Here is a 72,089-nt window from a genome sequence, read left to right on the forward strand (position 1 = left end):
GAGTGATACGAAGGATTTATGCTTGAAATTGTTTTTAGGGAGAGTTGAAGGTGCTCGAAAAAATCGCGATGGTGAGGGCCCTGGTAGGTGAGACATTGTAGAACAAGACGAGTATAAAAAAGAGGAGTAAGAGAAATCAAAGAGAAAAAGTGATACATAGAGATATGAACAGAGAGAGACTATTACAAGTTGAAAAAAATACCTAGATGAATCAGAAATGGTGAAGATGAATCAGAAATGGCGAAGATGGAAGGCGGTGCAGACGGTGGAGAGACGAGGACGGCGGACGGCAAGCTTGATGGTAAGGTGAGGAGATTGGCGCGACTGAGGTGTGATCGAATTCGACTGTGGTGTGAAAGAGGCACGTGTGTATTTTTATAGAAGTGTTTGAATTAGTAAAGTTATCCCCTGCCAACATGTTGGTCGACTAATGTCTGAATGTGCATTTAGATACTAAAATGACATCATTTTGGTATCTGCGACCAAATGATATTAATCGCTAAAAGATCATACTGCTCCCGTCCAGTTTTCATTCTCCCGCCTATATTTTTGGCGACAAAAATTTTAATTTGGTAGCAAAAAATCACTTATTCGCAGCAAAATATTTTTAGTCGGTAATAGTATCAATTTTTAGCTACGAAATTATAATTTGGTTGGCAAATATAATTTTTTTGCAACCAAAATTTTTTTAGTCAGCAAAAGGGGTCAGCAAATGTGTAAATTCTTAGAGTGAGGTCAACCAAATGTTAAATTGGCCCAACCTTTAAAGATTTGATGTATTTAGTCGATACGGTCAACCCATATTAAGGGGAGTTAGAATATTTAGAAGTTTGCTTAAGGGGAATCAAAATGTAAACCAGCTATGGCCCAACAACAAGCCTCTACTTCCAAGGTCAGTAACTCTACTACTAGCACTAGCCCAGGACATGGTAATCAACTTTAGAAGGATATAGATATGATATTGATGGAAGATAATAGCACAATCTTTATGCATCAAGTTGCCACTGTCAATGCCTTACGTAGCCATCTATCTCAGCAACCTCTATAGATATGAAAATCTAACAAAACCCATCTCATACTCCAACATAAACCCCTTCTTAGCCTATAACAAATAATTACCTTACACCCAGCAAAAATAACAGTTCTCGTCACCTACCTTTTGACCAACCAAATTTGAAAACAAAACCTCTAGACATAAAAAATTGCAATGGAACCTTTGGAGCCAAACCACCATCAGTTGAAGCACAACAATGTCAACTTGTCCATAGAGCCAGGGAACGAAGTAATTCACCTAGTCGTTGTCGAATGGTGAACAACCAAGAATGAGTATCGAACCGTGGCGGACTTGCCTCTTAGGATATCAATAGCACCTAGTGAAGCTAGCATCATTGAAGGCCACACTGAACGATTACAAAAGAGTTAATTTTATCATGGGATAACCACATCATCAAACCCCATCAGACCTTCCTAACACAGGTTCAATAAATTTGCTAATTTGGAATTGTCAGGGAAACAGAACAACTTATTCAAGAAAACCATGCGAGAACTCATACGTATTAACAGACTAGACATCTTAATTCTCATAGAAACTAATGTCACATTAAGCTCAATTGGTACATTCTTCAACAATCTGGGCTTCACTGCCTCTTCAAATGTTAATCCTAATGGTAACGCTGGTGGTATTTGGATTCTTTGGAATCCCTCTCATGTTAGCATTAATGTATTTGAAGCTAATTTTCAAGTCATACATGCTACTATACAAAGATAAGACTATGAGGAATAGGTAATTTCTGCTGTTTATGCTAATCCAAACCCCAGGCTAAGAAACTCTCTCTGGGATGGAATTGAAACCATTTATGAAGACATGCAAAGGCCTTGGTTGGTAGCTAGTGACTTCAATAATTTTGCCAAAGACAAAAGAAGAAGCTTTACTACTAATACCTCTATGAGAAGGAACTCTAGATTTCTGGAAATACTCAACAATTGTAACCTAATGGACATGGGCTGCCCTGGACCAAAACTAACCTAGACCAACAATAGACATGGTCTAGCCAACACTAAAGAAAGACTTCATAGGGCTCTTTGCAACACTCTTTGGTTGACCTTGTTTCTTGGTAGCTATGTCAAAAATCTCCCTCGCACTCACTCAGATCATGCTCCTCTAATGGTTTATATTGAAGGTATGAATTCCTTCCTTAATCCTATCAATAGACCTTTTAGGTTTGAAGCTGCCTAGATTATGCACCCTAATTTTAGGAAGGTCATTCAACAAGCTTGGAATGAATGTGACTCTTCTTTAGTTGATAAAACATACCACATGATGTCTAAAGCTCAAATTTCAAATAAAGATTTTTTCAAAATATTTTTCATAGAAAAAAGAGACTTCTGGCTCGTATTGAAGGAATTCAAAAAGCACAAGACTCTAAATTTACCCATAACATGTTTATCCTTGAAAAAGAGCTCATACAAGAATTTAACCTTGTCCTTCGCCAAGAAGAATCCTTGTGGTACCAAAAGTCTAGACTTAATTGGCTCACTCAATGGGAAAGAAACACCAAATATTTTCATATGGCTGCTATTACAAAAAGAAGAAAACTTAGAATATGTTCGCTAAAAGATGACAATGGTAATTGGATTAATGACCCCAATGAACTGAAATCCCTTGTTCAAAATTATTTTATCAACCTCTTTAGGCATGAGAATGTACAAAACCTTGATCAATGTAACAATCTTACAAAAATTAAAATCAAAGATGAAGAAAATCATCGTCTCAAACACCCTGTTAGTGACAAAGAGATTTGGGATACAGTTAGGAACATCAAAGCTTTTAAAGCCTTTGGCCTTGATAGAGTTAGACCTTCTACCATAAATTTTGGGATATTGTTGGACCTTCTATTTGCTCTTTTGTGAAAAGTTGTTTCACTAATAATAATATCCCCGTTGAAGGTAACAAAACCTTGATTGCTTTAACTCTCAAAATTGATAATCCTAAGAATGCCAAACAATTTAGGCCTATCAACCTTTGTAATGTTGGCTACAAAATTGCTACCGAAATCATTGTTAACAGAATTAGACCTCTCATGACCAAGTCATCAACCCTAACTAGATAGTTTTATTCCTGGCAGATCTACCATTAATAATATAATCATTACTCAGGAAATTATTCATACCATTAATTCCAAAAAAGGAAAAGTTGGTGGCATGATTTTGAAAATTGATCTTAAAAAAGCTTTTGATAGGATCTCTTGGGACTTTATCCATCACACTCTTATTGGATTTAATTTTCATAAAGACTTGATTGATCTCATCATTAGTTGCACTACTTCTATTAGCACTGCTATTTTGTGAAATGGTGAAGCCTTACCAGTCTTTATTTTTGGTAAAGGCATTGGATAAGGTGACCCTCTCTCCCCTTATATTTTTGTTTTTTGTATGGAAAGAGTCTCCAGCATGATCACTCAAAAAGTTAATTATGGTGTCTGGAAAGGTATAAACACCTTTAAAAATTCCCCTCATCTCTCTCATTTCTTCTTTGCTAATGATCTCATCCTTTTGGCTCAAGCTAATATGACTAATTGTGAGGTGGTGATAGAATCTTGAAAGATTTTTGTGACATTTTCTGGCCAAAAAATTAGCTTGCATAAATCTACACTTTTCATCTGTCCCAATATCCCTATAAACAAAGCCAGAACCCTTAGTCATCATTGTGGTATCCAAATCTGCCACAACCTTGGAAAATACCTAGGCACGCCTCTTCTTCATAAAAGAGCAAGCAAAGCTCACTTTCAATTCATTATTGAAAAAATGCATAAGAAACTTTATTGTTGGAAAGCTAATACTCTATCCTTGAGATTGTAATGGCCCAAGGTCAATTTAGCCGATCCATTTTCATTTTTGGTTGGGACACAGGGTTGTTTGGGATGACATGGACTATTCTGGGTAATTTTGGCAGTTGTAGTTCCTCGAGGTGGCAGATGGGCAACAACCCAAGAAGTTTGGGTTTGCCTAGTCATGTCCGCAATAAGGAAGGTCACGTCTGCGACTGTATGAGGTGGAGGTCACGCCTGCTTTTGGCCGTGGCCAGGCTGTGACCAAAGCTAGCCTTCAGGTTGGATAGTTGGGGGAGGAGTGCGTGGGCTACGAGGGGTCGCGGTGCCAAGTCGCGATTAGGACGGTCGAGCCTGTGAAGGGCATGGTCATGGTCTTGACCAGTTGTCTTGGGCACTCGCGGCCACAAGTGTTTGGTCGCGCTCGCAATTGTGGGATTATATAACACAACAGGGCATTGAAAACCTCACCTTCTCAGATCTTTTCTCTCCCACTCTCGCCATTGTTGCCCATTTTGAGCTTTTAAGCTTGTGTTTCATTTATTTTTATCCACTTTCTACCCCTAGTTCCATATACCAAAATGTAGAGCTTGGCAAGGGTTTTATTTTAATCTGAGCAGATCGTCTTTTCGCCACCGTAAGTTTTTCCGGCTTGTTTCCTCTTCGCTTCAAGAGGTAGGGTCTATTTCCTTAACTCAATATGAGTTCGGTAGTATATTTGTGACATATTTTGATATATAGATTTGTGGTTATTTGGTTGATTTTGAAATTATTATTTGGGGTTAAGGGTTTGTTCCAAATTGGGGGCTGTTTGTTTATGATTTTGCTATTAAATCTATTTTTGGTGTATAAAATTTCATGTGGGTTTCTAAAAGTGAAAAAGCCCCAATTCGTGAAAAACCTAAATGATATCATTTTTGGGAGTTTGATGGATTTTCGAAGAAAAGATTTGATTGGAAAGAAAATGTTGTGAGATTTTGGAAATAACGAGTATTGTTACTCTTTTGGAAATATTTGGATTTGGGGGAAATACATATACATGAGTGTGGGAAATACATATAACGAGTATTTTATCTTTTAATTATTGAATTAGAGATAACAGTTTTGGCTATCGATGGAGGATAACATTGCCATGTGTTAAAAATTGCATGTGAACTAGGCAAATTGGAATATTTTTGGAAATTGTACATATTATGATGTATGTCATGGAGTTTGGAACTCAAAATTGTAAGTTTTGGAAAGGTTTTTTTGAGAATTGTCACGTTGTGTTTTGAAAATAGTTTGTATCATTTGAAAATGTTATTTTTGGAACACATTTATTGTGTAATTGGAAATGGTGAATAGAGGGGTAAAGATGTAAATGAGTGTTAGAGCAAAACTGAGTTGGCTTGTATGTCCTCGATGTCAGACCGGAAACCTACACAGTAGGTGCCGATTCCATCCGGATAATCCCGATAAAATGGCATAGTGGCTTGTATAGTGCACTATTATAAACACTAGCCCTAGAGATTTACCCATTTTATTTATTATCGTTTCGGTTTTGAAAAGGATGTTTTGAAAATGGTTTTAGCAATGTATTTTTTTGTTGTTTAGCGTTATATTCGCATTTGGTTTAACAATGTAATTGCTGGTTAGTATTGTGATATACCGAAGTTGTTTTGGAAATGGATTTTATTCAAATAGATGTTTTGAATTCGAAAAATGTTTTGAATAAACGAATGGTTTTAAGGATTGGAATGAAAGGATTTTTGTTGAGACATCAAACGGATCTTGAAAATGTATTAAGCATATTGTATATATGTATTACATCATGATCATTTATCCTAGTAGAGCATATTTAGTTTTTGAAATATTTTCTACTGGGTTTTATGCTCACCCTACGTGGCTGAAAATGTTTTGCAGGTGTATGACATGTGTAGATATGGACGTGAAGTGATGATCGGAGCTGAGTAGGTGGTTCCTTTATTTGTCAGTCTTGGGCCATTTGTTTATTTATTAGGCCGTCTGTCATTCTTGTAAGGGTTACACCCTTTGTATATGATGTGAGCCTTTGGGCATTTCAATTTGTTATATAACATCTGTTGTATGTTTTAGTTAAAGATCTATTCCACGTAGATGTGTATGTAGGGTGTGTGAAACCGGACAAATACATGTATTGGGAAACACTATTGTATCCATTTGCATGAGAGATATTATTTTACTCTATCTCATTGTCGTCTTTTATTCATGGTTGGGTGGTTTACTCACGTGGGCCAGAGTCTATAAATTCGGGGCGTAACAGCTAGGAGAGAAACTCTTATTCAATTTATCACCTCGGCTATGCCTTCTTATGTGATGAAAACCAAAAACCAAAAACCTCGCCAAGAGTCTTTGTAATGAAATTGATGAGTTAAACAGGAATTTCCTTTGGGTCATACTTCTCTTATTAAAATAGTGTACCTTATCAATTGAAGTGCGTTTACCTAAAATTAAAGGTGGCTTACGTATTCGAAAGGTTAGACACCACAACCTTGCCTTGTTCACCAAACTTGGCTGGAAGACTATTAATGAGGAAAACAGATTGTGGACCAATATTCTGAAAAACAAATATCTCAACAATCACACCTACCCTTTTGAGTGGTCTCTATGGAAAAAAAGGATCTCATGTTTGGAAGAGTGTTGTCACGACTAGAGATACCCTTAGGGAAAGTACTCAATGGACTATTGGAGATGGCTTAAAAACCTTCCTTTGGATTGACTGGTCGTGTCGTAACAAACCCTTAGTTGTCACCTCATGAAGGCCTCATACTAACCATTTTGACACCATTAGTTCTATTATCAATGATGACTTAAATTGGAATCTAAGCTCCATTAGTTCATCTCTCTCTCCTACTGATATTGACAACATTGTCAAGGTCAAACTTCTTACCTAAGTCACTTTTCCTGATAAACCGCATTGGATTGGTTCGCTTCAATGTAATTCCACTCCCAAATTAGCCTATAATATCATTACTAATGTCGTTGAACATCATCACTATTGGAACTAGTTATGAAAAATCAAAATCCCTCACAAATAGATTACTTACTAAGCAAAAGAAATTGGTGTTTCTGATCTTTGTCCTAAAGGCAACACTCATGGTGAAAGCATGAATCACCTCCTAAGAGATTGTCACTACTCAAGGGAGAAATGATTAGTGGTTTATGGCAAGCATGGACAACCCTCCATGTAATTGGCTCTCTCATAACTTGAGAGACAAAACAACTAAACTTGTTGGCATTAACTAGAACATATGGTTAACTATCACTCTTTGGAAATTTTCGAAAGGAAGAAATAAAACTATTTTTGAAAATTGAAATTTGAAATATGAACACAAGTGACAGTCTGCGCCAAGCGTTTTAGTACACTCAGGAAATTCATAAAGCTTTTCTTTGTCCCTTGGCCACTGATCAACAAGGCCCTAAACTAATTAATTGGTTGTCTCCTATTGCAGGGAAAATCAAGCTAAATGTTGATGGATGTACACAAGGTGATTGGGGCAAAGCTAGATTTGGAGGAACTTCTAGAGATGAGAAAAGCACTTGGATACTAGGCTGCTCTAGGAAACTTGAAGCTGCCGCCAGTCTTAAAGCTGAAATCTGGGCTATATATCATGGCACAACAATCCTTCATGAAAAAGGCTAGCGTGATGTTATGATTGGAATAGATTACCAGGATGCAATCAAGCTCATCATTAAAGGTAAGGAGAATGAGGTGATTGGCAAGTTGGCTGAACTCGAAGAGAAGGATATGGAGAGAGTAGAAGGAGAAGGTGTAATTCCGTAAGTCTGGTCAGGACTTAAGGCAGGAGGTTTTGGGAGATGTGTAGATTTTTTATGATTTTATTATCATGGAATATTAGGGGTCTGCGAAGACCCGAGAAGAGAACAAAAATAAAAAGTTTAGTTCGGGTGAGGAAAATAGATGTCCTTCTGCTACATGAGACAAAGAGAAGCTCAATAGATGATAATTTTGTAAAGTCCTTATGGCCGTGGAAGGAGCTGGAGTACATGGAGGTGGGTGCAGAAAGAAGAGCTGGTGGTTTGCTATGCTTGTGGAATCCACAGATTTTTGAGCTAAAGGAGTGCTGCAGCTCCAGGAACTTCATGCTTTTATCAGGTATGGTCCATCATACTTTTAATTGTACTCTTATTAATGTTTATGCACCCAATGATGTGCTCAAAAGAAGACAAGTTTAGGAGTCCCTATCAACACTGAAACCATCATTCCCAAGCCCTTGGTGTATAGGTGGTGACTTTAATGAAATCAGATTTATGAGCGAAAGAAAAGGGTGCTCTAGAAGGGAAAGAGGAATGAAGGATTTTAATGAATTGATTGAAAAAATGGAATTGGTAGATATGCCAATGTTAGGCAGATAGTTCACTTGGTGTAATGCGATGGATGGAAATAGATAGAGTAGAATCGATAGATTTTTAATCGATCTGAGGTGGCTGGAAGATTTCGTGCTCAAATAGTGGGGACTGCCTAGGAGTATTTCTTATCACTGTCCAATACTCCTTATGGCGGATGAAAGAGATTGGGGCCCAAAACCATTTCAATTTATTAACGCATGGTGTTTGCATCCCAAATTCAAAGCAGAAGTGAAGAATTGTTGGGAAGGATACCAGGTTAGTGGATGGGCTAGCTACAGACTTTTGAAAAAGTTAGGAAACTTGAAAGTCCATCTAAAGAGGTGGAACTGTGAAGTCTTTGGTAACATTAATGAGAAGTTGAAACAAGCAGAGGATGAACTGCATGAGTGGGATTTAATAGCTGAATGAAAGAATTTACAGGATGCTGAGAGCAAAAAAAGGGTAGAAATAAGAAAATTAGTTTGGGATGTGAGTAAGAAGAAGGAATGGTTGTGGCTTGAAAAATCTAGAAGGGTATGGGCTGAAAATGGGGAAAAAAATACCATATTTTTTCACTTAATGGCAACCAAAAGGCAGAGAAAAAACTTGTTAAACTCAGTTACTGTGAATGGTGTGATTCATGATGAGCCTGGGATGATTAAACAGGCCGTGACAAGTCATTTCAATTACCTTTTCACTGAAGATTGGAAGAGTAGGCCAAAGTTATCAGGTCTTTTTGACTCAATCAGTCCAGCTAATTCATCTGAGTTGTTAGAGGCAGAATTTTCGGAGGATGAAATCTGGGAAGCAATTAAAGATTGTGAGGGGAATAAAGCGTCGGGGCCGGATGGTTTTAATTTAAAATGTATTCAAAAGTGCTGGGCGATCATGAAAGGAGAGTTTGTGCGGTTGATGAATGAGTTTCATTCTAATGGAAAGCTAGCTCAAGGAATAAATAGTTCATTCATTACCTTAATTCCTAAGAAGGAAAATCCTGTGGGGTTGGGAGATTATAGGCCAATCAGCTTGATTAGCTCCGTATACAAAATTATAGCTAAAGTCTTATCAAGAAGGCTGAGGAAAGTGTTGCCCAAGATTATTAGTGAAGTTCAAACTGCATTTTTTTAGTGGAAGGCATATTATAGATGGGGTTCTAATTGCCAATGAAGTGCTGGATTGGTGGAAAAGGTCAAAGAAGAAAGGTCTCATCCTAAAGCTGGATTTTGAAAAGGCATATGACTCCGTAAATTGGGAGTTCTTGTACTCGATGATGAAAAATTTCAATTTTGGAGAGAAATGGGTGGGGTGGATGAAGACTTGCATATCCACAGCTCAAATTTAAGTGCTAGTAAATGGTTCACCAACTTCTGAGTTTTCTCCCATGAAAGGTCTTAGGCAAGGAGATCCACTTTCTGCTTTCCTCTTTAATATTGTAGGGGAGGCCCTGAACATTCTCTTGGAAAGAGCTAAGGAAGTGGGCCTGATTAGAGGAGTATCTGCAGAACCAACTGAGTTGAAAATTACACACTTGCAGTTTGCCGATAATACCATTATTTTTTGTGAAGCTAAGTGGGAGGAAGTTGTAGCCGTGAAAAGAATTTTAAGGTTCTTTGAGTTGATGTCTAGACTCAAAATAAACTTCCACAAAAGTAAGGTGTTTGGGGTAGGTGTGCAGGATGATATTGTCCAGGTCTGTGCAAAAAAACTAAATTGTCTCAGTCAAAAGTTGCCAATGAGTTATCTGGGGCTACCATTAAGAGCAAATCCAAGGAGAAAGGCTTCTTGGAAACCTGTGATAGACAAGTTTAAGAGCAAGCTAGCTTCTTGGAAGAGAAGGTATTTATCTTTTGCTGGAAGATTAACATTGATCAAGTCCGTTCTGATAAGCTTTCCTGTTTATTTCCTATCCATCTTCAAGCTGCCAGTGGGTATTGCAAAATCACTACACAGAATTCAAGCCAACTTTCTTTGGGAAGGGTCTGAAATCAGGAAGAAAGTGCACTTAATTAACTAGAAGGAGATATGCCTAAGTAAAACTAAAGGTGGGCTAGGTGTGAGAAATCTAAGCCAGGTTAATGAGTGCCTACTAGTTAAATGGTGGTGGAGGTATGGCAAGGAGGAGGCAGCTTTGTGGAAACAAGTGATATGTAGTAAGTATAGAGGTTTAGGTGGCGGATGGTGCCCCTTATTTATTAGTTCAGTGTGGCTGTCGCATACGTGGAAAAATATAATATCAGTGGCTGTAGTTAACACTGCTCTGCATGATTTCTTCTTGCAAAATTTCAGGCTAGTTGTTGGAAATGGTAAAAGACTGCAATTTTGGACTGATAGGTGGTATCGCAACCAAAATCTGAGTGTGTCTTTTCCCAGATTATTCACATTATCAGTTGATAAAAATGGAAAGTTGTTTGATTTTTTTCCACAGAAGAGTGGTAGATTCAGACTGGAATCTGGTTTTCAGAAGACCCCTTTTAGCATGGGAAGAGGAGGAAGTGCAAAAACTTAATGATCTCCTGCAGAATGCGCCTGGGCTCAATGAAGGGGTGGTAGATTCTTGTTCTTGGTTAGCTCATCCGTCTGAAGAGTTCACTGTGGCATCAACTTGGAAGTGGATGGAAGCAAGTCAAGGGGTAGATTTTACAGTCACTAGGTGTATTTGGAACAATTTAGTCCCTCCCAAAGTTCAATTCTTGAGTTATCTAGCGTGGAGAGGTAGGATTAAATGCTCTGAATTTTTGCCAAGAATTGGAGTGTTGAGTCTAAATGTCTCTGCTCTTTGTGTGTTCTGCAGATCTGAGTTGCAGTCTGTAAATCATGTTTTTCTTCACTGTCCTTTTATCTGGAAATTGTGGGCCAATTTAGTGAACTGGTGGAATTACAAATGGGTTGTGCTTGGAACAGTGGAGGGATTACATCTGTTGTGGTCAGGTATAAAAATGAAGAAGAAGATGCAAGTAGTTTGGAAAACACTACCGCTAGCAGTTATGTAGTCAGTGTGGAAAAGCAGAAATGATTGTTTATTTAGAGTTGCTTTGTGGGTTTCCTCATCTTTGAAGGGGTTTAATTATTCTGTGCAAGATGTTATATATAACCTGAATCAAGTTTGTCTCTGTGTGTAGTTAATTGCTGACTTGTTGAAGCTCTGCAGTTTGATTTTGATTTTTGTTGCTGAAATAATGATCTGCACAAGTTGTTCTGGGTCTTACAATTCTGTCGCTAGTCTGAGCTGGTCTGTGCTGTCTTGTGCTAGTCCGTCCTGAGCCTTGGTCTGCTATGTTCTGTGCTGCTCCGGATCTCTGGGCTAGATTGTGCTGATGCTGTAAATTCTGTCTTGAGCTGTAATTGGAAGGGTTCAGTTGGTAGGCAGAGGAGTTTGATTCAGCTGTTTTGTTATGAATTCAGTTGGACTGGATTGTGTTGATGTTCTGAATTCAGTTTTGAGCTGGAATTGAAAGGGTTCCGTTGGTAGGCAAAGGAGTTTGATTTAGCAGAGGAGTTTGACTCAGAAATAATTGAGTAAATTGATTCAACTGGCAGATGAAGGAGATAAGGGATGTGCTGTGTTTTCAGGTCTGATTTTTGCGAATTTGGGGATACTGGTGCGCGCCTGTGCAGCAGCAACTGTTGCGCGCCCAAAACGAAGGTGATTTTAAAATTTATTTTGCAATCCTAAGATCCGAACTCCTGACCTGGCCAAGAGAGGTGCCAGCGCTTACCACTACACCAGTCAACATCCTTACTATTACTGGTGACATATATATTATTTATCTATCACTAAAGACATATATATTGTTTTTACCTTATAAATATACGGTATGTTCCGTTTTAGAATTTTGTTAATAGTTCCGTTTTGGAATTTTGTTGGTATTTATGTTTTGGAATTTTGTTTGTTTAAAAAATCTTAAAAATCAAAACTACACCATTTAAGATCTTACAATTTATTTTACTCTATTTTTTTTTTTATAATCTCAAACAAACTCTCAACTATCAGTGTCTCAAAACTTGAAAAATTTGTTCTCATCGGCCAACCATCTATCTACTTTTGTTGGACACTTTCATCGAAGACTCTGTATCACTTGCACCATACCATTCAGGTTTGTACGAATACAACATATTTTCTCTTTGAATGTTGGTAGGCCTCAAGAAAAAACATATAATTTTCTTCACTATTGTGATTGTGATTGGTTGGGTTTTTTTCCTGCAGAATGTTACGAGTTTTTTTTTTTTTTTTTCTCTATCTTTAGAACTATTGCTTTGGTTATTAATACAAGATGCTAGATGTGCCTACCTTTATTGTTGCCCCTTTGTGCGTTGCTTTGTTGAGTCTCTATATATATATATATATATATTTTTTTTGACATCAATAAAGTGAACAATAAAATATATAAATAAATTAGTATAAAATATTATAAAATTAATGAATGACTAGATTTAAGATTTTTTATTGTTTAACTTTTATTTTATATTTTCAAAACTAAGAACAATAATGTTACATCTATCGTATTGTTATACCGTATTATATTTATCATTTTATTTGTGAACAAAATATTATTGTAATGATGAATTTTGTAAAATAAAAAAAGGTGAATCTTAATTCTTTCAATTGGTCAATTGGTGATTGTTCTTTGTCAATTTTTTCTCTGCCCTTGAATGTTAGGTTGTTTTGAGGTTAGAAATATTATTTTTTTTATTCACAAGGCATTATGTTCTAGAGAATATGTTATGCTCCTTCAAAATTAGAGAAGATAAATCTAAAAATTTTAATAGTAAAACTTGGGCATTTATTTTATTTTATTTTTTTACAGTGACATCTATATAAATTTTATGTCATGACAATCTCAAAAAATCTTTCATTACTTTTATATTTGTTCTCAATTTTTTAGATTTTTGGTGTTGGAATGGAGAATGATGGACATGAGGGTTGTAGCAAAGATATGAGGGAGTTGACCAAAGATAAAACACCATGTCTTGGCATGGAATTTCATTCAGAGGAAGTCGCATATCAATTTGTAGGAGAGGGCTCAAGAAAGGAGTTGGAAAATTCAAAGATCCTTGAAGAACAACTTCGAATTCTCTAGAAGATGATGAGAGGCTTAGATTCTTCAATAGTCTCAACTCAAGAACACAAAAGTAAAGGAGATGATGGAGGTAAGAGATTGGGTGAAGAAGAAGGAAAAATGGCTAGAGAGAGGATAATGGCAAGGCTCTCCCATGGATCTCCCACTTTCACTCTCAAGGTTGATAATGGAGAAGGGAAATTAGTTCTTTCCCAAAAGTTAATTCTGCAAAATCCATCCCTTGTAAAGCTATAGGTGGGTGCTATTTATAGGCACCTCATGATGTAGGATGGAGCCCATGTGTAAGGCACATGGGGAATATTCTCTCTAACCACCTTATCCGAGGAGGTGACCTCTCCGAGCATGAGGAAAACCCCGAAGAGGAGATCAACCTCTCGGCGAACCCTTCTTCTTAGCCACACCTAACCAATGATTCCCAATCATCCCAAAGGGTCAGGGGTAGTCCCAGAGGATGTCCTGCCGCATAAGGGTCAGGGGTAGTTCAAGAGAATGCCCTGCCGCAAATATTACCGAGTCTCAGGGACCCCCTAGATCGTGCCACCTCGACCCGGGTATAGGCTAGTTTAACCGAAGAGTGAATTTATCTCCACTCACCGTCCTCGGGATCAGGTCCTTTGTTCGGACTCCATTACGCCCATGGTTCTGGTATGTAGATCCCGGAAAGCTCCGAGTCCGCAAGTGTTTTGGGACTCATTAATGGAGCGGCTTCTAGATTGCATCTGAATCCGTTCGAAGCCAAGTGCTTCAGATCTCTAGGTTCGTGGATCCGAACCCTTTTGAGTCCGAGTCTGAGTAAGTCTCTAAGTTCGTGGATCTGAACCCTTTCGATGCTTAGAGAGATTCGGCCCGTTTGACGGCGATAAATCCGGGCCCACCAATCTTGGACTTGCGATAAATTCAAGCCCACCGACCTTGGACTATTGGGCCTAATTAATTTAACAATCTCAAATTAGCTCCTCTTACATTTGCCCCTTGCGTGTATGAGAAATTTTAAATTTCTCGGACATGCATACTATCATTTCTTCGGCCCTGCTTTGCATCACGTCCCAAAAAAAAAAATGTTGTCTCGACAGAGCCTATGGATAAAGTTGATGACGCACTGTAATTTACAGATAAAATTGACAAGCATAAAAATGAAAATTTTTTACTCTCTTTTTTTTTCGTGCCACTAATATTATAAAATAAAAATGTAAGGACAATACTCACACATTTTTTCCTTGTTTGGAAAGTTAATGAAGTCAACAGGCCGTTATATGTTGTATGGATATACACATTTAAAAAAATATCTTGAGGGAATATTCTAGCATCACACAGCATCACACCTCCCATTTTTTTTCTATTTAAAGAAAGGGGATAAAGACCTAATCAATACATCTTTATTTTCTTGAAACCCTGCGGCGCACACATTCTCTCACTAAAACGAGAGCCCACCCCAGGTTGCCTTTCTTCTTCAACGAAGCTCCATAGCCATTAAGCAAATGCCGGTTGCTCAAAAGGCCAAAGCTGCTGCCACTTGCGCAGACCTCCATCGCGGCTCCAGGCCCTGTCGCCGCCGTCGTCACTGAAAACCCAGCTCCGACTGCTGCAGACGCCATGACCCAGCCGCTGATTCGCTCCAGTTCTGACTACTGTGGACATCGCAACCCCGGATGCTGCTATTCTATGCCATCGCCAACTCCATTTCACCGTAGGTGCTTCATTTCAGCTTAGAGATCCAGACACTCCAGAGCTCGGTTGTGCCGACCCACACGACGCCGACCTCTCTGCAACGTCACTGCTCTTCTGCGTCGTTACATCTGACGCCGAACTTGACTACCCAGCTACTCTGGAGCTCGGCGTTGGCTTCACTCTGCTACCACTTCACCGCCAGTCACGGTTGTCTAGCGTTCTTCCTCATCTTTGCTTTCGGTAAGCATTTCGAATATATATACATATGTATATATATGTATCTATTGATTATGATATATATATATATATATTTTAGAGCTCAGATTACCCAGATCTTAGTTTTGCTTGCACACGACTACATTACCGTGGCCCCAGCTTCCGCCAGCCTCTCGTTGCTCCAGCTCCGACCAAGCCACCATCGGTCTCTCTCTGCTCCACCTTCGGTTACTGTTGGCTTCAAAGGTTCCAACGCAGACCACACACGTTGCCCACTCAACATGACGTATGTGGTTGCCGACTCTGCTACGACATCCCCATTGTTTTCGTCCTCAACCATCCAGTGCTGGCCACATCATTGCCCATTCCACGTAATGTGCGTGGTTGCTAACTCTGCTGGCTTCGGATTGTCCAATGCCACTCACACACACCGCACTCTCAACGCGTCGTGTGTGGTTCGGCCTAGCACAGTTTCGGTGATATATTTTTTTTTAGAGCTCGGACTACTCAGATCTTGATTTTGCTCGCACACCCACTGAAGTACACTACCATTGGTTCCTACCTGAGCTATCATTACTGCGCACCAATGCCGACACAGCTTGCTATTGACTGCCGTAGCCGCTGGTTCTCTTTCTCGCGCCACTGTTCCATGCTTGGTCTCCAATTTCTTCACTACTTCTGTAAGTCTCAAAGACTTTGATACATTGAGCTTTGGCATTTTTGACTTAAAATTGCACTATGGAGTTTGAATTTGCTTGATGTTTTCACTCCCACTCATCTTAACATTTGTAGAGCTTGAGAGTGATTGGCCCATTTTTTTTATTTGCTATCCTAAGAAAAATAGCTCCCTGATTCTGGATTTATTTAAGTGGTTTTCTGACTTGAAATTTGCCAAAGAAATTCTGGGTTATTGCTTATATAAATTGAACCATTGCTGCTGAATTTTGCACTTGTAATAGAATACTTGCCACTTGAATTGAGAAATTAACATTGACTTGGGAGGAACATTCTTGTAATTTGCATGACAATCCATTAAATCTTGTTACTGATGAGCAATGTAATATACTTCGAATCTCGGGCCTGAAATTTGCTATTGAACTTCACTTTATCCAAATTTTGAGTCCCGTATAAATTGGACCTTTAATATGGAACGTAGTGATTTTGAGAAAATGACCCTCTTGAACTTCATCACAAAACGGCCTATGACATTGCACCTCTTATTGATGATAGAAACTTGAACTCTATATGTTGATGATACACCCATTGGTATTACAATTTGTTGAGCTTGAAAAATACCCGAGAAAATGAATTGTTGATAACTTTCGAGGTTGAATTTGTTGATAAACCCATCATGTAAATCTTATTATAAAAATGACTGATTGTTGCGACCCTTAGCATAGTAGACATCGTGCCTGAATTCTTGGTGTAAAAATTCCTCGTAGAATTTGTTGAATTCATGGATTCTCTGAGAAAGGAATAGTTGATGCCGAAATTTCATTCGAATGTGTTGCTTCAATTCCAATATTCTGAATTTTAATACAGTCAACTCCTTGCTATTTATACCTGTTGTTTCAGCCATATGTCTTCTCGAAAGAAACCCGTTGTCCCGGGGTCATCAGAACCGGCTCTCATGAAAGAGAGGGATGTACCTCCGGTGTCTGAGTGGAGGAAATCTCCTTATTTTGGTCGGAAGGACCCCTTCTGGTTGGCGGCTACCTTCACCACTTCTCTTCTGACTCCGAAGGGAGCTCCATTATGTCTCACTGAGGACACTGACTCCAGACATGAGGCCCTTATTTCTCCTTCTTCGGTGCTACGATTTAGGATTGAGCGAGGGGACTTTCCATACTGCTATCCTCAGTTCAAGGCCTTCTCAAACCCTCTTTTTGGTTGGCAGGAGTGGGTCGATGATGTCCTCTCGGACAGGAGCCTCTGTCAGCGGCTTCAGGAGGCCCGGTTATTGATCCCGGTGAAAATATCTTGATCCCTATCCATCCGTCGCAATAATGCCTAGCCTTTAAGCCATGGATCTTCGGTGGAGCACCGAGACACATACCTTTATACTTGGCCAGCACGAGATGGGGCCCACCCTTGAGGATGTGTTCATGTTGCTGCGTCTGGAAGTGACCGGCCCTGATGCCTTCTACCCTGAGCGGGCACCCCCTGAGGATGACTCTTTGATCCAATCTCTAAAGCTAAATCTTCAAGCTTGTGGCCGATGAAGTTCTGTATTTGATGGTTCAGCGAGGAGGACCAGTCGAGTAAGGACGGATCATGCCTCCTATACCGCATGGATCCGCTACTTCTTCAAGGATCTTCAGCCCTTGGCTAGAGATGCTGACCCCGATTCTCGGGAGTTTGAGGCGAGCCCGATGTATGGTTCTAGGCTTTATTTCTTGGGATTTCTGGCTTGCTTCCTTTTATTCTTCATTCTTCCGAGCACACCTCCGGATTCTCTCAATCCCTTTGTCTTCCCCTTGGCAATTAGGCTCTTCAGAGGGAATCAGATTCCTTTGGCTCCACTATTTCTTGGGAATCTTTATTACCGGCTGGATCTACTACATCGAGACATGGTTCGCTCCGTGGGTCGATATGAGCCTATCTCCTTCATTCACAGCTAGTTCCTGCTTTGTTTCTTCTTCGAGAGGTTCCCAAAGTTTGCCCCCACTCCTACTGTATTCGAGGCAGAGGTTCTTCGGGAGATAGTAGATAAAGATGGAATCCCCGTGCTTGGTACTGACGGGTCTCGGACCTTTGAGAAAGTGAAGTCTTGCCAGCCGTTGATTACACGTTGGTCACGTACCATTTCCACCTTATCCTTGAATACTCTAGTGGATGATCCCCGGCGCTTTGTGGCACGGCCATATGTATGCCCACCGATGGGTGTGGCAACACCACTTATTTATCATGGTTCCTCCCGCTCGGTGTCATTTCTTTTGCCGAAAAACATCCTTGCACACTTTGTTGATATGCTGATAATGACCCATCCAAGTTCATTACCGGTATGGCATGAGGAAGGCGCTGATAGTGCCGTTTATAGACCTGATCATGTAGCATGTCAATTCGGGTTTGACCAATATGCCCCGGGGCCAGGACCTCCTTTGTTATCATTTTCAGAGAGCTACGGGCACTTCAGTCGCGGACTTGTACACACCATGCTTCCTATATCCGGCTCTTTGACAATGCCAGGCTTGAGCCGAGTAGGGGGTTTCACCCCCTCTTTCAGGCGATATTAGCGGAAGACTATCGATGCATTTATTGAATTTGTCCAGAGCAGACTGACCATATGTTTTCCTTCGCCGATTTATAAGAACGACTCTTCTCTTCGACTGCCCAAGTGCCGGAAATCTGATCACATGTACGAGAGTTTCTTCACTTCATCTGCTCTAACTGACCCCTCGGCTCGGGCGTCTGCTTCTAGCTTGGCAATTACTTCTCCAGAGCTAGTCCCTTTGAATAAGGCCTCTGGTCCTCAGATGACCCGCCTTAAGAAGATGGCTCATAAGAGGGCTTTTGATGCCAGTCCTTCCTCTCCTCGCCTCTCCAAAAGGCTTCATGAGGTACCCGAAATTTTTTGATTTAAAGTTACTTTCCTTCTTGCGACTAGACCTTCTTAAATGAACACTTTTTATTTTCCCTTGTTGTGTAGGACCTTACGGCTACTGACGTTCTCAGTATCGTGGCTACTGGCCATGCTTCCTCCACCAGGCCGGATTCAGACTTGGACGACACCCTCCCTTTGTCTGCAAGACTTATAAAGAAGCGCACCCCTCGTATAGCGGTTATAGATGATGATGATGATGATGATGATGATGATGATGATGATGATGATGATGAAGCTAAGTCCTCCGATCATTTTTGTGACCTTATCCCGCGCATGTGTCATCGCCGTCCTATCGTAACTGAGGAGGAGCGCTATCTTGGTGACGAGGTTGTCGGGGCTCACCATTCTAATGTTGAGATTGCTGAAGGGATTGATGCCACAGAAATTGATGCCGCAAGCCATGCTTTTAGAAGCAATGTGGAGATGAGGTGCGCCTCTGGGAATGGTGTGGAGGTGGATGTGGTAGAAATTTCTGAGACTCGCTCTGGCACTTATGGTGATTCTCATCCTCCGGCCCTCCTTCCTTCTTCAGGGATGACTGCTATTGTTTAGGCTTCATTAAACATTGAGATCGATCAGGTGCCCTCTGTACGGTCAAGTGACTTTGTTGATGCTAGCAGTCCTTCAGTTGCTTCAGCTTTGCACTATGATTCTCCTTCTGGTAATCTTTTTTTCTGAAGTATGTCATGTACTTCCATCTGTGAGAAATCTTTACTCAAATGGCTTTACTGTTCCCCGCCTCTAATAAGACTTCCTTATTTTCTTTATTTTTTTTCAGTGTTAGCTGCCACCGGGGTCCTGCCTTCACCTCCCTCGGACTCTGCACCGACTCTCTTTGTGACTCCTTGTGGTTCTCCTTCTCAAGGGAAGACACCTGCCTTTGAGACGACTGCTAAAGGTCCCTCTGGTAATCTTTCTTTCTGAAGTTTGTCATGTACTGCTATCTGTGAGAAATCTTCACTCAAATGGCTTTATTGTTCCTCACCCCTAATAAGACTTCCTTATCTTTTCTTCAGTGTTAGCCGCCACCGAGGTCCTGCCTTCACCTGCCTCGGACTCTGCTCCGACTCTCTTTGTGACTCCTCGTGGTTCTCCTTCTCAAGGGGAGACACCTGCCTTTGAGACGACTGCTAGAGGTTCTTCATCGCCAGTTCCTCAAATGTTTTGGATCTGAATCTCGGCGATTTCCACTTTGCTAGTGATGCTTTTGGTCTTTCCCCTTATCGCTCTGCATTCTCAGGCTCGGGACCTCTACCGAAAGTTACCCCTTGGGGTGGTTCATCTAACCGGCTAGACATTCGGGAGATTCCTGAGACTAGTAGCTTTCCGGCCCCAATTCCTCCTTCGGCTTCTGGCAAAGTATCATTTCTCCATTATTGGGTAGCTCCTGAGTTTGCTTCAGTTCTACAGCTTGTGCATTCGAGTTACCCGGAGACCTTTGCTTCATTTGCTTGCCAATGTCCACTCATTCAGACTGCTCTTCTCGAGTCTTTTGCCACTATCTTATATAGCTTGGACAGGCAATGGCTGTGTGACCTTAATGGGAAAGTAGTCGAGACAGCGTATCAGGGGATCTCTGACATGGAGCGTCACGAAGTGGATTTATCATGGCTTCGGAAGCACCTGGATGTAGCTTCGAACGCCAGTCATCGGGAGGAAATTTTGTCTGTTCTTGCCTCTTATCGGACCTCTATAGATGACACGAAGGCAACTCTTTGTGAACTTGAGTCAGGCTATGCTCGGGCCTTGGAGACTTTAGAGGCACACTCTACTGTTTGTCCTCCGGATGTAGATGTGACGGGTAGCTTCTTCGAGGGTGTTTTTAGGAGAGATTGAGTTTTTTTTTTTTATCATTACTTTCTTGCCCCTTTCAAAAGAAATGTTTTATCTAGGACAATGCAATGAAATGACAAAATCTTTGCTGTTTGGATATTTTCACATTGTTTTCTCATTCTACTTGATAAAATATTTATTTCGAATGATACAATGGAAAGAACAATCATATGCACATGTTTATAAAAGCTGAAATATTCTCATTAATTCTTCAACTTTCTTGACAAAAGTATAATAAATTCACTGCAAGTGATGGGATAAAACATACATCATAAAGAAAACCAGCTTCTTCATAACGTAAGGGAAATACAACTTTTAGACAAAGTAGGAAAATGAAAATGAATGTCAACATAGATGAGTCTAACTACGGGTAGTAATTCTTGATAAACTTTGCATTGAGCAAGCCAATTCAAAAGCCATCTTCAACCCTTACAAGCTTGTAGTACCCGCTTGAGTTTGCCTGAACCACCCTGTAGGGCCCTTTCCATTTTGGAGAAAACTTGGGCAAGGGTTGTCCTCGCATGATTGGGTCTACAATCTTCCGTACTAGATCACCTTCTTCAAACTTTCTTGGCACCACAGTCTGATTATAGGCTCGGGCGATGGACTCATGATACCTTTCCACGACTTTTGCAGCTCTGTCATGCTTTTCCTCTAATGCTTCCAATCTAATGGTTCGAGGCTCCAGTACCATCCCCGAGGCGAGAGCCATTCGAGCAGATGGTGTTTCCAACTCTATAGATAACACAGCCTCGGACCCATATACAAGGGAGTAAGGAGTTGCTTGAGTTGGCTTTCTCTTTGAAGTGCGATACGCCCATAGGGCTACTATTAATTGTTCGGACCAAGTCCCCCCAAATTCATCAATCATCTTGCTCAGAATCCTTATCAGTGTCCTGTTTGTGGCCTCCGCTTGCCCGTTCCCTTTTGGATAGTAGGGTGTGGATTTATGATGCTTCACTTGGTAAGTCTCTAGGAGGCTCTTCACATATTTGTTTATGAAGGGAGTGCCATTGTCCAAGAGGATGGTGTTTGGTACTCCAAACCGGCAAATGATATTTTCCTTGATGAAGTTCGAGACTACGGGACCCGTAGCTTTCTTTAGAGGGATTGCTTCGACCCACTTTGTACTTAATTCTGTAGCTGTGAGAGTCCACTTGTACCCCTTAGAAGGTATGGAAATGGGCCCTATCAGATCAAAAGCCCAGGTATGGAATGGCCATGGCGTTCGGATGCTATGCAGGTCTACGGCTGGAGCATGGATCAAATTTCTGTGTTTCTGACAAGTCTAGCACCTCTTCACGTGATGGGACGCATCTGACTCCATGGTCGGCCAGTAATACCCAAGGTGTATAAGTTGCTCGAACAGCCGAGCCCCTCCTTGATGTTCAATCTCGTGGGCTCTTCTAAGGACTAGATCTGACTCCTCCTTAGAGAGACACCTCAAGGGAGTGCCCTCAATACTTCTTCTGTAAAGCTTGTCCTGATCAAGAAAGTACCACCTTGCTCTCCTCTTGAGGTGTGCAATGTCCCTCGGGCTCTCAAGTAGTGTTCCCTTTTTGAGATAGTCAATGTAGACTTGTCTCCAGTCAGGGGTATCAATTTCAAAGCAACTCTCATCCTCCCGGATGTATGACTGACACTTGGGGCATTCTTTCTGTAGTTGATTCGAGGCCTTCTCCATCTCGGGCCAATAATAGCCTTGTCTTTGGACCCTTCTATACAGACTGATATCCCCATCCCTGCAAGACTTTTCATGGATCTGTTGTAGTTAGAAGCTTGCTTCTTGTTGGCCAACACACCGGGCTAGGAATCCGGTACCTCCTCGGAAGTAAAGTTCACCTTGAATAATTATGAATTGGGCAAGCTTGGCCATAGTCAATTTTCCAACTTTACTTCTACGTTGTTCGAGGACTTCTCCTCTCCAGTCCTCTGGAAGGCCTTTGTCTTCGGGTATTATCAAAGGCTCTGTTCTCTTCTTGATAATAATTGTCGCCTTCTCCTCTAGAATATCAACTCTTGCCCCTAATGTTGCGAGGGCATCTGAAAACTTGTTGTCAGAGCGAGGCATATGCCCTATTTTGACCTTCTAAAATTTGTCAAGAAGCCTTTGGACTGTTGTTCAATATGTGGCCAAGGCAGGCTCCTTTAAGACGAATTGTCCTGAACCTTGCTTCACTATCAGCTTTGAGTCCCCCCGAATCCGAATCTTCTTGATACTGTGCTTCTCAGCTGCTATCAAGCCTAAAATAAGAGCCTCATACTCGGCTTCATTATTCGAACAATGGAAATCCAGTTTATAAGACAAATATAATTTTTCCCCACTTTTGCTTGTAAGGACTATCCCGGTTCCTCCTTTACCTCCGGCTGCTGCTCCGTCAAAGCTCAAGGTCCAAAATCTTTCATCGGAAGCCATAGCTGCATGCACCTCTCCTCTTAATTCTTCATTCACTGGTTCATAGTCACCACTTGGAAATTGGGCTAGGAGATCGGCTAAGGCTTGGCTTTTGATTGCCTTGGGAGCTACACCTGTGATCTCGAATTCACCCAGTGCTAATAGCCATCTTGCCACCTTCCCGATTAGAGCAAGCTTGCTGAGGAGATATTGGATTGGATCACTTCTAGTAACAATCTGAATATGATGTGCTAAGAAGTAATGTCTGAGCTTTTGGGCAGTGAATACCAAAGCTAAACAATGTCTCTCTACTGGAGTATATCGGACTTCTGCTCCTCGAATCTTCCAGCTGATGTAATACACCGGGCATTCTGCTCCATCTACATCTTGGACCAATAATGCCCCTATGGACTTGGGGGTCGAAGTTAAGTACAACATTAGAGGTACCCCGGGCTGCAGGGCTATCATGTTCTGAGGCGAGGTCAAGGCCGCCTTGATTCTCTTGAAGGCCTTTTGGTGCTCTTGGTTCCACTCGAACTTGGCATCTCCTTTCAACAATGAACCGAAAGGGGCAAAGATCTCTGCTAGTGCTGGGATAAACTTCCGAATATAAGACACCTTTCGAGGAACTTATTTAACTCCTTCTGAGAATGTGGGGGAGGCATTGCTTTGATAGACTTGACATTGTCTTTATCTGTCTCGATACCATGCCTATATACAAGAAACCAGAGGAACTTCCCGGCCGTCACCCCGAAAGCACATTTGAGAGGATTCATCCTCATTTTGAATTTCTGGCACCTCTTGAATACTTTCTCAAGGTCTCGGAGATGGTCCTCTTCTTTCTTAGATTTCACCACTAGATCATCAACATAATCTTCCACCTCATGATGGATCATGTCATGAAAGATTGCAGTCATAGCCCTTTGGTAAGTTGCTCTGGTATTCTTGAGTCCGAAAGGCATGACTGTATAGAAGAAGTTTTCGAGAGGTGTTCTAAAAGAGGTCTTTTCTACGTCCTTTTCAGCCATCTTAATCTGATCGTATCCGCTGAATCCATCCATGAATGAGAACATCTGGTGTCCTGAGGTGGCATCTACGAGGGTGTTGATGTGTGGTAGAGGGAATTCATCCTTCAGGCAAGATTTGTTCAAATCTCGAAAGTCTACACATACTCTGATTTGACCATTCTTCTTCTTTACTGGCACTATGTTTGCCAACCAAGTGGGGTACTGTATTGGCCGGATGAAACCTGCTTGTTGAAGTTTTTCAATCTCCTCCTTAATCTTCTCTTCGAGATCCGGATGATATTTTCGAGCAGCTTGCTTAATTGGCTTGGAGCTTGGGAACACATCAAGATAATGGGAGACTAGGTCAGGATCTAGTCCGGACATTTCCTTATATGACCAAGTGAACACATCTGAATACCGGCTTATCAACTTTAACAACTGTTCCCACCTCTCTGGGCTAAGGCTCGAACTTATGAATACCGGCCTTGGAGCATCTTGTCCATCACTCAGATCTATTTCAATAAGTTGTTCGGGCTGAGGCTGAGGCCCATCTTGCATGCATTCTGGAGCCACTTCAGGCTTTATCACTATGTCATTGTCAGGAGGCTCTTATTTTGACTCAGAGTCGGTGACTGAAGAAATCGACTCCCCGCACCTTCATAAATAGGTACACCATCTTGCCCCCTTCTCGGACTTTCATCACCTTCCGAGAAATAGGTGGACTTTCTGGTCTAGAGATCACCCGTTTACTTGATTCTGCCCTTGGCTCCTTATCATCTTTGATATCCTCCCAACGAGGAATTTTGACCCCCTGAGGCTTAGAAGTGGTGGGAATTTCTTCGACAGCCAGTTCGATGAAGTAGATGGCATCAGAATAATGAGCTTCATGGATCTCGAAAGGCCTTTCTGTAGCTTGAATTGTCACCGTCTTCTTTCCCCATTTAGCCTTAACACACTAATGATAACTTGACGGTACTGCCCCATATCTATACATCTAGGTCCTCCCTAGAATAATGTGATAATTTGCCTTGGAGTCGATAATATAGAACTTGGTGGTCGAGTGAATATCTCCGACGGCTAAATCAACTGTTACACATCCTATAGTAACTCTCCTTTCTCCACCGAAGCCAGTGATGACTATCGGCTGTTTCACCATGCGCTCTTCAGGGATTCCGGCCTTTTCTAGAGTAGCGCGAGTCATAATGTTGATAGAGGCTCTGCTGTCCAGAAAGGCCCTTTTGAACTCAACTCCGTTAATAAAAGCAGTCACGTAAAGCGGGCGGTTGTGAGAAAATGGATACTTTCGATCAGTCTTGGAGAAAGTAATGGCACTAGATTGCTCTTTTGCCTTCCTCGGAATAGATCCCTCGGTCGACATGCATTCCTCATGGTGTGCCTCAACAATATTGATGATAGACTTGGTGATTTCTGTTCTTGCCTCCCTGGAAAGTCCAAGCTGGTCGAAGAATTGCTTGAACTTTACACAGTCTTGCAAGGTTTTGGCATAGTGATCCGGATCTTTTTCCACTCTTAGAGGCTCGTAGTTAACCATTTCCTCGGTCTCCTCAAAATAAGATGCCACATAAACATGGTGTCCTCCTCTTCCGTAGTACCCTTCTCCTCCTTCTGGATCAAAGGGATCGTCGACATGAGTTATGAAGGTTCTACCCTCTGGATCAAGAGCACTTCCATAGTAAACTTGCTCACCCTTGGGCTCGAGGATGTCGTCCAGATAATAATCATCGTCATCGAGATTGGCGATAACCTCAATCATCGGGCCTTCATAAGCTATCATAGCGACATTCTTGCCTTTGTCTCGGTGCTGAGGATATGGTTGTTCTTGGATATCTTGAGTCCCTTGCTTTTTGAACCTCAATTCGTCTGCCTCGACTTTATCTCTGAAGATTTTCCTGAGAGTCCAACACTTCTCTGTCAGATGTTTCAATGTACGATGGTAGACACAAAATTCAGGGCTCTCACGGTCCTTTTTTGATGGCATTTCTTCGACATAAGGCAATTTTAGCTCTCCATCGGCCACCCATTCCTTAACTAGAGCTTTTACTTCCTCGATTCCACATGGATAAGAAACATTCCCCTTTTCACCATTATATTGCTTTCTCTTCTGGCCTCTATGACCTCCTCCTTGTGACTTTCGGGTATCTGGGGCAGAGGCAGCAGCAACAATAGGTCCACAAGACGATTTGAAGCTAGTCTTGTAACTGGCCTTAAATCCGGACTCCTGAGCCTGAGGAATGCTAATGTTCCGAGCTGCTTCTATTAATGCCGAGAAGGTGGGTAGCTTGTGATTAACTAGAAACATTTTGTACCTACTCAATGCCCTTTCTAGACAGATTTGGACCAGATAACTCTCCTCCACTGCTTCATGGCAATCCACGGTCTTATCCTGAAACCTTTTGACATAGTCAAGGATGTCTTCACTTTCCTGCTGCTTTTCTTTACACAACGTAATTGTGGTCACCTTCTCCGCCACTTGAAAGAACTTAGAATGGAATTTGTTAACCATTTCCTCCCAACTTCGGACTGAGTTTGGGGCCAAATTAACATACCAACTATATGCTCGGTCAGTGAGGGACTTAGAGAATTCTCTCAGCCGGAGGACGTGGTTTGAACCATGAATACCCAGAGTCTCGATGAATCGCACAACATGTTCTCGAGCGTTTCTTTGTTAACCATCGAACTTGATGAACTTCGGCACTGTATACCCCTCAGGGTATGGATAGCTCAGCATCTCAGTGAGGTAAGGCAGCTTGACATTTGGATCAGGCAAAGAGGGTAAGGTCCTCTTGCCCCGTTCAAGATCGAACATGGCCTGCACATCGGCGAGAGTGAGAAACTATTGAGGGAGAGAGTTTGATGGTGGTATTCCCGGAACTTGGCTTATGGACCCGAAGACTGAGCTAGGGGCGACTTGGCCATTCTGGTGCTGCAGATTCATCATTGGTTAGGACATTTGACGATACTGGCCATCAGCGCCTATAGACAAGCCAGTTGGTGATGGGATATTGAATTGAGGCCCGTAAAGTCCACCGTACGGCGCCGTTATACCGGGTTGTGCTTGCAAATTTGTTGTTGGCACCAAAGGAGGCCCGCTTGGTGCTTGGGTAACATTTACTGGTGGCGTAACAAGATTAGGTTCGGGCAGAGCTCCCTTTTGCGCCATCATGCTCCTCATGTTTTCCTGGACACCAATAGTCACCAGAGCGCCATTCATTACACCAGAACCTCCCCTAGTCACCATTGGATCTTGGCTTGGCACGCCATGGAGCCCGAGCATGGGCAAACTTCTGCCGCCTACTGCTGTTTGAGCATGTGTTACTGTGGCCGTGTTGCCATGAGCCATAGGTTGATTGGGGCCTACTTCTCCTTGGATTTGATTTTGCGCTCCGGCGGGAATAACTCCACCACCAGTTTGATTTCCGTTTGGCGCCGGTGCAAAATTAAAACTCATCACCAAAATGGTGTGAGTGAGATTCTGAAGAGTGGTAAGAATCTCCTGCTGAGTATTTTGAAGTCCTTGAATGGCCTCAAGCAAAAGTGGTTGATCTGGAGCCATGGTCCTGTCATCACCACCATTAAAGGATCCTTGTTGGTGAACTTCATCTTCTCCCGCCATCCTTGTTGGAGTTGTGTGGATTCCAGATCTCGTTGAGACCATTAACCAATCCGCCTTCCCACCTGAGTCGCCAAATGTATGAGAGGCCTCAAGAAAGGAGTTGGAAAATTCGAAGATCTTCGAAGATCCTTGAAGAACAACTTCAAATTCTCTAGAAGATGATGAGAGGCTTAAATTCTTCCATAGTCAAAAACACAAGAGTAAAGGAGATGATGGAGGTAAGAGATTGGGTGGAGAAGAAGGAAAAATGGCTAGAGAGAGGATAATGGCAAGGCTCTCCCTTGGATCTCTCACTTTCACTCTCAAGGTTGATAATGAAGAAGGGAAATTAGTTCTTTCCCAAGAGTTAATTCTCCAAAATCCATCCCTTGTAAATCTATGGGTGGGTGCTATTTATAGGCACCTCATGATGTAGAATGGAGCCCATGTGTAAGGCACATGGGAAATATTCTCTCTAACCACCTTGTCCGAGGAGGTGACCTCTCCGAGGATGAGGAAAACCCTGAAGAGGAGATCAACCTCTCGGTGAACCCTTCTTCTTAACCACACCTAACCAATGATCCCCAATCATCCCAAAGGGTCAGGGGTAGTCCCAGAGGACGTCCTGCCATATAAGGGTCAGGGGTAGTTCAAGAGAACGCCCTGCCGCAAATATTGCCGAGTCTCAGGGACCCCCTAAATCGTGCCACCTCGACCCGGGTATAGGCTAGTTTAACCGAAGAGTGAATTTATCTCCACTCACCGTCCTCGGGATCGGGTCCTTTGTTCAGACTCCATTATGCCCATGGTTCTGGTACGTAGATCCCGGAAAGCTCCGAGTCCGCAAGTGTTCTGGGACTCATTAATGGAACGGCTTCTAGATTGCATCTGAATCCGTTCGAAGCCAAGTGCTTCGGATCTCTAGGTTCATGAATCCAAACCCTTTTGAGTCCGACTCTGAGTAAGTTTCTAAGTTCGTGGATCCGAACCCTTTCGAGGCTTAGAGCGGCCCGTTTGACGGCGATAAATCTGGGCCCACCAATCTTGGACTTGCGATAAATTCGGGCCCACCGACCTTGGACTATTGGGCCTAATTAATTTAACAATCTCAAATTAGCTCCTCTTACACAATTCTATAATGAATATGGAAGGATTATGGGGTTTGGCATTAGAAGAGATTACCATAGCAAAAGTAGAAAAGATGGTGCTATAATTAACAGGAAGTTTGTTTGTTGTAAGGAGGGAGAAAAAGAAAAAGATAAACGGTACATGATTGTAAATCATCCTAAACATGAGACAAGAACAAAGTGAAATGCATTTATGTATGTATCTTTGGATCGAGACTTGTCGAAGTGGATAGTGAAAAAGTTTGATGACAACCACAACCATCATTTGCATTTTCCTTAGTGCACACATTTGATACCATCTCAAAGAAAGTTATGTCAGGCTCAGGCTTTGAATGTTGATATAGCTAATGACACTGGTATCTCTCTTAAAGCATCACATGATCTCATTAGTGCCTTAGCAGGGGGAAAAGAAAATTTGGGATTCACGAGAGAGGACCAAAAAAGCTACTTGCGTGGAAAAAGACAACGAAATTTGCAATACGGGAAAGCTGAGAGTTTATTAATATATTTTCGGCAACAAGCAGCTGAAAATTCATATTTTTACTACGCAATTCAATTGGATGTAGATGAGATGATTACAGATTATGAACTTTTTGGTGATGTCGTATCATTCGACACAACATTTCGAACAAATAAGGAGTATCGGCCACTAGCTTTATTTACTGGCTTTAACCACTTTAGAAAGACAGTGATTTTTGGTGCCTCGTTATTATATGATGAAACTACAGCTTCGTTTGAGTGGTTATTTGAAACCTTCTTGCATGCAATGTCAGGGAAAAAGCCTACCAGTTTTTTCACAGACCAAGATTATGCACTTTTCACCAAATGCAAAATGCTTTGAAGCATTTAGGATACTTGTATAAGAGTGGTTCAAAATTTGGTAGTGATTTCAAAACTTGTATTTTTGGATACGAGGATGAACACGAGTTAATTGATGCTTGGGATTCTTTGATTGATAAATACAACTTACATGAGAATGCGTGGATGAAGAAGAGTTGGGAAAAAAGAGAGCAATGGGCGCACGTATACATGAAATACTTGTTTACTGCAGGAATGCGAAGCACCCAACTTAGCGAAAGTCTGAATGCAGCATTAAAGAGGTATTTGCAAGCTGATCATAATATTGTTCAATTTTTTACCCACTTCAATCGGAATGTTGTAGATAAGTGGTACGAAGAAGTAAAAGCTATATATAATTCTAGACAACAATTGTCGAGAATGAAATTGAAAAAGTCTCCTATGTTGAACCAAGTTGCGAATTTGTACACCCCTCCTATCTTTGACTTATTTCATAATGAGTTGGACATGTCTCTTTGTTGTCGAGTGAAGCAATGTCATGAGTTAGAAGGAGAAGTTCGATACGTGATTAGCTTGTATGGTGATGATAGAGAGTATATTATGGAGGGTAATATGGAAGTTAATGAGTTAGGAGGAGACAAAATTTGTCAAAGAATTCATTGCACTTGTCAAAAGTTTGAAAACATTGGAATTTTATGTGGTCATGTAATTAAAGCACTTGATAGAATGAATGTTATGGAAATTCCTGAGAGGTACATATTAGGTCGATGGAGATTAGATGCCAAGAGTGGTGAAATTAAGGGAGGAAAAGTTGAAGTGGATGAGAATGATCCCAAGTTAGAGATATTAGCACGTTACAGGGATCTTTGTCCTAGGATGGTAAAGCTAGCAACTCAAGCATCTGTGTATAAGCCTACTTATCAATTGGTTGATAAAGGGATTAAGGAACTGTGTACAAAAGTGAATAAAATGATGGTATCATTTGATTATTCGAATGCTTGTGGTAGTGGAAGCAACATTGACATGAGTTCTAATCCTAACTTTGCACGAGTTAAAGGCTTCAAAAAAAAAAGAAGGTGAACAGAAGGGTGGGGGTAGATTAAAACCTTGGCATGAGAAGACTAATAAAAGGAGAAAAGTTATTTCACAACCTACCGACCGTAGTAAGGTATTGTTTACCTACTTGATTCTAGTTTTTGTTTTCTTTTTGACTCATGCAATGTACTGATAAATGTTATAATTTTTTTAGAAAATTGGCCAATCAAGCAACACGTTAAATTTTCAAAGTTCCTCTTTATGCAACTCACAGGTTAGATTTTATTTTTTATAATTAAATTTTCTTATAATAGTATATTTACTTCTAATAGTATTTTATGAATTAGGATGTTGGGACACCGTATTGGCCACAATTGATGAATTATGGTAACAATCTTTTCAAGCTTGACGATACTAACATTACGTGCTCATCAAATTACCCACAGTCTACCCTTTTATCTTCACAAATATCATTTAATCCACAAACTTCTCAGGTATGCAATTTTTCTTACGTTTGTAATGTAGTTTGTTTCTAATAAAAAATAAATTGATTCCAATATATTCTCTCACACTTATTCATTTTTATTTTTTTAGGGGATGTCATTTGATGAAAGAGAGCTCAATCCCACGGGGGGCGAGTCATTCTTAGACAATGAAACTTTTTTACAATTTTTTAGTCATTCACAACCTCCCCCACATAATTGAAATGTAATATTTTTATTTTATTTTTTACAATAATTATTAGATAATGGTGTTTTTTTTTTTTTGAGACATATTTTCAATATTTCAAATGGGTTTTATAGAATTTCGTTTGAGCCTTAGATTATTTTTTTTTAGTGTTGTTTTGGATGGACATATTGTAGTTTTTGGCATAACCTGATAATTGTTTGTTTTAATTATTGATTTGACAAATTATATTGTTTATTCTTCAAGTAGTCATTTTTTTGTCATTTTGCTTCTTGTTTAGATGAATAGGTTCAAATATATATATATATATATCGAATTGGGTGGCATCATTAATTAATAAAAAAAAATATAAATTAAATTGAATGGACATTATTTATTTTGTCACTATGAAATTAAGAACTATATAGTAAAGTGAGATGATGACATTCACGTAGTTAGATTTATATACATTTATTTATTTTTTTAATGACAACACTTGGGTGTATATACATATATATTGATGTTTGAATAATATAATAAATAATATATATGTCATTAGTAATAGTAAGGATGTTGACTGGTGCAGTGGTAAGCGCTGGCACCTCTCTTCGCCAGGTCAAGAGTTCGAATCTCGGCACTGCAAAACAAATTTTAAAATCACCTTGGCGCCCAAAACGACAGGCCCGCAGAGTATCCCCAAATCCGATTTCTGCTACGTTTGTGGATGGCTTTTGCTGCTTTGTATCATTGGTTTATGTTGTTTTTGTGCCTGTTTGTGGATGGCTTTTGCTGCTTTGTATCATTGGTTTATGCTGTTTTTGTGCCTGGATATGCTGGTGGTAATTTTGTTTTGTTGTTTTTCTACTGTGTTTTTTTCCCTTTTTTCTTCTCTTGTTCTCTTTTTGTTGGTTCCTCACCAACTGGCGCTTGGAACTTCGTTTTAGTTCCAAGCTCCTCTTTATTGATGTGTTTTACCATAACTTGTATGTTTTCATTAATAAAGATTTTTTTTGGGAATTAAAAAAAAAAAAAAAAAAAAAAAGGTCATCACTAAAGGAGCCCACCCAAATTGCCCTTATAGAGCTCTAGTGGAAGACAAAAGATTTCTTACCCAACGAATGGGCTGCACAATCATACACATATTTCATGAAGCCAATCAGTATGCAGATGCACTTGCCCATATGGGTTCAGATCAACAGGAAGAGCTAGAGATATATGAAGATCCCTCTCCCCTCCCCCCTCCCCCCAAAAAAAAAAATAATAATAATAATAGTAATAATAATAATAATAATAATAATAATAATAATTTGTTAAGGCCCATGTTGGTGACTAACTTGCTTTGAGAGCGCTTAACCCTCACTGTATTTTGTTTACTGTGAACATCCTTCTTTTAACCTATTACCTAAAAAAATATATATTAGAGTTGTTAATACCCTTTTTTTCTGTTATATTTCATTATTTATTAGTTAATATTTTTTGTTTTTTTATTTTGTAAATGGGGAATATAATTTTTATTTAAACTAATTATGATTGATTAGATTTTACAAAATAGATAATGTGATTGAATTTTACAAAATGAGTAATGGGATAATTAGTACACGAAAAAAAGTGTAGGCCTATGGGTTGACACACAATTTGTTTCATTTACAAATTCACCCTAATTTATTTATTTAATATATTAGTTTCTTAATTTCTTTTGATATATTGAAATTTTAAAAAATATTAAAATTAAAAATTAAAAACAGTCCATAGTGTCAAGGTTAAATAAAAAAATAAAATAAAAAATAGATGGCCTATTTTTTAAAAACACGTTGATCATTAATTTTTTTGCGACAAATTTGATAAAATGAAAAGACTACAAATATCAGATCGACTTAATTTTTTTTTTTATTGATGATATACACGTCATGCCCAATAAAATAAGGGAATTAAATTATCAAAACCCAAACCATAGTGGTCTTTAGAGGCCCAGACAATACTTTCTAATTCTTTCTAATTTAGATTTGGACGGAAAGAAAACCAACTGCATATATATTATTTTTCTATTAATAAATCAAAGCAAATTGACGTTTTGTCGATAATAAATACTGGCATTGATCATCACCCTAAAAAATTATTTGTTGATCCTGGAGCACTATATTGCTATATCCTTAACCAATAATAAATTATTATATTCCTTCATTTTTCTAATCACCCAACATACAATCGTGAGTGTCATTCCTTCTACTAATCACAACACATATGGAACAACACATGACACTATCCAAAATTACCAAATAACTTCTTGGACAAATTGCACTAACAGTATGTATAGTTTGGGACTTGTGTCACTTTGGTCCTTAACTTTTCAATTGTGACATATTTAATCCTGAATTTTGAATCTTGTTTTAAATAAAGATAATTAAAGATACCATTACTCAATTTTAAAGGCAAAGTCGTCAATTCGATAAAACATAAACTAATTTGACAAAAATAAATGTCAAACAAATATTTTTAAATTTTAAAAAACATTTTCTTCCCACCAAAAATAAAATTATGTAAAATTGATAAATCTTTTAGACTTTTTTTTTATCAAATTAATTTTTATTATGTGTTTGAATGATGATCATGTAATAGGTGATTGTTAGACTTTTAATGTGCAATTGATATATTTAATATATGAAATATTTTTAATTTTGTATTTTTTGATTTAATAGATTGGTTTAATAATAGTATCAAAGTTGCCATCAGATTTGACTTTTAGAAAAATAGAAACTAATTTAATGAAAATAAAAACAATTACCCATTATATGATCATCATACAAACACATAAAAAAAAATTAATTTGATAAAAAAATAAATGTCTAAAAGATTTATCAATTCTACATAATTTTATCTTTAGTTGATAGAAATAATTTGTAAAAATTCAAAAATATTTTTTTGACATTTATTTTTATCAAATTAGTTTATATTTTATCAAATTGATGACTTTACCCTTGAAGTTAAGTAATGATATGTTCAATTATCCTTATTTAAAATAAAATTCAAAATTTACGATCAAATATATGACAATGAAAAAATTAAAAATCAAAATAATATAAAACTCAAATTATAAGAACCTTTGTCCCAACCTCGCCATACCCCCCAACCCCGCGGGTCTCTCTCCGTCTCTCTCTGGGACAAGAATGCATTGATTATGCGAGAAAAATTATTAAATATTGTCTGAATATTATTGACAATATATACCTAGTATTTTTAAAAAATAAACAATTATAAGACAAGTTAAGTAAATTAAAATTTGCCTTTTAACTATTTAAGAAAGTTGAATCCACATATCTCAATTAAAAAAAATAAAATTATGCTACTTCATTGGTTTAAAACGCTGCTTTAAAATATTTTATAATGCTTTCAAACTATCAATTAGTTTGAGTGTAGAAACACCAAATACAGAATGAGACATATATCTCAATTGTAAAAGAGAAACAAAATAACTTGAAGTTTGTTGTGTGTACGGTAGAGATGAGGCATATATGCATTTGTTTGATTGAAGTCATAAGAAATAAATTTATAGAAAAAGAGTTCAGTTTTTTAAATATCACATTTAAAAAAAATGAGATTTTTTCAAATACAGTCACGGTTAATTAGTAGGACTAAAATAGTATCATAAAAAAATTATCACGTTTTATAGAGAAAATTGAAATTTTTTATGTAATAACTTCATTGTTATCTATCTATCTATATATTATAGGAAAGTGATTTTTCGTAAAGATTTTTGTGGGAACTCTAACACTATTGGCTATTGGATTTTTCGTAAAGATTTTTCAATTAAGATATAATTTTTAAAAACATTATTGGCTAACTCATTAAATCAATAATTATAAAAATATTAATTATGCCATGCTTCTTAAAATGAAAGATAAGACAATATTATTAAAATCTATTCTCTCTCATAAAAATTCAAAAGGAACAATTCAGCTCGCTCTAAAACTAATATAAAAATTGCCAATTTCAAGATTTTGAAAATTAAGAAATACACATGTAATAAAACTATTAATTCATCTATACCATATAATTTAATCACTACAACAAAAAAGGTCTTTGGTGACGAAAACGCATGACGAAAAAAAATTTCGTCTCCGAATATACATGTTTTAGAGATAAAAGTAAGATTTCGTCTCCAATTGTAGTATTTTTAGAGAGAAAAATCAAATTTTGTCACCAAATACTTAAAATCAATAAAACAATAGGTGACGAAAATTTTATTCGTCTCTATATTTTATTTTTCGTCGGAAAATTTCACAGGATATTTGGCGCAATTTTAGAGATGAAAATTTTCGTCACCATTGTACAAAATTTTTCGTGAGGAAATAATTTCGTCTCCTATAGTTTTATTATGCAAAACGACGTACTTTCATACTATAAGTGAGAAGCCCTTTTTGTTTGCCCAAATCAGTTCTTATTTTGCAAAGCCCTCTTCGGGTTAGACATGAGTACTGGTTTAAATGGATTTTTCTACCATCATTGCAACCACTCCAACACCACCACCATCTCTACCTCCACGGATCCATTACCACCGCCGCTACTGCTACCACCACTCCACCACCAACTCTCCTCTACTTCCATCACCACAACCGCCACTACTCCACAACCACTGTAGCCACTACTCCACTACCGTTGTCACTCCACCACTACTATCACTACTACCACCACCTATCTTCCACTACCGCAATCACCACTCTACCACTGTCGCCACTAACTCTCTTCCATCACCAATACCACCACCGCTGCCACTTTACCACCACCACCATCACCTTTACACCACCACCACTACTACTTCACCACCACCATTACCACCACTGCCGCTACTCCACCACCGCTGCCCCCGCCACTGCATCACCACCACTACCACCATCAACTCTCCACTACTTCCACCACTACCATTACCACCGTTGCCGCTACCATTTTTCTTCAACCGCCACTGCCTTACTTTACCACTACCGTTGCCACCACTCCACTTCCACCGCCGCCGCTCCACTACCACCACTACTCCTCTACCACCACCACTAGCACTCCACCTCCACCAAATCCATTTAAGCCTCTTTATTAAATAGGTGAGTTTGAATCAATTTCATTTGGTTTCAGTTTTCGAAAACTATTTTTCAAGTTTCAATCCTTATTTTGTTAATTTTTAGTGAATTTTTTTAATATTTTAATTATTTTTTTAATTGATTAAAATATTGAAAATTTTCAGTTGCTATTTTTTTTTAGTCAGTGTATATTGATTATTGGCCACTAAAAAAAATTTAGTAGCTAAAAATGCCACAATTGGCGACTAAAAAAATTTTTAGTCGCCAAAAAATGAGTTTTGACAACTAAAATTATTTAGTCATCGAATGAAAAATAAAAATTTACTTTTTATCTTTGGCGATCAAAAGTTTGGTCGTTAAAAATTTATTTGCAGCTATTAAAAGAATTTATAGTAGCCAAAAAATGAGTTTTGGCCACTAAAATTATTTAGTCGCCGAATTAAAAATATATTTTTTTTATTGTCAAAAAATAATTTTCAGCTATTAAAAAAATTTTAATCGCCAAAATATTTAGGGGGATAAAAGCGTTTGACCCTTTCTTTCTCTCCTGTTCTATCTCTATTTTCTCAACTCCCCTCTCTCTCTCTCTCCATTTATATTTTTTAGGGTTTCATTCTACTTCTCAATGAAAATCCAGAGGAATCGAGCCCCCTTACTCCAAGGCACTCAACGTAGACGACGATGAGAAGAGAGCCACCTAGCCAATTGCAGCTCCTCCTCCTCCTCCTATGCCTACTGCGGCGGCAGAAAAGCATTCTTCGCCGGCAGCTTCCGGCAACCCCTATTGGACTGCCGACGGATTGCCGCTAGGGCACGGCAGCAGCATGGGCGAACCACTGCGTCGAGCTCAGTGGGACTCCAACCTCTTCACTTGTCTCGGTCGCACTGATGAGTTCTGCAGTAGCGATCTTGAAGTTTGTGACTTAAAATTTTAAGTTTTGTGAGTTTGATGCTCAATGTTGATGGGTTTTCCTATTTAATTTTCCCAATTTGATCGCTAATTGTTAATTTTTTCCATTGTAAAATTGGCTAATGAAGTCGAATATTACATATGTATATTTGCATTGGTATGTTCATGCGTGTGTAAATGCATTGACTATTAATGGATAGAGAGGGAAATTGATTGGCTGGTGAATTATTTATTTATTTATTTATTTATTGTTAAATAATTATGGAGTCTGATGTAATTGGACCTGGTGATATCATTCTGTGTGTAGATTGCTATGATTGTTGAGGGATATATGATTGCAGATTCAAATCTGAAATATTTATGATACATCAATTGATTATTATCACTATTAGTTATAGCTGAATTTATGATGAAAGAAAAAATGCGTGGTGCGTGGAAGAGCATCAGATTTTCGTGCTTTTTTGTACATGGAAATTTTCTTGACAGTAATCATGCTAATTGAGGATTCTAATTTCTCCATATATATATATATATATATGTATCATATTTGATCATAGTGATTATTGTTGGACAATCTTCACTGTATTTAAATAAATTAAATTCTGTTGTGTACAAAACAACAACAAGAATATAAAGAAATAAAGAAAATGTGAGAATTTGTTTGATTACAAAAATCAAACTCGAAATAAAAATAAATAAATAAAAACAGATTTTATTTTGTTACAAAAACAAAATTAAAATCTGATTAAATAAACAAAATTAAAATCGGAATAAAAATTAAACAACTTACTTGGTTAATTTCTTTTGAATAACTATTTGATCAAGTCCAGTGTTTAACACTGTGTTCTTAAGACAGATTCGTCCTCTCCACGGTGCTTTCAGAATCTGGACTTTTATCTCCCAGGATAAAATGATCTATCAACGAATAAAAGCAGCACTACAATTTATTCGTTCATCGAACACACTAAGTGTTTATACTCTCTGTAACAAGAACTTAATGCAAAATGAAGAATAAATTTATAGCAGAAGATGGAGTACGAAAATTGGAGTACCTTTCCAAATGGGGGGCTTAGTCTATTTATAGATAGATTGGTGGCTTTCCATTTTGAATTAAACAGGTACTGTACCTGTTCAATTTGAATTAAATAGATACAAACTGTTTAGGCACTGTTTGGTTTGAAATTCAAACAGATTTAGAGCTGTTGGGCTCAAAAAAACGGAAGGACCCTGTTTGGATGTACAGAAAAAATCGAACCAGATTATTTCCTGTTAATTTGAATTATGGATTTTATTTTACCAAAAAATAAAAATAAATTCAAATATTTTTGGCCCAAAAAGATTAGTATTGGGCCGAACAAGCCCAACCCAACCACGCACCCACGCCCAGCCCAGCCCAGCCCAGCCCGCCCGACCGGCTGAACGGCAGCGGCGACGCGCGCGCGCGCGTGTGGTGATTTTTGGGTCCAATGGGTCTAGCTCATTTTGCCCATAACCTCTCCCTCTAAAACACTTGGGTACCCCTTGGGGCACACCCCAAGTACCAAACCCATGCCTTATAAACCCTTTCAAAACTTCCCACCAAATCAACGTGGGACAAGCCATTTAACAACCTTAAGGAATTTTCACCAAAACTCCATTTCCATGGAGCACACTTTGGCTTCAATTTCCCATTCACTCGGTAATGGTTTTGAGCAACCAAATATACCACGTGAATCACAACGCGGCATAGAACGCGTTACCACTTTGACCCGAGTAAACCGACGCTTGGGGCCCACCTAAAAAATAGACCAAACTTGAGAAAAAATTCTGGTTTTACCCAGAATTTTTCTACCATTTCCAATAATCCCCCACATGAATGGAATTTGATGACAACGGAAATGCAACAATATGTAGACTTTAACGAAAGAGTATAAGTCGAAAATATCTTGCATCAGGATAGGTAGTTTTCGGCCTTGAACCTTCCCTAGTGATAACCTATCGGACTTACTGGCTAACCAATGGACGCGATGCCTTGAATTGTTCAGCCGTTTGTGTAAGCCAAGACAATAGATTTCACACAAAATATGTTCTAACACATCGTGGTTCTCACTGTTGTGTTCATTTTGGCCTTGAATGCACCTAGTTTTCATAAGTGTTTCTAGAGAATTTAGTCTTGTCATTCTCATAGAACCGGCCCCAGTTCAACACTCATATAGGTGATTCTTATTGTGAGTATCTCCTTATACTCGTCTTGATTTTATACCTTAATCAAGATATAAGTAATCATTAAATGCAAAGCTTATCCTTATACCCCTGCATACAACATATGTTGCAGATATCACTCTCACCATAGGAATGGGTAGGGAATTTTTAATCCCTTGGTGATTTCTGGTGAGCCATACATAACTTAGTTGTCCCTTTGAACTTAGTTCTTGGGATCTCCAGTCATATAAGTAGGGTTACCATTATGACAACTCTTATGTAATAGGCTTTAATCCCATCCCCTTCGATGAACTATACACTAGCTCTTTTGTCAAACCTTTTATTAACGGATCCGCAATATTCTCTTTAGATTTTATATAATCTATTGAGATTATTCCGTTTGACAACAATTGCCTTACGGTATTATGTCAACGACGAATATGTCGTGACTTACCATTATACATATGATTCTGTGCCTTGCCTATTGCAGATTGGCTATTACAATGAATGCAAATAGCTGGCACAAGTTTTGGCCACATTGGAATGTCTTCTAAGAAGTGAGGAAGCCATTCTACTTCTTCTCCTGCCTTGTCCAAAGCAATGAACTCGGATTCCATTGTGGATCGTGCGATGCATGTTTGTTTTGTGGACTTCCAAGAAACAGCAGCGCCTCCTAGAGTAAAGACATATCCACTTGTGGATTTTGAATCTTTAGTATCCGATATCCAATTTGCATCACAATAACCTTCAAGTACTGCTGGATGTCGAGTAAAGTTCAAGCCATGATCACGAGTGAATCTTAGATATCTAAGAACCCGAATGATCGCTTTCCAATAGTCTTCTCCGGGGTTACTATTGTACCTATTCAATTTACTGATAGCATAAGCTATATCAGGACGAGTACAATTCATTAGGTACATCAGGCTTCCAATGATTTGGGAGTATTTTAACTGAGATACTGCATCACCTTTATTTTTCGATAAGTAAAGATTAACGTCTACAGGTGTTCTAGCTAAATTCATATCATCCTTGATAAATTTACCAAGAATTTTCTCAATATAATGTGATTGAGATAATGTATATCCGTCAGATGTTTTAGTAATTTTCATTCTTAATACAACATCTGCGACCCCCATATCTTTCATATCAAATCTTTTGTTAAGCATCTGCTTAGTTGATTTGATCATGTTTTGACTGCTTCCAATGATAAGCATGTCATCCACATAAAGACAAACTATGACATATCCTTGGTCAGTGTTTTTAACATAGACGCATTTGTCACATTCGCTTATCTTAAACCCATTAGTAAGCATTGCATGATCAAATTTTTCATGCCATTGCTTAGGTGCTTGTTTTAATCCATAAAGGGATTTTACAAGTCGACAAACTTTCTTTTCTTGTCCTGATACTACAAACCCTTCGGGTTGCTCCATATAGATCTCTTCATTTAGATCACCGTTTAAGAAAGCTGTCTTAACATCCATTTGATGTATTTCTAAATTAAACAACGCCGTTATAGAAATAAGCATGCGAATGGATGTTATTCTTGTCACAGGGGAATATGTGTCAAAATAGTCCAGACCTTCCTTTTGTCTGTAACCTTTAACAACAAGTCTTGCTTTATACTTGTCAATTGAACCATCTGCTTTCATTTTTCTCTTGAATATCCATTTATATCCAAGAGGTTTAGAACCTGGTGGAAGATCCACCAATTCCCAAGTATGATTTTGCATAATGGATTCAATTTCATTATTAACAGCCTCTTTCCACAAAAGTGCTTCACGATCTGTCATTGCTGTCTTAAAGCTTTGAGGCTCATTTTCTAACAAGTATGTCAGAAAATCTGGACCAAAGGATTTTGATGTTCTCGCTCTCTTACTTCGTCTTGGTTCATCATTAGTTAAATCCTGTTGGTCGAGACTATTACTAGTCTCTTATGTTTGATTGTCATTAGTCTCTTGACTTTGTGTACAATCATAAGTTCTTTTCTGTGAACTTAATTCCTGTCCTTTCTTGTAAGGAAAGACATGTTCAAAAAACACAACATTCCTTGACTCTACAATAGTGTTCACATTTATATCAGGTATTTTTGATTTATAAGTCAGAAACCGATATGCACTACTATTCTGAGCATAACCAATAAACACACAGTCTACTATTTTTGGTTCAATCTTAGTCTTTTTAGGAACAGGAACTTCAACTTTTGCCAAACACCCCCACACTTTTAAGTATTTGTAGGAAGGCGGTCGACCTTTCCACAATTCATAAGGAGTGCTGTTGGTTTTCTTGTGGGGTATTCTATTAAGAACATAATTAGCAGACAATATTGCTTCCCCCACAAGTTCTGTGGTAAACCTGAACTTAGTAACATGGCATTTATCATTTCTTTGAGGGTTCTATTCTTCCTTTCAGCAATTCCATTTTGCTGTGGAGAATAAGGGGCTGTAGTTTGGTGAATAATGCCATGTTGTGCACAAAATTCATTTAATGGTGCATCATATTCACCACCCCTATCACTTCTAACAATTTTAATGGTTTTACCAAGTTGATTTTCAACTTCTGTTTTGTAGAGTTTAAACATTTCTAAGGCTTCATCTTTACTTCTAAGTAAATAAACATAACAATATCTTGTGCAATCATCGATAAATGTTATGCAATACTTTTTGCCTCCTCTAGTTTGAATAAATTTAAATCACATACATCAGTATGAATTAATTCTAGAGGTTCGGTTTTTCTTTCAACCGATTTAAATGGAGCCTTAGTTAGTTTCGCTTCTACACAAATTTCACATTTATGATTAGGGTTAATTTCAAACTTTGGTATATGATCTAAACCAATTAATCTACGCAAAGCATCAAAATTCACATGTCCTAATCTACCATGCCATAAATTTGACTCAAGAATATAAACAAAAAATGTGTTATTCTTATTCATAACAATTTTTTGGTACAACTGTCATTACATTCAACTTAAAGAGACCATCACTCATGTATCCCTTACCAACATACATACAACTCTTTGTTAATACAAATTTATCAGACTCAAAGACAAGCCTAAAACCATTTTTACTTAACAAAGAACCAGAAACTAAATTCTTCCGGATGTTAGGTACATGCAATACGTTGTTGAGGGTCAGTTCTTTCCCTGATGTCATCTTCAAGATAACTTTTCCTTGTCCAGCCACAGTAGAAGTAGAAGAATTTCCCATGAAAAGTTGTTCACCATTTGTAGCCTCATTGTAGGTAGTGAACATCTTCTTGTTCGCACAAATGTGACGAGTTGCTCCAGTGTCAACCCACCACTCTTTGGGATTTCCAACCAAGTTGCCTCAGACACCACAGTAGAGAGGTTAATGTTATTCACTCCGTTAGAGATGTAATCCAATTCTGTTACATTGGCCTGATTGGTGGTCTTCTTACTTGTACTTCCATGATCCTTCTTAGGGCGGCGGCAGTCAGAAGCTCGATGTCTAGTCTTGCCACAATTATAGCATTTTCCTTTGAACTTCTTGTTGCCATTGTTGTCGCCTTGTTTAGGACCATCTCCAGTAAACTTCATCTTTTTATTATGTGGTTTATGAACTTATTCAACCACATTAGCCTCGGACTCAATGGGATTTTTTCCATTCCTCTTTTCAGCCTTTCGGTTATCTTCCTCAATTCTTAATCTTACAATCAACTCATCTATGGTCATCTCTTTGCGTTTATGTTTTAAATAATTTTTGAAATCTTTCCAAACCGGTGGTAACTTTTCCACTAAAGCAGCGACTTGGAATGACTCGCTAAGAGACATACCTTCTGAATGAATATCATGCAAAATTATTTGAAAACTTTGAACTTGAGATATTACCGTTTGGGAGTCTACCATAACAAAATCCAGAAATTTACCGATGACAAATTTCTTCGTGTCGGCATCTTCTGTCTTGTATTTCTTCTCCAAAGAATCCCACAATTCTTTTGCTGTTTTCAGAGGACTGTATACATTATACAGCATATTGTCAAGGCCATTTAGGATGTAGTTTCTACACAGGAAATCTGAATGTTTCCAAGCATCTACAGCGGCAACAACTTGCCGATCACTTTCACCCTCTTTAAGTGCTGGAGCCTCTTCATGGAGAAACCGGGCCAAATTAAGAGTCGTAAGATAGAACAGCATCTTCTGCTGCCATCTCTTAAACTCGGTACCATTAAATTTTTCCCCTTTTTCTCCATGATTGATTGGTACATGAACATGGTTCTGGATAGGGACCGATGTAGGTGTAACAATAGGAGTACCACTGCCAGATGCAATTTCAGTTGTAGTAGCCATAATCTCTGATTACAAAAATCAGAAAAAATTAAAACACAAATTAATTTTCTAGTTACTAAAATCAGAAAATAAATTATAACAACAAAATAATTTTATTTTCCTTGTTACTAAAACTAGAAAAATAAAATAATACAATAATTTTCTGTAATACCAAATAATATTTTGCAATTGTTAATTGACACCAATATATTACTACTAGTTGTCAAAGAAAAGAGACAGTATATTACTACTATCTGTCAAATAGCATAAATCACTATTTGTTTTTCCAACCAGAATATTACTTTGAAAACACAGAAAATTAAATACAATGAAGATACCAAAAAAGGATTCTGTCTTAAGAATGTTGGACAATCTTCACTGTATTTAAATAAATTAAATTCTGTTGTGTACAAAACAACAACAAGAATATAAAGAAATAAAGAAAATGAGAGAATTTGTTTGATTACAAAAATCAAACTCAAAATAAAAATAAATAAATAAAAATAGATTTTATTTTGTTACAAAAACAAAATTAAAATCTGATTAAATAAACAAAATTAAAATCGGAATAAAAATTAAATAACTTACTTGGTTAATTTCTTTTGAATAACTATCTGATCAAGTCCAGTGTTTAACACTGTGTCCTTAAGACAGATTCGCCCTCTCCACGGTGCTTTCAGAATCTGGACGTCTATCTCCCAGGATAAAATGATCTATCAACGAATAAAAGCAGCACTATAATTTATTCGTTCGTCGAACACACTAAGTGTTTATACTCTCTGTAACAAGAACTTAATGTAAAATGAAGAATAAATTTATAGCAGAAGATGGAGTACGAAAATTGGAGTATCTTTCCAAATGGGGGGCTTATTCTATTTATAGATGGATTGGTGGCTTTCCATTTTGAATTAAACAGGTACTGTACCTGTTCAATTTGAATTAAACAGATACAAACTGTTTAGGCACTGATTGGTTTGAAATTCAAACAGATTTAGAGCTGTTGGGTTCAAAAAAACGGAAGGGCCCTGTTTGGATGTATAGAAAAAACCGAACCAGATTATTTCCAGTTAATTTGAATTATGGATTTTATTTTACCAAAAAATAGCCCAGCCTGCCCGAACGGACGGCGCGTGTGTGGTGATTTTTGGGTCCAATGGGTCTAGCCCATTTTGCCCATAACCTCTCCCTCTAAAACACTTGGGTACCCCTTAGGGCACACCCCAAGTACCAAACCCATGCCTTATAAACCCTTTCAAAACTTCCCACCAAATCAATGTGGGACAAGCCATTTAACAACCTTAAGGAATTTCCACCAAAACTCCATTTCCATGGAGCACACTTTGGCTTCAATTTTTCATTCACTCGGTAATGGTTTTGAGCAACCAAATATACCACGTGAATCACAACGCGGCATAGAACGCGTTACCACTTTGACCCGGGTAAACCGACGCTCGAGGCCCACCTAAAAAATAGACCAAACTTGAGAAAAAATTCTGATTTTACCCAGAATTTTTCTACCATATCCAACAATTATTTGCAACCATGGTTAGAGTGACCCAAGTCCCCAACTTAATCAGATTTTCTCTAATTTGATATGTTATTGAGTGAAAACTTCTTGCTTTTAATAGCAATGAATCTACCCTAGTCCCCAAACTTCTTGCTATTGGCCTTCCCCTGAATTGAGTTTGTTCATCAGCAGTATATCTATGTTTTCCTGATGGAGATTAGCTACTATGAAGTTATCCAAATATTCTAGTTTATTTGCCATGTCTTGCTGTCCTTGTATGCTTTTCCAACTTAAATTTATCCATATTTTTTTGCTCAAGTCTCCTTTAGGTTTTTGGTTCCTTATTGTAATATTTAGATGGGTTCTTTAAGGATAAGTCTCCTTTAGGTTTTTGGTTCCTTATTGTAATATTTAGATGGGTTCTTTAAGGATCTGTCAGTTATGGGGATTTAGATGAGAGTCATTATGTAGTTTGTAATAGGCGTCCTTCACTCTTAAGTCCTATATATGCAGTTATAACACTTTTTGTGGCTATCCTCCTAAAATAGTGAAGAAAATGCCTAAAAAGGATCTTGTGGAGGAGGTGATCATATATCTCATAGTATCCCTCACTACAACAAAAAAGGGTTTTTACGGCACGCAATGCATGCCGTAAAAACCCTTCTACAACGTGCAGGCGTGTGTCATATTATGATTAGTCATGGAAAGTCATTCACTTTCAACAACATGCTTCTTACGCCATCAAAAACTCTTTAACGACAGATTTTGTACGTCATTACTTTTTCTACGACATGCTATAACATGCCATTAAAAACTATTTAATGGTAAATTTTGTGCGTCGTTATTACTTTTTCTACGACTACTTTTGCACGCTATTAATTGGTGAGACAAACAATAATACTGATTACGCACCGTAAAATATATAATACAATGACTTGCTCAGCCTACTGTAGATAAGTAGAACATACCATGGCATACATGAAATGCTGTGGAATATTCCATATAATAACCTAATTTGCTTGCCGTAGAATGCGCATTTTTTTTTTAATTTAGCAGATTCTATATTTGACCTGTTTTGTACAATCTAATATTACAAACAGGCTTCACAAAATAATAATCAACCACCAAAATATTATTTCAATCATGAAAAATAAACTATATCTATAAATAATAAACATTTAAAAATTGTCAATATATACATTCCAAACATCCAAAAGGACTATCCTTGAGTTTTAAATTATCCAAAAAGTTATAAACCATCCAAAACTGTACATATATAAGTTTGTAAATATTACCCAAAACTATTCAAAAATTATAAAAATCTATTCATCAACGTCCTCCAAAACTATCCATAGATGTTAGTTCTACTCAAAGTTAGAGCTAATGAAATGGGTTGGCCAAGCAACAGTGCTTCCAATAGCATCTTCAAGCACAAATCCACGCCCTCTTACCCTACCATGCTGTTCTGGACCAAACGCATGAGCAATTGCATCATCTTTTATAGACATTGGCCCTTCTTCTATAGAAGGCTTGTGAAGCTGTTGAACCTTATTCTGCAATATATAACATTTATGATAAGGAACCCAAGTCGGACAATGAAACAAGAAAGGTAATACAAACATTGGTTCATACAGAATAATCAATTCATTCTTCACAAAATGATTAAGAAGTTGATATCTAATTTAAAATATTCCATTTCATTTTAAATGAACTATTTTTCTTTCAATTTCTATCCAAATTTCTTAATCATTGTTATCAATTGAACTAAATAGATCTAATATAAAAAATAAAAAAAAAAAAGAATTACAGTCAAAATTGATTGAATTGAAATTATAGAGACTCAATTATCAGAGAGCAAGACCATAGATAAGAAATAAATTAATATTTTAATGGGCCTTTATTAATTATCAGCTAGCCACAAAACATCCTAAGACTACCTAATCCAAACATCTGTTCACCAGCACAGCATATCAACACAGCATATCAGCATATCATCAAGCATATGTTCAACATCCATACCAAAACAAGACAGCACAGCAACAGCAGCCCAAACAAGGGATGACCAGAGATGATTGTAGGAATTTAGAGTTGAAGATAGAGAGTGTTCTGTAAAGCAGTTTAGTGAGAAGAGGTAGTTGAGACCACCATATTGATTTTCGAAGTGGTGAAATAGCAGCATATTAGGAATATATGTACAGGAAATCTTAGAGCAAACAAAATGAAATTCTGGCACTCTTTCTTTTTGCGCACCTAAGTCTTTTTTTATGTGATGGATCAAGTTTTACTAACAAATTAAAAAATAAAAAATAAAAAGAAAAAAAGAAGATATCCGCAGCTTATATCCATGATGACAATATTCAAAGATTCAAGCCCCAACATGCCACCACCCAGTCTAGCAGCAAGTTACATCAAATGATCTGATCTAAAAATAATGCATCGATCCAAAAATAATGCATCAAACCAAAAAACTAAAAGATTTAGAGATTGGACCAAAAGTTGTAACGGAACAACATCATGGTGTGAAATTGTTTTATGGATTTAAATTATAAAAAAATCACAAAGATCTAGAGGAAGAACCATTTGGGCTATCAAGGAATAAATCATAGGCCAAATAAACATAGATGGAAAACAATTGAGAGAATGTCAAAATGTAACACAAGAAAGAAAGGGCTGCAAAGCAAAGGTGTGTGACTTCTTCATCCCCTTCAAAAACCCCTTTCATAGCTCCCACTTTCGATTAAGACCTGTTTGTTTAAGTATTGATTAGAATAAAAAATTGTCAAACTCACTCTCGTTGCTTCTAGGATAAGGATAGGGACTTCACGAGACCACCTAAAGCTCTGAGCCTAGTCCTTGCACTTTACTGATCTGTTACACACCCTTTTGGGAGGGGTTGTTTTGATGGTGTTGAAATAATGCTCCAAAGCGAACCATTATTTTAAAAAAAATAATAATAATAAATTTTACTATTTTAACTAATAAAAATCAGAGTTCGATGAAATGGTTTGATGAAATGGTTTACTAATTCATCATTGGTATTAGGGTTCTTCTGTCATCTATTGTATATATCGCCCATGCCCTAAACAAATTCAATGGCGTAACTAAGCATTTCATTCAACTAGTTATCATCAATGTCATTATATTAGATTTTTTATTTCTACAACAAAATCAATTTTCATATGATGCATTGTAATTTTATATATTCCCTATAAACAGAAGTAATTCAAACTCGTCAAATCACATGAAAAACAAAAAAATTTAGACACCACTTTAGCATATGTCCGCATGGTTTAAAAAAAATAATAAATTTATCTAGTCATCAATTGACACCACTCTCTTAAACATGGCTCCGACATTGTCAAAGGTAATATTTCCAACACTGATTGATAGACTGAAGAAATTCCTAACTAATTAAATCCCTTACAAGAATGATCTCCACTGTAGCTAAATAGCTAATCAGCACAAAAGCATCTTCCATGTACATAAGCAGATTTTCTACAGATAAGATGAAAAAAGTAGACTTGAACAAGTCATTCAAAATCACTTCTATAACATACCAACTTGTCCTTTTCCTATTCAAATTACAATAATCACCATGTTATCATTATTAAATAGGCAGAATCTTCCAACCATTTTTAAGACCGTGGTTGCAACAGACCAGCAACATGCATTAAAGGCCCATAAAGATTATAAATAAGGGTATCGTCTCACAAAACTCAACCCTCAAACACTCCCAATCCTCAGACACTCCCAAGATTATAAATCATTCTTGTTTTGAATGATTTTCAGCCATGTTCCCAATCCATAGTACAACATGAGCATTACCGCAAGACCAATAATGAAAGTCACTTTTCATTTGGCTTATGACAGAGATTAAGAAAATCCCAATCTCCTTGTTAATTTCTCCAATCTGATTTTGTGCACGTAAAAGAACTGTATAATTAATAATGAAAAAGGTGTTGTATGTGATTTTTAAGCTCAACATCTACTTATCTTTTTCCATTTCAATCTCTCTTTTTTTTACCCTCTTTGTGAAGTTATTGTTTTTCCATAGTTTTTATTCATCAAGAAATCAATGGATGTGATTAACCCTTTTCTTGGTAATTTTTACTAATTATGATAAAATTGTTATTACTTGAATTCTAACAAAATACAAACTTGAACGCTACACAAAAATGGGTTCTAAGGGTAGGATAAGGTATGCCAAATCTGAATGTCAACCATATTTATGTAACTACCGGCAAGTTTAGGAGGTCAGATCAGCAAGACAATTGAAGGACACAAGGGCTACATGGTTGCAGCCATATCCATAACATGGGCAGTTGGCTAAAGCATTACAAGTCAAGGTAGAGTTGTAGCCATGGCCACAGCTCAAAATAACAGAACAGCTGCAGCAGTTGCAACCACAGCTCAGTCCAACAGAGCAATTGTATCAGATTGCAATACATTCAAGTTCTTCTCTGATTTTATTTAATTTTAACATGAGGAGCAAGTGTAAAGCAACAACCAGCAATCTTTCAATTGAATTGAATGAAATCACAAGCTTTAATAACATATGGCTTTAACTAAGTGTGGAGAAGTAGTTTGGAAATACTCTTCTGATCCTAGGGAACGCTCGTGATCCTCTTCTGGTCACCTGAAAATGAATAAACACTCCGGTCAGGGGTGCCGGAATTAGCACTCTGACGGACAAGTCAGTGCCCACACTCAAGAATGCTTGTATTCTAAATTAAGCACAACAATTCTCACATACCTTTCTTAGTCTGTTGTTCCTTTATTTATACTTGTTTCCTGGGCTTCGTGACCAGGCCCATTTGTCACTCATTATCCTCTTATTTATTCAGCTCCACAGTTCAGTATTTATTCTGCCTATCTATTATATTCGGCACCCTTATCGTGCAGGGTAGAGCCGTGTAATATCTGTCTTCTAGAGTACGCTTCTGATTATTCCAATTAACCGGCTCCCACAATTGCCCCCCAAACACCTCGCTAGCATTAGTTAGTCGGCGTGTTTGGCTAGAAGTCAAAAATTCGATGGTTAATTCTCTACCCGATGCGTGTCAAAACACGTACGTGCTTTTTGGTCATTGTAATGCTTTCCCGCCCCATTCGTGCTTCTCTCGCATTTATTACGATTTAAAACTTAAGTCCCTTCGAAAACATGCTTTTTCGAATATTTGAACCTCCTGGACTGCCAGTCGGTATCTCTTCTTCGACACGTTTTCTGCAATTCCTATCCGTTTTCTCCTTGTCTCCTTTGCCTTTCGTAAGTTTTCTTCTCTTCTCCTTGCAATCCTATTTTCCGTTTTTATTTTTTATTTAGAATATCTTTGAGTCTTCACTAGAATGGCTAAACATTTGAAAGACCTCCTTTCCGAGGGTCAAATTTCTGGGTTCCGAAGACATTTTTCTATCCCTGAGGATGTCCATATTTCTATAGTGACGGACAATACCCTCGATATGGAGAGGGACGACCAAAATACAATCGTCTTCCCTCTCCTGTCTATTACGGAGGGCGGAGTTCACTTTCCCCTACACCCATTTCTCAGGGCCGTCCTCCGCTATTGGAGTCTGATTCCTTCGCAACCCAATGTGAATTTTTTTCGAATCGTAATGGGAATCGTATAGTTGAACCGGCGTCTCAGGATCAACCTTGGCATTCCAGCGATTCAGCACTACTATGCTTTAGCCAAATCCTCCGGTCGGCTCAGGCGCTACTTTCTCAGGGCCAAGGACACCGACCATTACTTGGTAACGATGCTTGCCAGCTTTGGCAAACGAGTTGACGATGTAATTGTCAATGTCCGAGGTAACTGGGAGTTCGGCGAAAGCAAAGATCGCCTAGACCCTATTCCCAGACGAAGGGGTGAACCAGGTTGCCGTGTAACTCCTTGTTTGTTGATCTTTCTTTTATGCGGCTTTTTCTCCAAGCCTTACCCTTTGTTCTTGCAGGCAATAAGTTGAATAGGGTTTTGACCTTGACTGACGACACAGTCCTTGCGAAAATTAAAACTGCGCTAAAGTACTTTGGTCGTCCAAACGTACAGAAGCAAGGGAGGGCTGCCTATATTCTCCTGCGGTACGAGCCTACCTACACTACGTTCTCGGCCGCGGACAACATCCCGATCCCAACCAGCGAGCAACACCTTACGGCTCTTGTCTTCCCCAGTTTCAAGATCCTGAGGCAAATTGGTCTCGAAGCTTCTGATTCAGAGCAAGGCTTAGAGCCGGTTGTCGAGCTAGATGCCGAATTAATGAGGGAGTTCGCTGCTGAGGCCGAAGAGGTCGACGAAGCTCTGAAATCAGCGTTTGAGGCAGCCGGTCTTAACCTGCCTAACTCACCGTCCATTTCGGGTTGGGCAGAGTTTTCCTTCGGAGATATTTTTACAAACTTAGGAGACCTTTCCAACACTTTTTCAGAAGGCATGGCTGGAGAGAATCTCATGCAGATGGCGAGAAAGAGAAATGCCGAGCGAATGGCCGCTCGTTCTAAGCCTGCCCCGGTTAAATCTGCACAACCGGTTACTAGAGAAGAAACGGCTCAAGTCGTTGTGGCCGAGACAGAGGGGGCTGAACAGCAGGTTACGGAAGAACCGCTGGTTTCAAAAGAGCGGGGTGAAAAATGTTCCGCCAAGGGAGAGGCCAGCTCAGAAGATAGCCTTGCTAACAAACGGCCTCGCTTAGAGGAGTCCGACATGGTTGTCCCCTTCGTTGTTCAACCAAAGATCAAAGGCACGCCAATCTCTTCTGACGCATCTTCCATGAAGGATCCAGCCGTGGCGTTGAGCTTGGCCTCCTCAGTTTCGCTACCGGCTGACAAGGCCACCGTTCGAGAAAAGCCAGATTTGGTAGCTTTAGCGTTCGCTGCCCAGTCGACCCTTCTGGTATGTATATGATTCATTTCTTTTTGCTCGTTTGGTTTGGTTTGCATACGCTGTTGGTTGATATGGTGATCCAAACTTGTTTTGCAGACGGTTGGAAGGATAGCCGAACTAGGCCGCCGGCAGCGTGATGCCATTGAAAGAATTGGCCGCTTAAAGTTTGAAGCTGAAGGTGAAAGAAGCAGGGTCGAGTTCGAGGCGATAAGAGCCACAATGGAAAGTGCTTGAGCCGAAGCTGAAAATGAGAGGGCTCAGGCTACTGACCAGCTCAGATCCGAAGTCGAGGATACGGCGAACGCGAGCAAGGAGCCGCTCAAGTTAGCCCAGGAGGCACTTTCCAAGGCCGAGGCCGAGTTAGAAGAATTTAAGGCGGCCAAGGAAAAAGTCAAATCTGTAGCTGCTACGGCGCTAGAAGCTGGGAAGAGCGCCGCCTTGAAGGAATACGTAGATGAGGTCCCCAAATTGGATAATCGGGGATTTAAACATGGGTGGCTCAAAGCCCTTGCTGCTGCTGGAGTTACATTGGCCTTGCCAATTCCATACGAGCAAATGGACGTTGAGCCACTTGAGTCTAATCCCGAGGATTGATCTGGGAAAGATTCTAGTTTTATTAGGTATCTTTAATTTCAATGTACGTTTTTGTTTAGTGGATTTAAGGTAATTTTCACGTATAAATTAGTTATTATTTGCGCTCAATTTATTAATGAAAATTTCCTTCCCGTTTCACTATTACTTGTACGCAGTTTTTGATATTAATGAAGGGTTTTGCCTTCCACTCCTTTGGATAAAATGATTACTGTCTGTTGTGCCTTCTAACTATCGATTGGATAACAGTGTAATCTTGGCCATTATATTAGTTTAACTTCAATTTATCTAAACAAGTAAATTGACTCTTGATGCCGGATAGGACTAGTAAATCGATTCATGAAACGGCTCTCAAGCCGAATAGATTGATGAATCTGCCCTTGCCCCAGCTCCCTCACGAATTTGAAACGCCGATTAACACAATATTGACGAATGCATTCGTGAAGCGACTACGGCACTGAAGCCGAATAGATTGATGAATCTGCCCTTGCCCAGCTGCTTCACAAATTTGAAATGCCGATTAACACAATATTGACGAGTGCATTCGTGAAGCGGCTGCGGCACTGAAGCCAAATAGGTTGATCAATCTGCCATTGCCCCAACTGCTTCACAAATTTGAAACGCCGATTAACACAATATTGACGAGTGCATTCGTGAAGCGGCTGCGGCACTGAAGCCGAATAGATTGATGAATCTGCCCTTGCTCCAACTGCTTCACAAATTTGAAACGCCGATTAACACAATATTAACGAGTGCATTCATGAAGCGGCTGCGGCACTGAAGTCGAATAGGTTGATCAATCTGCCATTGCCCCAGCTGCTTCACAAATTGGAAACGCCGATTAACACAATATTGACGAGTGCATTCGTGAAGCGACTGCGGCACTGAAGCCGAATAAATTGATGAATCTGCCCTTACCCCAGCTGCTTCACAAATTCGAAACGCCGATTAACACAATATGGACGAGTGCATTCGTGAAGCGGCTGCGGCACTGAAGCCGAATAGGTTGATCAATCTGCCATTACCCCAGCTGCTTCACAAATTTGAAACACCGATTAACACAACATTGATAAGTGCATTCGTGAAGCGGTTGCAGCACTCAAACCGAATGGATTGATGAATCTGCCCTTACCCCAGCTGCTTCATGAATTTGCCCTTTCGGAAGTGAAGACTGCCTAATAACAGTATTTGATGGGGGCACGACTCGGTCGGCTTCGGGCTGTTGAGGTTTTGATATTAATGAGATTGCCTTGGAGGCGCTGCCCTCGTAGGGAATAAATGAATGAAGGTCCTATTTAAGTGCTCAGTGAGCAACTCAATCCAGGTCTTTGATGAAGGATAGACAAGCGCGAATGTCGAATAGACTCTTCTTTAACAGCAAAGGGGAAGCGAGAACGCTAGCTGAGCTGGGAGGAGACATGAATCGAAGTGGCGAACCTTCGCGCTCGGGGGGTAGGATTTCGAGGGATTGGGAGAGACGTCAATCTCCTCGTCGTCGAAGTAGGTCGCCCAGGAGGGACAAGGAGCCACAGGGCAAATCCCCGCAACCCCCGTTCTGGAAGGGAGCCCGGTGAGATTCTACACCCATTGAGTTTTGCAGTCTTCGTGGAGAATAGGCCCATGACAGATGCGGACTAGATCGTTCGAGATTCAAGTGTGGCAGTCGAATTTGCTCAACAAATTTTTCCTCCCGAGGTCCAACAGTCGATGGTAGGTCCGCAGGACTTCGACGTGTTTCGTGAAGGCATTCACGGTGCAGTGAAGGGGCTCTATACCGCCTACGAAATCGGCATGCGTCTCCGTGCATCCCGCCGAGAAATAGAGAAGAGGGATGAGCACCTCCGAAGTTTAGAGGCTCGCGCAGAAGCGACTGAACGTGAGCTAAGGAAGGTCAAGGCCATTTAGGCACAACGCATCGGACAGGCTAACCCAATCGTAGAAGAAAGGGTCACCCAGCGGCTTATCAGTACCGCGCTCGCCGATCGCGATACGGCGAGCATGTTCGCGATGGAATCTGCGAAGGGGAGGGCCTATAAAAAAGGCTTCCCCGAAGGCCGGAAAATAGGGATACAGAAGACCAAGGAAAAGCTCGCCGAGGAAGTTTGCCGATGCGAAAATCGTGGATTTAAGCATGGTTGGATCAAGGCGCTTCAGGCCGAGGAAGCTCTCCGAGCAACGGGCGTCGATTCGGCATTGCCACTCTACCAACGTAACCATTTTCCGTTTTCTGCCTTTGAAGTCGAGCAGAGTGAGGATGAGGGCGACGCCATATAAAAATACTTAATGTAACGTTCGAACGCAGATCGCGTTCATAACTATGTAATTATTGCCTGATTGAATAAAACGTTCTATTTTAAATGTTTCATTGTAATTTTCATTCGGCACACACATGTTTGCATGTGTTTTATTATATAAACATTGACCGACTCAAGTCAACTAAGCATTTTAATTCCGAACGGTTATATGCCGGCTTGTCAGGAGCATTCTTCATTAAATATATTTTTGGCGTGTCACGCAAGGTCAATTGCGCCGATGAGTTTCCGGATTCAGAGGCTTAACCGGCCCGAAGGCGTCGTGCACCAGGGGCTCCGAATCCGAAGACAGTCAGCCCATCTATAATTGCTGTTTCTATAATTAGGCCATTTTAACTCCAAAAAAGCCAAAGATTAGTACTTGGAGTGGCTGTGGCCAATGTCGCTCAGCGTCTGTCTTTTGGAGTTCAGTGTTAATGACATCGCCTCGGGGCCACTGCAATGATTTTAGAAATAAATTGCCTCGAACTTTTTGCTCCAGTGACTTCGCTTACTGTGCACAGACTCGTTTTAAAACGATTTTGTTGCGTAGGGTTACATAAGTGTGAACGTCGAATGGAGTTTTTCTTCAACAACAGAGGAGAAGCTCGGACTCTGGCTGAGCTTGACATTGTGATGAATCGCAGCAGAGAAACCACTCGCGCAGGAGGTAGGGCGCTCAAAAAACGGGAAAGACATCAGCCTCTAAGTCGTCAAAGCAGATCGCCTCGAAAGGAGAAGCAGCAATGGCGAAGTTCTCTGCAACCGCGACCGAGAAATGAGGCCAACGTAGCCCCGCAACCGTTGAGTATTACTGTTTTTGTGGGGAATTTCTTTCTTGTCTTGGATCTTGGCCTTGACGTTGTCTATGGTGCCAAAGGTACCCGCCTCAAGGGTGATTATCTCGTTGGTGTGAATCGTGGATTCAACCGCGGTCAGATCAAAGCATTTCAAGTTGCGGGTGCTCTCTAATCAGCGGGATGCCGTATGAGAATAGATATTGTAATGCTTCGAACGCGGATTGCGTTTCTTGTAATTACTGTTTAATCGAATAAAATGTTTCATTCTAAAAGTTTATCTCATTCTGAATTTTTGTATGCTTAATTAAGCATCTTATTTTGAATGCTGAAATGTTTTGTCTTGTTCATGCGATTGTACTAGTTCAGCCTACATATCCCTGCTTAGATGTGTAAATGTTCTCATTCTAGAATGGCGCTCCGAATCCGGAGGCTTTATCGGCTCGAAAACGTCATGCGCCGATAGGGCTCCGCATCCGAAGACTTTTTGGCCAATCGTGACATCCATGAAGGGCGCTCCAAATCCGGAGGCTGTATCGGCCCAAAGACGTCATGCGCCGATGAGGCTCCGCATCCGGAGACTTTATCAGCCCAAAGACGTCATGCGCCGAAGGGGCTCCGCATCCGAAGACTTTATTTGGCCAACCGTGACATCCACGAAGGGCGCTCCGAATCCGAAGGCCTTATCGGCCCAAAGACGTTATGCGTCGATGGGGCTCCGCATCCAGAGACTTTATTTGGCCAATCGTGACATCCACGAAAGACGCTCCGAATCCGGAGGCTTTATCAACCCAAAGACGTCATGCGCCGATGGGGCTCCGAATCCAGAGACTTTTTTTTTGGCCAATCGTGACATCCACGAAGGGAGCTCCAAATTCGGAGGCTTTATCGGCCCAAAGACGTCATGTGCCGATGGGGCTCTACATCCGGAGACTTTTTTGGCCAATCGTGACATCCACGAAGGGCGCTCCGAATTCGGAGGCTTTATCGGCCCAAAGACGTCATGCACCGATGGGGCTCCAAATTCGAAGACTTTTCGGCCAATCGGAAATCCACGAAGGGCGCTCCGAATCCGGCGACCTTATCGGCCCAAAGACATCATGCGCCGATGGGGCTCCGCATCCGGAGACTTTATTTAGCCAATCGTGACATCCACGAAGGGCGCTCCGAATCTGGAGGCTTTATCGGCCCAAAGACGTCATGCGCCGATGGGGCTCGGTATCCGGAGACTTTTTTGGCCAATCGTGACATACATGAAGGGCACTCAGAATCTGGAGGCTTTATCGGCCCAAAGACGTCATGCGCCGATGGGGCTCCGTATCCGGAGACTTTTTTGGCCAATCGTGACATCCATGAAGGGCACTCCGAATCCAGAGGCTTTATCGGCCCAAAGACGTCATGCGCCAATGGGGCTCTGAATCCGGAGACTTTTTTTTTGGCCAATCGTGACATCCACGAAGGGCGCTCCGAATCCAAGGCTTTATCAGCCCAAAGACGTCATGCGCCGATAGGGCTCAGTATCCAGAGACTTTTTTGGCCAATCGTGACATCCACGAAGGGCGCTCCAAATCTGGAGGCTTTATCGGCCCAAAGACATCATGCGCCGATAGGGCTCCGCATTCGGAGACTTTTTGGCCAATCGTGACATCCACGAAAGGCGCTCCAAATCCGGAGGCTTTATCGGCCCAAAGACGTCATGCGCCAATGGGACTCCGCATCTGAAGACTTTTTGGCCAATCGTGACATCCACGAAGGGCGCTCCGAATCCAGAGGCTTTATCGGCCCGAAGACGTCATGCACCGGTAGGGCTCCGCATCCGGAGACTTTATTTGGAACACTTTTGAACTGGATTGCACAGTGAGTAAATAGGCATCTTTGCATTACAGAAGTGGAAAGTGTACATGGTGAGCCATTTAGAACCAATATCATTCCCCACAGGTCGGATTTAATGATAGAATTTGCGCAAGTGCGTTAGGAGCAAGGCCACGTGCCTAATTTTCCATCAACTGGCCTCCTATCATCCAAAAATACCTTCAAGAGCAACTTTCTCGGCGTGTAGCGGCGCAGCTAGATGCGTTGAGCATACGTCTTGAGAAGCTGCTGCTGGTATCGCCTAGAGCTTCCGTGGCTTTTCGTCACGGAGCTGTCTGACATCATCGAGACTGTCTCGATTCGACACTTTGGTGGAGTTGACCTTCGTCTCCGTTGGTGTCTTTCCAGAAAAGAGATAGCATGCTTGTGCGGATTGCCGGGAACCACGGATTTGCTTAACGCCGTGTTCGGTCGGAAAGCGTAGCAGCTGATGATAGGTGCTTGGCACGGCCTGAATAGTATGTAACCAAGTTCGCCCCATGATGAGGTTATACGGCGAAGGGAGCTTGACAACCAGGAATTCCACATCCACCGTTTGGGAGCCCGCCCAAACGGGTAACGTGATTTTCCCCAACAGGTACTCTGGATTTGCGTTGAAGCCGAATAATGGATGAGGAGCTGAAGACAGGTCTGATTCGTTGAAGCCGAGTTTGATGAAAGTCTCGTAATATATGACCTCTGAAGTGCGCTCCCTTAGTCTATGAGGACGCGTTCAACGGCAAATCGGTTCACGTGTAGTTCAATGACCAATAGATCAATATGGGAAAGTGTTATGCCGATAAGATCGAAATCGTCAAATATAATACTCGGACCTTCGTGGGGCTGTTTCGTTTGTGTGCGTTGCTTCTGGGGGGCTGAATGAATTGTGTGTATGGTACGTGGCGTTGGAAGACTGTATATCATATGTATAACGCCGAGGGGAGATGACTCCGACCGAAGGGCAACAGTTTTGATTGTGCTCTTCCGGACGTGTTACTGGAGCCGACCATCTTGGACCAATTCCTCAAGGTGGTTTTTCAAGGCATAGTAGCTATCCATATCATGACTGTGATCTTTGTGATATTCACAACACTTGTCCCGCCTTCTCGTGTCAAGAGGTCCCACCGTCTTGGACAACCATTTGAAGAACGGAAGATGTTGAATTTTGGACATAATCGAGTTGATTGGCTCTGACAGCTCCGTATATTTCTTGTCGGCGCGCTTTGTGCGCCTGCTATCGACCTGCAGTTGCTCATTTGCTTGGTGTGAGCATTGATCGTTGGATCGGCGAGAATCCCGTCTCTTGTCTCGTTTAGCTCGCTGTCGTGGTTCAGGGCTTTGAGGTGGTGCGAAACTTATTGGCTGAGAGATTTCAGGAGGGGCCGTTTTGTTGGCCACGTGTCCGACTTTAACCCGCAAGGCGTCATCTTCCACTTTGCAGTATTCCTCTACTTTCTTCATCAACCCCCATACTGTTTTGGGGGGTCTTCTAGTCAAGGAACTGCGGAGGGCACTATCTGGGTGTAATCCCATTTTGAAGGTAGTGATGGCCATGGAGTCGTTGCAAGCATCATCAATAAGATTAAAGCATTCCCAATATCGCGCCGAATATGCTCTTAGTGTTTCTCCTGGCAGGATTTGCATTGCCTAGAGAGAGTCGGCTTGCTTTGGCTGGACTTCGTTGGTGATGAATCTGGCCCTGAAGGATTTCCGTAGTTGGTGGAAGGTTTTGATCGAAGCTGGCTCCAGTTTATAATACCGCCGGACCGCCAATGGTCCCAAACTGCTGGAAAATATTCGGCACATGAGGGCCTCGTCGTCTGCATGCAATGTCATAGCCTGCTTGTAGTGGTACATGTGGTCGGTGGGGTCTGATTTGCCGTCGTACAAGGTGAACGACGGTGCTTTGAATTTCTTGGGTAGCGCAGCCTTTGCAATCCGTCGTACAAAGGGATCGTGTTGGTCTTCGTCCGAACTGTTCCTTCTTCGCTTGTGCATTGTACGGGAACTTTCTTCGGAAGAACTAGTGGTTTCATGTCGTCCCTTCTTCTTGGGCTCTGGGGATAATGAGTCGGAGTCGCTATCAGTGTCTTGTCGTGCTCAAGGTTGTCGACCACCTGCCTTCAGAGATCGTTCCGGATTTAGGCGCGCAGCTTGCTTGGACTTCACCATTTCCAAGGCCAAATCTTCACGACGACGTTCGTTCTCAGCGATCATGTTCTCCAACCTTTGTTCATTTTTCTTTGCTTGTTCCATGATCGCCTGCATTGTCTCGTGCTCCGAAGTCGAGGGTGAGGCGAAATTCAAGGCACGTCATGCGGCGATAGTCTCTGTTCCAAGAAAGTTTGTTGGAGTGGTTTCATCTTGAGGTATAGGGTTGACAGTGACTGTCGAAGGATCTTCCGTCACGCTCGCCATGGATGTGCTTGAATATTCCGACAAACGGCGCCAATTGTGGAGAAGTAGTTTGGAAATACTCTTCTGATCCTGGGGAACGCTCGCGATCCTCTTCTGGTCACCTGAAAAGGAATAAACACTCCGGTCGGGGGTGCCGGAATTAGCACTCCGACGGGCAAGTCAGTACCCACACTCAAGAATGCTTGTATTCTAAGTTAAGCACAACAATTCCCACATACCTTTCTTAGTCTGTTGTTCCTTTATTTATACTTGTTTCCTGGGCTTCGTGACCAGGCCCATTTGTCACTCATTATCCTCTTATTTATTCGGCTCCACAGTTCAGTGTTTATTCGGCCTATCTATTATATTCGGCATCCTTGTCGTGCAGGGTAGAGCCGTGTAATATCTGTCTTCTAGAGTACGCTTCTGATTATTCCAATTAACTGGCTCCTACACTAATGAAACCAAAAAGGAAAATAGTAAGTTAAACTTATAGGAAAATGCAAACCAATTTAAGCATTCTTAAGGAGAACTGTGTCCATGTGCATTTGTTTTTACGTAAAGGTGCCTATGTGTGTCTCAAGGTGAACTTTCTGCATGTGTGCAAAACTAGAAATCATGCCTTCTGCAAGCTATCACCACGACCAAATAGAGAGTTCAAAGGAGAACTTCTTCGAGTATATGTCCGGGGACTATTAGCTTCAGACAGAATACCATCACTCCTTGATTCTGTTCTCCACTTCCGTTGATGGCCACGCGAAATTAATGCTTTTAAACCAATAAACCATTGCTCAGCTTCATCTTTATCTTTACAAATCTGGAATGAAAGTCATTTACCAAATTACAAATAGAGTAAAATATATATCTATTTGGAAACAACTCTAAAATAGCATGATAGAATTGGTATTTTAGGAAGATCGTTGCAGCAACTGAAAATTAAGAAGGAAATGGATATGTCAAATGAGATGCTTACCAAATCTAGTGACCTGTTGTTATATATAAGAAAGAAGGACTGGTACTCCTTCTCAGGCCGTGAATACCTTTGAAAGATCGGTTGAAAAATATTACACGATGAAATGAAATTTTAAGGCCTTAATTTAGTCAGTCCATATCAGGAAGAATTTATGTTTTATTAGAAGTGCTGAAACTAAGTCTACATATAGCTACTCACATGACCATTGTAAACAAACTTAATGAAAAGATTGTTGCACACAACAATTGTTTGACTTCTACATAATTTAGCATTATTCTGGATCTTAAATCAGCTTTTAGATTAGCCTCAGCAAATGAATGGTTTAATAAATTGACAAACTCGAAAGTGTTGGGAGATACAACTCTACAAGCAAAATAAAGGTCATGCATGTAGCAACTTCATCTTGAGGATGAAACATTTTGCATACCACAGTATAAAGGACAAGTATCCTGGAACAATGTTTATCAAATGACTACCTTATGGTGGGCAGTGTTTTCTTTTACACTGATCAACAATAAAGAAACAAATTGCTATTTCATGGTAAAAGCTCAGGATGTCAAGCTTGAGAACAGGTTTTAGTCAAGGGAAGCCACTTCATGTGAATAAAACCAGAAAGTAGGTTTGTACCCTGTCTACCAACCCCGCCTCACGGAGAGAAACCCAACTGCAAATATCAATCAGTTCTCTTTTTCTTCCTTTCTTGATAGGTAGATATCAACAAATACTCCTTAAGCTTATATTCATTATACCACATAATTTATTTTTCAATAGCAGTGAATACCAAGTGCCCTAGTTAATTTATTTTTCAATAGCGGTGAATACCAAGTGCCCTTGTCTTCCGTGAAGTTCCCTTAATTACATTCAAGGTTCTAAATCGCGGTATCGGGTAACGTAACGGTATCGATCGCGGAGTATCGGTATCGGTAGTATCGATCGGTACGTATCGGGAATCGGGTGTCGCGGTGGTGAAATTTTAAAAATCATTTCAAAGGTTTTTCAACTTTTTCTTTCCCGTACCGGTCCGAACCGGTGAGTAACGGCCCGTCGCGGCTTGTGTAACGGCTTGTGTAACGCTTACAGGCCGATACGTACCGGGACTCGGCCGATACTCCTGCGATTTTTAATCTCATTGGTATATCGGCCTGTATCCGTCGCGGCACTCCATTTTTCCGATACGTATCGGCCGATACGTAACGTATCGGCCGATATTTAGAACTATGATTACATTATGAACTACCCAGAATTTCCTATGTTTTCATATTCCACAAGAATTGCCTCCTAATACTACTCAGCAAGGAAACTTCTATTTTAGATTCCTTTTTAAGTCAACAAAACTCATGCAGTCCCAGTTCGTTTTAATATACTTCATGTCCAAATTAAGAATGAATCTATGTCAATGCAAAGTAAAATAATCCAAATTGAAGGTCAAAATCAAAATAGACCGCTGTACACAAAGGGAAGATTAGTTTTTTTTTGGTTTTTTTAAGTTTGTTAGACATGTTATATAATCTCATAAAAGAGTAAATGACATTGCCATGGAATAAAATTCAATAACAATCAGAAAATGAGATGAACACAATCAAATGTGTCAAGAAAGCATACATCACAAGTACTCGACCACAGCTATAAAAGTCCTTTTTTGACGATTAGCTCTTCTCAAAGAAAGCCTGTTCCGTTAAGTTTGAAAAACAGGGATGGATTAGGTGGCTAGAATTTGAGGTATAGAAGGGAGAGCTCTTCAAGATGGATATGTTCAAACTAATCAAGATGGATGAATATAGTCCTTGTCAGTCAAATAGTTTCAGGATGCACGTTATCCTTAATGAAATTTTGAAACATATCTGCTAATGAGGAATCATAAATCATGTCAAACACAAATAGGATATCATGTCAAACACAAATAGGAATCATATATCAAATTTATTTTCTAAAAGCATTACAAGAACCAATCAAACAAGCAAATGAGCAGTTCCAATATCATATAAAAATAAAAAAAATCAAATTGTTCATCTGTTGGATATCAAATGAATATACCCTAAAAGATTGAAATGTGTATAAATAGAAATTGATGTTGTAATTGGTGAGACCTTCAATTTGGTTTTAATTGATTCCAAAAGTTGAATTTTTTTTTATTTTTCATATATATATATATAGATGCATCTAAAAAGTGTTTCTAGATTAGGCATATTTAAAAAAATACAAATAATAAAAATAAAAATAAAATTTCAATACATTTTTAAATTCTTGTGTATTTATTAATTTTTCAATCTATTTTTTCACAATTGTTTTATTTTTTAGGTGCATCTAAAAAGTAAGAAACTTAAAAATACTAAAAAAATTCACTAAACAAAAAAATATATATATGAAAAACCAAAAAAAATAATTTTCAGAAAATGATAGAAAACCAAATCTTTTTGTTCAAAATGCCCCTAATTTCATCAATCAATTTAGCCAATATTAATTTTGTGTATTAAAATGAAATGACACAAAGCACCCCCACATTGGGATCAATGGAGAAAATTACAGAAAACATAAGAATTTCATAAATGACACAAAAGAATATGAAATAAATAATCAAAATGAAACATCTGTTTAACCAATTTAGGAGTTTATTCTAAACTGTAAAGAATACCATAGATTTTTAAACTAAGATTGAATCAGCCAAAATTGCCATTAGACATTACAACTCAAAGTTGTCATTTCATTTCAAAAACCTTAACGCTGTATTTGGTTGGAAATTTGGAAAGGAAAAAAAACCCCAAAAATGAAAGATGATGTTATGCGATTTGAAGATGATGTTACCTGAATGAAAGATGAAACAAAAACCCCAAAAATGTAGACAGATATATGTGTATGTATATATGTATGTATGTATGTATGTATGTATAGAGAGAAGAGAAGAGAAAAACAGGGAAGGAAAAGGAGAAGGGGGATATAAATATATATATATACCGAGAGAGAGAGAGAGAGAGAGAGAGAGAGAGAGAGTCGAAACAAGGGTTTTAGAAAGAATGAAGAGAAGAGAGAATGCCTTACCAGCTTGTGGCTTTGAAGAACCTCGAAAGGGCCTACGCAAACAAAACAGATGAACAATCAGAAATTGAAGCCAAGTCCAAGTCGAAGGAGATTACAAATTGATTCAATGGAAAGCGTGATTGCTTTGTTGAGGAAGGAAGCGGACTGCGTCAATGGAATGCTATGCGTCTCCATCAATTCAATTGATTGAAGAACCCTTTCCCCCTTCACCTTCATCTTTAAAGAACCTTTTCCCCTTCGAGCAAGGATCCTCTAGAATGATTTTTCCCTAAAGTTTCCTAGAGTGCTACATTGTGTGGTTGAGATTTACTGGCAAGTCACATCAATTTTTCTGATGTGACTTGCCAGTGAATCTCAACCACACAATGTAGCACTCTAGGAAACTTTAGGAAAATTTCACTCTAGAGGATCCTTGGTGTTCTCGTTCACCTACGTCTTTCTTCTCTCTCTCTCTTCTTAGAAACATAGTGGCTTTTTTTTTTTTTTTTGAATTCTATCAGTCTGCTTGATAATAAAAAAATAAATTAAATATATGTTTTTTTCCAGTGCCGCCAGGGTTTTGGCGCCTAAAATATTTTGGGCATATCATTTACGACACACACGATAAGCTGTAAAAAGTGACTTATTTTTAACAATTGGCTTACGTGTGTTGTATATAACTGATGTATTAATGGCATGACATATTGTAGACGCGCCCTTGGGCTTTCTTACTACAGTTCGGACTCAAATGTCACGGTTCTGAATCTAATCCCGCAAAGTGCAATGCGAGACCGATAAATCCCCAAAGAGTTCAAATCCGGCAAATCGTTTTGGAAAACTGATTTTTAAGAAAGAAGTGTCAAACATGGACTGCTTTACCAGATACAGAGTCGACACCTAAATATTTTATTTTGAGAGAAATTAGGAAATCCTGACTCGTGCCTAAGGCCACGTGTTCGCCATCACCAAAGTTGCCTCGGCTCGGGAACTTGGGTACGATTGGGGAAGGTCATGCAATGAGCACCCCCGCTCGTCCGATCAAAGATCGACCACTACTAAATATGATATCTTGTTTTTGAACGCACATGCGTTCTTATTCCGGTTAATTAGTTAATATTTACTATGTGATGCGCACAATGCACAAGTATAGACTAGATCGCCTAATTTGAAACAAAGTATCGCATATCCGTTTGTTTGGAAATGGTTTGAAGTTTGCTACTCGCAAGTAGGCTAAAATGTGGATTTCGATGAATTGTTCCAATTCAAGCAATCTAACCTTCACCCACAGGCATTCATACAGTTATATCACATAAGCAATTAGCATCATGGCAAGCATGTTGTCATATTAACACTCACATACATGCAAGATACTAAAGCATGAACACTTACAGTGTACTCTGAGCCAAAATAAGAAACTAGTTAATAATCATGCATGATCCTAGTTTATGTTAAAATGGCTAATGCAACACATGTAAAATGCAACTAGAATAGGCTCGGCTATTCTAAGATGGCATATGAGATGCGAGAATTCGATACATGTATTCAAGTAGGGATTGAAATACAATGCAGTTAGTATGATGCGCCGAGCCTAGTGCATTGAATACAGATGGATGGATGCAAACATGCGAGCATAAGGTATGCTAAATGAAATATGCCCTAAAACTAACCATCATAAGCGGTTAAGTAATAGAGAGAAAGAAATGGGGGTTGGAAGACATGCATCACACACACGCACACTTATTACACAATTGCGCCCTCGGGACGGGGGACCGAAAGAATAATATAAATTAACTAATTAACTAACTAACAAGCTAATTAATTATTACAAAACCAAATGAATAATTAGTTACAACTAATTATTACAACACTTAAATAATTAACAAATTAATTAAGCTATGAAGACAATAAAGCAGCCTCGGGAAGAGGGACGAATGCATGCTCAGTCAGCTTCGCTCGGAAATCCGTTGCCATGCTTCATGTTGCCTCTGTTTGCATTGCTCTGTACCTCTGAAAACTGTGCCAACTTCTGTGACACTTCTGAACCACCTTGTGGGCATGCTGAGAGGCCATCGGCCAAAAGATAGGGCCATCGGCCATGGGAAATTGGTCATCGACCAAATATAAGGCTCTCGGTCAAATGCTGTTAGCCGACCGGCACTGAATATAGCCGATCAGCCATCTCTTCCTACTAAATGCTTCTTTTCCTACAACAGAGGACCGACAGAGCATGGCAATACATTTGCAAGACAATGTTTGTACAACCACACCCCTTATCATGTTTGAGACTCAAAGGAGTGTAATTCTCGACCCTCAAACCATCAATCGCGCATTTCAATGCATGATGGCCAAAAGAGTCAAGTGTGCAATTCAATATCAAATGAATGCACAAAAACACATAAGGGACCTTAGCCTCTATCATGTTTGATCAAGAGGTAAGGCATGCACACACAATGCAATGCAACCTAAGCATATGAGTAAAGCTAATGCAACATGAGTATGCCAACAACAATGTCATGCAATGCAACTAGCATACAACAGCATGCAAAGACAAGCATATTAAACCAATGTAATGTATGTATGATTAATCTTAACAAAGCAACACAAGCATGCAAATATGAGGCCATATAACAAGCATGCGACAACACGCAATGCAATATGCATGCGACAACATGTAAGCCACATACTCAATGGACTTAAACTAAAAATGGACAGACCTTCCCCATGCCCAAATCAGTGGCCAAGAACACCAAAACTAAGGCACCAAAAGGCAAGACATGCATGCACACATATTGGTCCATAAGCTAGGCAACAATGCATAACCCTTAGAGGCACTCAAAGGGTGAAAGGAGTGGGAGCATGGTAAGTCTATATGCTCTGAAATGTCACGGTAAATGATGCCAAATCATATACATGTCACAAATTAAGCATACTATGGCGCTTAAAACTCAAAGCTAGCAAGGCTAATTGCACTACAGCTATGCAATATAAGAACCATATGGTAGGTACAACCAAAAACAATCCTAAAGTATGCCAAAACAATGCTAAAACATGTATGGAGCAAAGCCAAAACAAGCTAGCATGAAGGGTCAAAACATCAAGTAAGCTAGGCCAATGTGCATGATTACACTACACCTACCAAAACCAAGCATGAGATGACTTTGCCAACAAAAATCAGAATTATATCATGGAAAAATAGGACCAAATACACACTGAAATCATAGTTCACAAGCTTAGGCAAGATGACATACGCAATGACCCATTCTTAAGGCATAAAACACCAACTTTTCAAAGCATTGAAAGAGTGGCAAATGTGAGGGCATGGAAATGAAACATTCTCTGAAACATCATTCCAAATGATACTAAATCATGCAAATAGCCCAAGCAATGCATGCTAGTGGCTTGGAAACTCAAGGCTAGTGAGCTAAAATGCACTGTGGCTATACAAAGCATGGCATACATGGCCAAAACAACATGAATCAAACCTTAAACATGATAAAAACATGAACAATATATTCTTAGAGTCGAGCCAAAAGCATGCTAGAATGATGATCAAAAGCATGATACACATTAGACTAGTGAATGGAAATGCAGTACAAGTGCATGAACCATGCAAGAGGCCATCAAACCAACTTTAGATAGAGTCAAGACATGCTAAATAATGACCAAAAACATGCTGAAATGGAGCCCATACATGCTTAACAAACATGCTACTTCATGAGGCATATAAGGCTAGTTTGCAAGAATTACACTACAAGTGTATAAAGCATGCATAAGGTGACTAAACCAGCCACGGATAGAGTTAAAGAAGGTCCTAAAAGTCACAAAAAAAGTGCCTGAACTAAGCCTCAAAATGGTAGAAACACATGCTCATTTGATAGGCCAATAAGACATGCAAACAAGAGAAGAGGAGGGGGGACAACCCCCACGCATTTGAGCCCTCAAAATAGGGTTTTTACCACTGAAAATCCTCTAGATTTCAGTGGTGAAAAGGCCACGAAAAGTTATTTTGAAAGGCCTTAGAAGATGGCTCAAAAGTTATACAAGCTAAGGACCAAAAGGGAGAGACAACCCCCTAACACAAAATAGGCCTAAACCATCATTTTTAGGATTGAAAAACAGAGATTTTCTCAGTTCAAAACCAAGCCAAAAACAGTTTACAAAGGTGGTAAAACAAGCATGCAAAGTTGGCCAAGATAGTGTACAAAATGAGCTTAAAAGAGAGAGATGCTTACCCTTGAAGCACAGTTGCAAAACAGGTCCAAACTCTGAGCTAAAACCAGCTTTTGGAGCTCAAAATGATCCTCAAAGAACCTCAGCCCAATGGTAGTTGATTTTGATCAAGGGTGCCTAGGCAAAGGAGAGTATATCTCCAAGTATAGCTCTTGTTATGCACACAAATGCAAGAGAATGAGAGAGATGCAGAGATTTGACTCTGAAATTTCTAGAGAGAGAGGGACTTTTTAGAGTGAAAAGCTCCCAAACTTGTCCAAGAAGTTCTAAGTTTTGAATATGAGATATTTGGCTCTATATATAGCAAAATAAGAGCTTTTGGTCGAAATATCTCATTTTGGAAATATCTGATGCAGTGTATAATAGTTGGAGGAGAAATATCTATCAATTCTGGGCTTTCTGGACACTTTTGGCCGACCAGCCATCTTTGGTGCCGACCGGCCACCATTTGTGGCCGATAAGGTTCATTTTTGGCCGACATATAGTTGCTGAGGTCAAATTGTGGTCGATGGACTTCTATAGAGGCCGATGGAAAAAAATCAATGCTGGTCCCTGACTTGAAGAAAGCCTAATTCCTTCATCTGGACTCCTTTTCAGGTCATTCTTGAGCCTAAACTGTATCCCTGGAAGTCTTCTTTCCAACTTTGGAAGCCTTACCTCAAAATTCAATGTGTGCTAAGAGATATCCCTCTTTTAGTGAAGGTTGCTCAGTTTTGGTCCAACCAGAACGATGTCCAACTTCAACTAATCATATCTCCCCCATCCGGACTCGGTTTAAGGAGATTCTTAAGTAAAAAAAGAAGCCCCGGAAGTAATATTTCCAATGGTGGTGGCCTCATAGATTAAATCCAATTATGCAAACGGATAGGCCTGATTTAGTGAGGGCCACTCGACTCTCTCTTAGCGATTCATGCCCATCTTCTTCTGCAACTTGGTTTCTTCCCTCTTCTCTTCTTTGCTTCAACTCCAAACCCCTGAACAAGGTGTTTTGAAAGATTTTTCCAAGATTTCATCTCTCTTTCATTCATTTCCCGTTTGTCCTTGCTCGGTTTACTGAAAAGCGCAACATTTGACAAAATGCGAGCCTCGGAACATCGTAGGAACTTTGTTTCAAAAATGTTTTGAAAAAGAGGGTTTTAAGGTCTAAAAACCATTCAAAATAGCTTTGGTCCAAAATGAGGTGTAAGGTTGGGATTTGACTCTCCTCTCGCCGAAGAAACCGAACCTTTGCACTGCACAGCTTTCAACACCAAGTAAACCATCAGTAACGCCTAAGTCTTAAGGGCGGTCAAAAATGGGGTGTCTACACAAATGTGTGTCGTAGAAAGTTTTATTATTTACAACTAAATTTGCAAGCCGTAAAAAAATTATCATTTTTACTATTAACGACTTACGCAATAGACACACCACGATTAGTATATTATTTACGACATGCAAAAAAAAAACAAGTAGTAAAAGTGAGAAATTACGGCTTGCATTCATTGTATGTCGTTGATATGGTGCCGTAAAAAATCAATTTTGTTGTAGTGCCTTTCCATTTTATATCTATTAAGTATGGTAGTACTGTCTGCGAATGAGTCTTTGGGACTACTAAGGTTGACTAAGATGCATATGTAACTTTTGGGTGGCCATGTAATTTTTATTTAATTCCTCTTTGTAGCATATATTGATTGCACTTCTCTTTATTTAATTCCTATGATTCATTGACTATTACCTTTTCAAAGCAGATATTCACTTACAACTTTGTGAGTCTACTTATTGAATTTCATTCATTGATGAATTCCATGAAGAAAAATTTTAACATTATGGAGTTATTATTTATTATCCTTTCACGTATTTAAAAATAAATAAATTCTAAGAATTTTTTTTTCCTTAGCTTACTTCATACTTTTTTTGATTTGTACTCTTAACTTTTAACATTTTACTTTTTTTAAGTCATTATTTTCTTGGTTTTTGTTATAATTTTTTTTTTTTGGGTCTCCCAAATGATTAAGTCTCTCTGTTCATTACAATTATTGTATTACACAGTGCTCGAGTTTGATTGTATGTCTTTCCTGTTTTGCACTTGATTCTCTTGCATGTCAGGTTTGGAGACTTCAGGCAACTCTTGGTGGGCAAATAGAAATCACAAAATATAGCCAGTAGGGGTATGAAAGACTTCAAAATGTAATATTCTTAAGTTTATGGCTTTAGTATTTTTTTCCCATTCAATATAAATCTGTTATAGGACTTTTTATTAATTTTATACTAATCAAATTGCATGCTTTACTGTTTCACATTATTTTTTATTACACCTTGTGCTTATTAGATGTTCGAATTCTGTTTTTTAATAATTAAGTTCATAAGAAATTTACATGTTTTGATGTGCATGGTATATGTTCTCGTGTCAAACCAAGTTAATCATTAAACAGTTGCACTTACATGAATCCCTTAAATTCTTTGTATTGATTGCATATCAATTTATTTGAATCGTGACACTCCAAAGTTTCCTTTTAATCTTAAGTAAACTTTTGTTATAAAGTTGAGGGAGAGATCAGTGTAGTCCTACTTCCATGTAGGCATCACATCCTTTGTAGGTATGTTCATCTACCTCTGGCCTAAGACATTTTTTTGTGGGTATGTTCATCTACATTGTAAAGAAAATTGGAATCCATCAGAAGTTACACCCTTTAGATAAGTACATCATTGCACATCAAAGCTGAATGACTGAAACCATAAACTCATTATATATATATATATATATATTTGTAGATGGCTTTTGGCATGGAGTTGTGGATATACCATTTTTCTTCTACCGCTTGCTTATGATCTGTTGCAACTGTAACCTTTGTGTAATCTTCATGTTAAATATAATTAAGTTTAGGTGAATGTTTTTCTTTGAACACTTATTAGTTATGTTGTGTTGCTCTTTGAATGTTTTAGCCTTAAGTTTTGTGGATCTTGTAATTGAGTTTGATCTGAAGGTGACTCTTCTCAAAGGACTTAGACAGGAATTTACGAGCAGGTATCTTCTACACATTGATATATATATACACACACGCATGTACACAATCACACACGTGGATGAGGTTAAGAGTGAGCCTACTGAAAACCCATAATGGCCTTAAGAGGTTGAGAGTGAACCTACTGAAAACCCAGATATGTTATATTTGCTGTATGAGTTGTTAGTAGAGGTTGCAGGTGAACCTACAGAATTAGCATGGGACTCTCAGTTTGAAAACTAAGTCAAAAAATGTACTTTTCTAACACTTAGGCTTGAAATAGGCCATTAGGGGCCAAAATTGTGAAACAGCCACGAGAAGACTCGGGGAACACCCCGAACACATAGCAAAACTAGCATGGGACTCCCGGTTTGAAAACTAAGTCAAAAAATACACTTTTCTAACACTATCGGAGGCCAAAATCGTGTAACAATCACGGGAAGGCCCAGGGAACACTTCAAACACCTCGAGAGGGACCAATGTAAGTTGTGGAAACTTATGGAACTAGCACGGAACTCCCGGTTTGAAAACTAAGTCAAAAAATGCACTTTTTTACATTTAAGCTTGAAATATTGGTCATTGGGGGCCAAAATCATGTAACAGTCACGAGAAGAGCCAGGGAACACCTCAAACACCTCGAGAGGGACCAATGTAAGTTGTGAAAATTTACGAAACTAGCACGGGACTCTCGGTTTGAAAACTAAGCCCAAAAATGCACTTTTTCACACTTAAGCTTGAAAATAGGCCATCGGAGGCTAAAATCGTGTAACAGTCACGAGAAGGCCCGAGAAACACCTCAAACATCTCGGGAGGAACCAACATAAGTTTTGAAAACTTACGAAACTAGCACAGGACGTCCGGTTTGAAAACTAAGTCGAAAAAGGCACTTTTTTCACACTTAA

The 72,089-nt window shown here is 39.4% G+C and overlaps 1 protein-coding gene across 1 annotated transcript; it reads left to right on the plus strand.

The window, feature by feature from the left end:
• The first annotated feature begins 29,561 nt into the window (after positions 1-29,561).
• On the plus strand, positions 29,562-31,274 carry LOC145793436 (protein FAR1-RELATED SEQUENCE 1-like). The gene is made up of 3 exons (XM_082876263.1): positions 29,562-30,584; positions 30,917-31,063; positions 31,164-31,274. Exons 1-3 carry the CDS (start codon positions 29,562-29,564, stop codon positions 31,272-31,274), a joined length of 1,281 nt encoding a protein of 426 aa, XP_082732389.1.
• Positions 31,275-72,089: the final 40,815 nt, after the last annotated feature.

The sequence above is a fragment of the Camellia sinensis genome, chromosome 6 (assembly GCF_055761805.1).
Source record: "Camellia sinensis isolate YWXY chromosome 6, ASM5576180v1, whole genome shotgun sequence".
In the NCBI taxonomy this organism is placed as follows: domain Eukaryota; kingdom Viridiplantae; phylum Streptophyta; class Magnoliopsida; order Ericales; family Theaceae; genus Camellia; species Camellia sinensis.

Coding starts and splice junctions, on each gene's coding strand:
- LOC145793436 (XM_082876263.1), top strand. CDS start 29,562: ATGCAAAATGCTTTGAAGCATTTAGGATACTTGTATAAGAGTGGTTCA. Junction 30,585..30,916: donor CTAATCCTAACTTTGCACGA/GTTAAAGGCTTC, acceptor TTTATGAATTAG/GATGTTGGGACACCGTATTG. Junction 31,064..31,163: donor TTAATCCACAAACTTCTCAG/GTATGCAATTTT, acceptor TTATTTTTTTAG/GGGATGTCATTTGATGAAAG.